At 41.6% G+C, this 72,089-nt stretch overlaps 3 protein-coding genes across 3 annotated transcripts; 1 reads left to right on the top strand and 2 right to left on the bottom strand.

Moving 5' to 3' along the window:
* Nucleotides 1–35,293: 35,293 nt before the first annotated feature.
* Nucleotides 35,294–45,111, bottom strand: LOC119730553 (cytochrome P450 2U1-like). Its single transcript, XM_038203528.1, has 9 exons — nt 44,819–45,111; nt 43,260–43,436; nt 42,756–42,849; nt 42,480–42,638; nt 41,876–42,084; nt 41,328–41,453; nt 40,638–40,877; nt 38,794–38,892; nt 35,294–37,733 (listed from the first exon to the last, which is right to left on the bottom strand). Exons 1-9 carry the CDS (start codon nt 44,973–44,975, stop codon nt 37,471–37,473), a joined length of 1,524 nt encoding a protein of 507 aa, XP_038059456.1. The 5' UTR covers nt 44,976–45,111; the 3' UTR covers nt 35,294–37,470.
* Nucleotides 45,112–53,143: 8,032 nt separating this feature from the next.
* On the top strand, nt 53,144–55,163 carry LOC119730649 (caveolin-3-like). Its single transcript, XM_038203640.1, has 4 exons — nt 53,144–53,170; nt 53,816–54,001; nt 54,315–54,469; nt 54,971–55,163. The coding sequence occupies exons 1-4, from the start codon at nt 53,144–53,146 to the stop codon at nt 55,161–55,163; spliced, it is 561 nt and encodes a 186-aa protein (XP_038059568.1).
* Nucleotides 55,164–56,790: 1,627 nt separating this feature from the next.
* Nucleotides 56,791–58,062, bottom strand: LOC119729922 (octopamine receptor-like). Its single transcript, XM_038202704.1, has one exon. It carries the CDS (start codon nt 58,060–58,062, stop codon nt 56,791–56,793), a length of 1,272 nt encoding a protein of 423 aa, XP_038058632.1.
* Nucleotides 58,063–72,089: the final 14,027 nt, after the last annotated feature.

Here is a 72,089-nt window from a genome sequence, read left to right as displayed (position 1 = left end):
GAGCAGCGACGATCGATGTACTGACCGCTGACCTAGCCAATGAAACCCTTTGACCGTCGTCAGTAGAAAAGGCCTCTTCAGGCTACTGCAGAAGATTGGATGTCTCCAAGTCATCAAAACATTCAACTCTATTACCTTATCAGCATCGGACATATGATGTGCACAAAAGCTGAGCACCGCCGAACACCGGATGTGATCTGTCCGGATCATCTCTAGCAACATGTCTGCAAAGAGGTTAACACAAACTCGAGTGCAAATACCTTACCAGTTCGTTGATGCGTCAAAAATACGGAGACAATTGGAGAAACCAACCCTCCCAATGAAGGCATATAATGTTTCCGGAATCATCTGCCATGGTTCGATACACCTTATGGGTATACCAGCAGAATGACTGGCAACGTGAGAAGTTCCAAGTAGTCAATGTGCCAGGACCAGCTATCAATGGGCTCCCTACTATACGAGCCGCACGTACCCTACGAGCCGCACCCTACACTTGGTCAAAACCTACACTGGCACACTGCCCCAAAGCCTCAGGCCCCCACAGGAACCAAAGGGCTGACCACTACCACTCCGGTGAGAGACATACAAGACCTGAAGGACCGGCTCCCAACGCAGTTTGATACTTTCAACGACTTAGATACGCGCTCTCCTACACCTCAAGCCAGATACTCAGTCCCACATAAATCCGCCACATAGGTGCAGCTTTCATGCCAAACCAAAACCGCAGGCCGAGCTGAAAAAGACTGAGAAAGGCTGGGTCGTACGAAAAGTCTCCCATCACACGGACGGGTGCAGCTCTATCACAGCAACTGCCAAAAAAAGACGGCCCGTTCAGGATGTGTCCGGATCCCAAGCAGCTAAACACATAATGTTTTCTAAAGATCCTCACTCTTGAGGAGCTCAAGCCAGAATTTGCACTGGAAAGGTTCTCCTCCAAGCTAGACGTCAAAAGCAGGGTTGTCTGCTCATCTAGGGAAGTCTGAAAAACTGACAACATACCATTTGGTTGTTAACAGCTTTCGTCGCCCATTCATCGAATTATCAGTAAGCCAAGATAAGGGTCCCAAAAATATTGATGGCAAAATACGCTAGATGCCTTGATGCGTTGGAACAATCACCGTGACGACATTGCAGTATTCGGTCTCCCTTGAAGAGCCTAAAGAGCGGCCGAATGTCTCATCGCCCTGATGGAAACTGCTGGTTCCTTAGCATAGTCAACAATGTCTCACACTGTACACCCCAAATTGCGCAGACAAAGTTGCTCCCTTCAGCGATCTTCTTCGAAAAGATGTACCATTTCTCTGGTCTGGGAAGAGGACCATCAAGCTTCTTTTACAACCCTTAAACACTCCATCTGAACTCAGTCATGGCTACGATTCTCCGACACACAGGTATAGAAACCATCCTCAAAGTAGATGCATCTGAAAGAGGATTGGGCAACACCCAGGAAGGTAAACCCATCGCATTTTCCTCAAAGAGCCTATAGATCCTCTTCCCAGAGCATATTCTCGAATACCGAGAAAGAAGCTGCAACTTCATTCGGCTCCAACTTCATTGTTGTCACTGACCATTAAAACCATTGGTTACGATCTGGCGCAAAATCCTAGCCAGTACACCACACCGCTTGCAGCGTCTTAAGCTACAAGGATACAACTTCGACGATGTCTACAAACCTGGTGCTATGATGGTGATCGCAGATGCACCCGGCAGATTGCCCAACCCCTCCAAGCTCGACAACGAGACATGTGGTGAATCTGTATTGAGATCCACTGGGATGGGCACCCGACTGTAACTTATATTACATTTTTTTGCCCGCTTATCTTTGGAATAAGTTTAAACATTTAAGAAACCAATAATCAATTGCGAAAACTCTTTTGGCATAGTATTGAACCACTTAAGAACCAAAACTCACAATACCACTTACGGTTTGCATGTTAAAACAAGGTGCCAAAATGATTACCCCAAATCCATGATTTAAGCACCAATTTTTTTTTACCAAACAGGTTTTTTTTTGGCAAAAAAACCCACCCTGTACTACATTCCATCCCACTGACATACCACTCAAATGAAAGATCTTGTTGTTCCCTTTAATTTGATGCCACATTTGTTGTTGTGATGCTTGTCGTTCTGAAGATATTATCAATTTATATGTTTTTCAAGTGTAAGCAATTAAGATACTAATAATCAATAACAAAAAAATAATAATCAATTGCAAAAACTCTTTTGGCATAGAATTTAAACCTTTTTCTCTGACTTAAAAAACAAAATCTCACAATAACACATACGGTTTGCATGTTAAACAAGGTGCCAAACAAAAATACATGATTTTAGCCAAAAATCAGGTTTAATTTACCAAAAAAATTGCTTTTTGGCCCAAAAAAACACCCTTTACTACATTCCACGCCCCTGACATACCACTTAAATGAAAGATCCTGTTGTTCCCTTTCATATGATGCATCTTTTGTTGTTGTGATGCTTGTAGTTCAGAAGATATTATCAATTTATATATATTTCATGTTATAATTAGCTGATGACGTCATAATGACGTCATACATGCCCTTCCCATCATCCAATTTTTTGCGTCCGTCTTTTTTTCGAAAAGGTATACCATGGAGATGCTTTGGTGAAAAAATGGTGCTTTTGTCCACCGTTTCACGATCCTTGGCATTTTTGTCACTAAGGTACCTCACTACCTGACGCCCTACATTATTCCGTGTTCCACAAGCGCAAGTGGGATAACGAATTTATCTTCAAGCAAAGTTGACGTCGATTGCGTACGCGGTGAGGATGTACGTGCATACTTCAGCAGGAAATAAAAAACACACAATATATGTACATGTACATTCGATATCCGAGGTGCAATATAGCTGTGCAATAATAAATAAAATCACACAGTTGTTGCTATAGATATTGTATTGTATTGTTTTATTTCCATTTGTCACAAATTAATATAATGCAAATGCAACAGATTATTTACTACAACAATATCTAAAATTAATAGAATGCTAATACATGTACAACACTTTGATCAATTAAACATAAATGGTGACAGATGGGGGAACCAGGAAAAAAGCCTAAGCTTATACAGAGCCTGGTCCCGTTTGTGAATAACTTATGAAATTAACAACAATTCTAGGTATAATTTAAAACAGTGGTCAATAAATAAATTAATTAATTATTTACTTGGCATGATAGTAGAAAAAACTGAAGGAAATTGAAATATACATGTACTAATTTACAATATAACATGTGATTATGATGGAGTGTGACTTATACAAATGCGAATTATGGGTGCACGTCTTATATAATGCCGGAAATAAGTAGGTTTTTTTTTTAGATATCTTTTGAATTTATGCACAGTCCGAAAGAAGGGTATAGGGGTAAGCTGATTCCAAAGAAGAGGGCCTTGGTGTCTAACTGTTTTCATGAATGATGCGGTCCTAGCCTTGCCAATGTGATTTTTTTTGGCTGATCTTGTGTTATGTAAATGTACATCTAGATTCCTCACAAACATGGACCTGATATTTGTAGGTAGTAGTTTGCCTTCGAATTTAAACATTAGGATTCCTAAATGGTATTTGTACTGTTAAAAAATATTCAGTGTTTTATATTGTCTAAAAAGGGGCGCAGAGTGTTCTCTGAAACTGGTGTTTGTGATGACTCTCATCAGCTTCTTCTGTACTATTAATAATTTATTCAAATAAGTACTATGGGCATTTCCCCATGCTAGAAATCCATATTGAAGATGGGGTAATGCAAGTGTATTATAAATAGAGAAGAAGACATTTCAAGGTAGTGTATGTCGAAGCTTACGTAGTACACCCTATAACTGCGAAATAGACTAATCAGGGTCTAGGATTCAAGTTTGCTTTAAGATAATACTCAATATCGAAATCAAAGTACCTTACTCATTCATCACTGCGCTTCTTGAAATTTAATGACTCTCACAGACTTGGCATTTTGTTCCTTCGAGATGAATTTTACCTGGATGCGTGTCCGCTGTACTGGGTGCGGCCAGGCCCGTCACCAAGGGGGAGGGGGGGGGGGTGCTGGTGGGGCCAGGCCCCCCTTGGCATGCAATTGGCTCCCAACGGCAAAAGCCATGTATTTGTTTGTATTTTTAATGGTAGTGGGCCCCCTAGTTGGTACATTATTCTCGTGGAACAAGGAATAATGTAGTGCGTCGCGTGGCGTAGCACTGCATTGTTTCATATTCCAATATTCCAACCGCGCTCGTGGGATAACTAATTATCAGTAGCGCCCTGGGGTGGATTGGGGGGGGGGGCTCAATTCCAACCGCGCTCGTGGGATAACTAATTATCAGTAGCGCCCTGGGGTGGATTGGGGGGGGGGCTCAATTCCAAGCGTGTTCGTGGGATAACTAATTATCAGTGGCACTGGGGTGGGGGAGGGCTCGTAGGGCTGGACCCCTCTCCAAGGTTGACAATTTGTTTGATTTTGGGGGTAATTTTTTTTCTTCAATCTTCTACAGAAATTTTTCAAAACAAACAAAATGAGCCCCCAAAAGCAAAATCCTAGGGGCGCCATTGCTGATAATTGATATTATGAGTCTGGTTAGACCTCATCACCCCTAAACATGAGAAATTCCCAAGCCGAGATTAATTTAAGTAGCTTTAGAAACAGAATAGTAAGTTGTGTTGGTGGATTTCATGTTCATAAATTGACTTATTTGTAATCTACCAACTGTTCAAAAATAGTCATAAAGTTGTAAAGTTTGAAGACCCCAATTGATTTTTAGTCGATTCTTACAGAGGATGACATGCTCTATTAAGTCAAATTCATTTCGTTGATTTTCGGAATGATACACTATTACATAAACTTGGTCAAAGGTCGCAATAACATATTAAAGGTCATGTGACCCACTTTTCAAAAAGTTGATTTGAGCATACAATTCTTATTATTTAAATACCAAATTTGCAAATATTCGAGAAAAATTGACATGTTTTTGACATATTTCTACCAAAAGGGTAGTGTTTTAATCTGAAAATGTCAGTTTTGTGGTTTCTGCCCTGACCACATGGTAGGTCGGATCGGGCTAAAAATTGGTGTGCATTCATTGCTCATTAGGAACTTTCCTTCCAAAATTACCAATGCATCTTCACTGTCAGATTCTCCACCTTCACTGCAAAACCTTCTTCGAATCACAAAGAAATCATCTTCTGAACTATCCATAGGTCTACGGAAGGAGCCAGGAAAAATGTTGCAACCTGACGCCACTTTTTTTCTTCATATAGCATCTCAATGAAGGTGGGAGAATGGTGGTCTAATGTGGGAGAAATGAACAAGTTCAAGGAAATTCCCAAAATATTAGTACGAAAACCTTTGGACGTAGACAGCATTATTGTAAAAAATAATAACTCTAATTTTGGGGATTCATCCTTGAACTTAATCAAGTCCCCCACGTTAGGCAACACTTTGCCTAATTTAGCCCAATTTACGAACACTTCATTTTTCCCCCTTTTTTTGTGGGCTAAATATCAAAATGATATAATTTTTCACATGATTTCCCATTTTTTTTTTTTAAGGTAACTGTGCCAGTAAGTAACTTAGTGAATTTGAAGCTCATCAATACTGACTTTTGGTGAGACTACTTGATGATATCTGAGGAAAAAGGATATGTGCGCAACTTCAGGGTATAATGTAGCCATTTAGGATCTTTATCATGTCCTCATAATCTTCAAGTCTTCGATATTCTTTAGAAAATGTTATTTAAGTAAGGATATGTTAGTCAAATCCACAAAATATACTTTTCAAAAAATAAAAAAATAGACATGTAATCTTGTAGATATCGGGTATTTGCCTGAAGCTCATTGCCCATTATAACTGAGGGTAAATACGGTTTGGACTCCGTTTCCGTATCAGTTTTATTTTACTCTATCAGCTTTGCCACGTTTTCTACGTTTTTTTTAGGAAAAGCCAGGCATTGTCATGCAAATGTCGAGTGTCCATAGCGTGCAGCTCTGTAGCAGAATATCGAATTGGCCTGAGACGTAATGACGTCACGCTTTGTTTACATGTGCGCTTTCCTATGTAGTAGACGCCCCCCCCCCCTTTATCTGGCGTCCCGACTTCGCTCCCATAGGAAAGTGCATATGTAAACAAAGCCATTACGTCATTACGTCTCAGGTCCATTGGCGAGCTCGTTGGCAAAATGCGAGCTGTGTCGCCACAGGAGCAGCGCCACCTATATCTGATATACCAGTGTTTTTGCATAATTACCCATTACTTTAAGCAGAAGTGGATATCTCTAATGAAACGAATCCTGAACATCTTCCAACATCTGTAAAGTTTCAATTAAACCTGTTAAAATGCATTTATGTCATAGTTATTTAGAGTCAACACTCTCACGTGCCTTCCGATGTACGTCATACATGGTCCATGAAATAGAAAAGTTAACATTTAAGCCTATACCTGTTTTGGTATTTGAACTTTTTGTGACAAAGGTGTGCCCTATTTTCATAAACTTGGCAGTCAAAATGGCAGCAAGACATCAGAACAACTGTCTGAAAAACTTGGCAGGATGTAATAAATGCATTGCGACGATAGGAGCCCAAATGTACACGGAGTTTGCTCGCGGCCCCGCCCCCTCCTTGCTGTTTGCGCCGCCTTAAAGTTAATTAGTATGACCAAAATAAACTCTTAAGTTACATTTCCATGTTTCACAATGCCAAAGCATCAATAAAAATGGTTTCTTTTTCCCAATTTAACTTTTGGAGCACATTTGCACAGTTTCAATTCGATCTTTTAGTCGGCACTGTCATGCACGCTTTCATGTGCATGTACATTTCAGTTAAAAAGTTAACATTTAGACCTACCTGTGTTGTAAAATGGACATTTTGTAATGAGGTTATGCCTTATTTTCATTAACTCGTTGTCAAAACAACAGTAAAACATCATTACAACTGTCAAAGAAATTTCGCAGAATTTAATAAATGTATTTCGACGATGGGAGCCAAAAAGCACTTGGAGGGGGTTAAAGCCCCGCCCCTTCCGGGCTTTTATCGACGCCTTTAAGGTTATTAGTCTGATCTAAAACCACTCTTAAGTTATATGTTTCTATTCCCCAAAAAATATCAATACAAAGTGGTTTCATTTTCTCCCCAACCGTTGCATTGCAACGGTATCAGCGAATCATTCTTAAATTATATTTCCATAATCTATAAGTTCCAAGCTTTCAAATGATACTGGTTTCGTTGTTGTTCTCAAACATTTGATTAAATGGAAAATTGGCCCCATTTTCCATGGCGCCAATGGGCCTTAGTCTGAACTGTGGTGAAACTTAAGAATGGCCATTCTGTGATCAGGGTCGATGATACTATACTTTAAGACAATCAGGGGATTTGTTCCCGAAATTTTGATTAAACACTATCCAGCTCTCGGTCTATGTGGACAAAGTTTGATCGTATATGCAATTTGATCCATCGTGAATTGGAAACGGAGCCTGAGCAATTGACGAGAATTGAAAATGTACAAAACAGATTTTCCTACATTATAACGCTTTTCAACGAAAAAAAATATGAATGGGAATAAAAGGGTGATGACCCAGTCTTAATGGCCTCTTAGAACCTTGCAGGGTCGTAGCTGTGACGACTTGCAGGTAACACGGTGACGCAAAATCTATCCGAATCAGAGCACAAATTCATTAGCCTTTCCCGGCGTCCTGTATGCGAGGAGAGGGTATGAGCAAACCCTGTGATACGCCCGAGTCGTAAGAGTACACCCAAGCAAATAAATTCCCAGTGTCACCAGTGTTAAATCTTGTCTATGTAATAAACCATGGCAGTTATACGGAGACTGGCTCCGTCGATAACGGGTGATACTCAGACTATGTTAAATCCTTAAACCTTAACAGTCTTGTTAAAATACTAAGAACTCTTACAGGTATTAAAGAAGCACAGAAAAATGATGATCACCTTGTCATCTTTCATTTTCTCATCAATTTTTGGTGGGTTGACGGATGACATGGCTAAATAACGCAACTTTCGGGCCCAACTGCATTCAAAATATGGTTACAGCCCGATAGTCCGAAGGTTCGATAGTCCGAAGGGTCATTAGTCCGAAGGTTTGTTAGTCCGAAGGTCCAATAGTCGGAAGGTTCGATAGTCCGAAGGTTCGATAGTCCGAAGGGCCCATTAGTCTGAAAATAGAATAAGGTTAATTAATCCGAAGATTCGATAGTCCGAATGGACGATAGTCCGATAGTCCGAATCGTCAATAAGGTTCGATAGTCAGAATAGAAGATAAGGTTCGATAGACCGAGGGTTCGATAGTCCTAATTGACAATAAGGTTCGATAGTCCGAATTGAGAATAAGGTTCGTTTGTCCGAATGGGCAATACGGTTTGTCAATCTGACACTTCGGACTATTGGACCTTTGTGTTGATTCGGAGTATCGGACCTTGTTGCCGATTCGGACTATCGGACCTTATTGTGGATTTGGACTATCGGACCTTATAGTCTTTTTGGACTATCGAAACTTGTTGTCGATTCGGAATAAGGAAGTTTTGGACTATTGAACTTTCGGACTAATTTACCTTATTTCAAATTCGGACTACCGAACCCCCTCTTATAGAAATTGTGTACATTTGGACTATCGAACCTTCGAACTAAAGAACCTTCGGACTATCGGACCTTCGGACTATCGGGCGGCCCCAAAAATATACTAGGAATTGGAAGCCCCAAGTCCGGGCCAGAGTTGCATTGCCATATCTCTTCAATTTCTCAATTTCATGGCTCTCAGAACTCTCTGATATAGAATAGTTGGAGTGTATAGCTCGCCGGACGGATTTTTGGCCTATTTTCTGGGTTGCACCCGTTGACGCTTTGTACTGAGGGCGCCCTCAGTTGCCATGATTCGTTGACATGCTAGTGATGACGTCATTGCAAATGAGGTGAGTACACTCACACGCTGCTTAGGACAAACCACAATCCTTTGCGTGTCCGTTTCAAGTTTTTGTGGAAGTTATCCAGCAATATCAAGGGTGTTGCTCAGACCAATGAGGAAATCAGAACTGCGAGGCGATTTAATTTGCGTGAATCTTTTTTACACCTCGTGCTCACAGACTTGGCGCAAAACGTGGACAACCGTAAATGTATCCTTTCTCTTTGTTGTACATGTTTCCGAATTAGATCTTACTTAAGGCCAACAAAAAAAAGTCTCCGGTTTCTGGTATGCGCGCGCGTCGCCGTAGCCATGCGCGTCGTCAAAATGAAAAAGTTTTTTTTCAATGAAAGTTGATGTCTCAAAACTGCCAAACTCACTGGTTTGACTGGAATCCTGCTGCTGCACAATTTTAACGTGTTTTTAGATTGGGTTATGGTCGAGAATAAGGTTTATGTGGCCTCTCTGGGCTCTCATATATTTGCCCTAAGTTTAGTCGGGCACCATTTGCAGTCATCAGCCGACATTTGAAGCAAAAAAAATCAGGTAAAAAAAAAAAAAAAGCCGCGTCGCCGCACCACTTTTTGGACAAGCTCCATACCAGAAACCGGAGACTTATATTTTTTTGCCTAAGAGGCAATTTTTTGCTGTCGAATTGAACAAAATTGATGTACACACTTAACATACACTTTGTTTCCATGAACGTTTCTCTTGAAGCAATATTGAGAAGAGGGGCTGATAAACTGAAGCAACCACGGGTGAGTCCAGGCTTCATTTTCCGATCCACTTGGTCACAATCACATGCCCATTGCGTTTGTATGGACAGCCATGATCAGTTTATGAAAACTGCGTGCCTTGTCCTGCCCATTAGGTCCAAAGAAAAAAAAGCAAACTCACAAAGTGTCAGGAAAACATGAAATGCGTGAAATTTGCTTGCGGTTGATAACGTCACCAATCAACTTGAGCGGAGCCTTTACAGCTTTATACGCTACGTTTTCAAGCGTTTGGAGTTTTCAGAGTTTAATAAACGCATTTGGGTCATTCCATGTCAGACCAACGCACTTTTTTTACCTCATGTTTTCCGATTTTGAGAAAAATTGCTGTGCTTGTAGGTCCTGATGAGCAATGAATGCACACCAATTTTTAGCCCGATTCGACAACCGTGTGGTCAGGGCAGAAACCACAAAAAAAGGAAATTTTTAGAGTAAAATACCATCCTTTTGGTAGAAATATGTCAAAACCGTGTCAATTTTCATCGAATATATGCGAATTTGGTATTAAAATAATAAGAATCGCATGCTCAAATCAACTCTTTTGTAAAAATTAAGTTATGTGAAAAAGGAGGTCACTTGACCTTTAATATGTTAACATTCATGTTTTGGTATATGTTTTGTACACATGGAATCGTCCTTTATTAGTGCTTTGTAAACTGGTAATTCATTATTAGTGCTTTGTAAACTTGTAATAGTTTAGTCGGAAAAAGGGGGGTATCGTGCACCCTCGGAAATCAATTTCTAATCAACGTCTCTAGGTCAGAAAAAAAATGCATAGAAAACGATTTGCTATGTTAAAAAATTAAAAAAATGTCCCACGTATTGTTTTTATGCAGATTAGTGCCGCCATTACCGAAAAATCTTTTTTTAACTATATCTCAGCCAATATTGCAGGTAACTGAACGAACTAGGTGTCTAAACCCATGTTTTCAAGGTCAGAGATCACAATAAAACTATTCTGGAAGTGACCACATGTGTCTGTGGCATAGGAATATGCAATTAGTGCCGCTAATACCGGAAAATCATGTTTTTGGCATATCTCGGCCAATATAGCACATAACTTCACCAGGAAGGTGTCTAAACCCATGTTTTGAGGGTCAAGTATCATTAGAAGACCATTCACGAAGTAACTATGTGTGTCTTTCGCATGAAAATATGTAAATTATAAATTGCCGGTTTATCAAAAATTTGAAATTTTGTACACATGATTATCTACCGCAAGTCACATTCTGAGCCAAATTTGGGTACAATTGGTCGATTATTGATGAATTTATTTTTAAAAATCACACTTTTGATGTTTTTGGGAGGAAATCGCGGCCACATTGGATTTAATCCACCGTCCAGATTCTGAATCAGCAGGTCCTACTGCATTAAAAAATGTAAAAATATTGTGGGGAGGAAATTGTATAGGGTTAACTCATTTTTTGGGGTTCTGGATCCCGGACTATACTGCCTCGTATTTGGTCTGTCCTTTATTAAACAAAATGGAGCCCCGAAAACGAGTTACAATATCGCATCATTTTGTGGATACAATTCGTTATTTTCTCGCATGATTTACATAAACAGTTGTTCTGATACTAATTCGAGTATGGCTGTGATTGCTGTCCGACTGATGTAAACTTATTCAACGGTTTTTTTTTTGTAGACTTTAAATTATTATTAGTGTTTTGCAAACTACATGTAGGCCTACATTCATTTATTGCTGCTAAATGTGTGGAGAAATGACTTATGATAGTGATTTGTTGTTGATCATTCACAAATTTGGCCAACAGAGGGCGCTCGCCTACCCACCCAGGTGTGTGCACAATATTCTGAAAATAGAACGTGTATCCATGCAGCGCAGGGATATGTCTGCAAAGACTGGCATTCGGTGTAGTGTAAGATAATATAGGGCCTCATTAATTATTGTTTGGTGCTTATAAAAGACTGTATCTTACATAATTTGGTAGTTAAGTATACTCTTTGAATATTACTAAGGTTCTTTAGAGTGATACAAAAGCTGTTTATTCTAAGAGAAGGGAGAGGTAACCCAGACAGCGGTAAACAGGCTTCGCGGGGCAGTGCTCCGGAACTAGTGACAAACGAGAAGGATAGAGATCTGTGTCAGACACGGGGAGAGTCGAGAGGAATGGCCTCCGAATTGGGGAAAGTAGGGAGATAATTCCCCCGAATACCGCTGGAAATCATGATGAAAGCTACTGTTTGTCGTGCTTAGCCTGGTGCAGCGACTGGCTACCTCCTTCCCTTCGACTCTGAGCAACCAATAAAGACGAATGAACAAATGAATAAATAATCAGTGATTCTCCGGTGAAACTTAATCTCCGCTGTGTGTGTGTATGTCAACTCGCCCCCAACGAGACTCAAGCCCCACGGCGCTACTCCGCGCTCACTACAAATGTATAGTCTGGCATATTAACCCTTTAAAGTAGGATTACCTTTTTTATTAAACACCCTGTATTGGTGAAGTCCACTCTTAATAGAAACAGTAAAATAAATATAATTGTATACATTAATGACCTAATCATAACGCCGAGAATGCTCGTAGTACAAGTGAAATTAATTATGATCATGTACATGTATATATTTTAATCATGATTCCATTCGATATCTTGATTTATTTGTTAACCCCATATTTTATTCAAATCGGGTGATAAAGCTAAATTTGATAAAACATATAATGTCTAAAGGAGTCATTAGATGTTTTATTTCGACATTACCGGATGACGTTTGATACACACAATAAATGCTGTAAAGCCACTAACAAGACGACTTTGGTTCGTCGAACAGATAAGATAAAGTTTGCGTATGAAAAGTCATGAATTTATTTCTCATTTGTGCAGCTTTTTCATATCCTGTTAATTGTTTAGCTGCAGTAATTTCTTCTAAATATAGGTTTTCCCGGCGAATTTCAGAAATGTTCTAATCAGTTTCATTATCAGCCATTCAATTTCGCGTGAGTTTTGCACATGTGGTCCAATTGGGGTTTCTTTTTCATTTGGGGTTCATTCAATTTCATTGTTAGGCAGCCAAGATTTTGCTGAGAATGTTCGTTTTCGTTTTCCGGCAGCCTATTTCGTTTTGGTGCATTCAAGACTTAACTTGTAGCAGTCTTAAATTAAGTCTTTGCAACCTTTTGACGGTTGACGCATTCAAATTAGCGAACATCTGTGCGCTTATAACGTATAACCATGCTTTTCGTTTCTTATTCGTTTATGGGCAATCGCTTTTAACGTTTGGTCATTTAGATTAGTAAGGTTTTTTAATCGATATTTTTCCCTATTTTTCTCCGAGGTTCATTTCCCCCCAAAAATCTTGATGACTGTAAAATTTACTGATATGAGGGAAACTGATATGAGGGAAACAAGATGCAACGAAATAATGAATTGAAAGGGACTAAGATAGTTTCTTTTTCACTGTTAATCTTTTCTACTTGTTTAAACGTTTGATCAAGGGGCTTTTTTACGTTGACGATTTCTTGACGTGCAAGACATCGGGACACGTATGTTTGGCAATGGTTGTACCGTCGGGAACACTTCTCTTGCGTTATTTCTTAAATGTTTTCTTGCGTATGTCTGACCGAACACTTACTGTATTCACAGGGCCCATACAAAGTTTTCAATGCAAACCTTGAAAATACATCTTTGTGTCACATTTAATCATATTTGCAAGTTTTATTTTCCATTTAAAGGGGTGTTTGGTGCCTTCTCCGTTTTTATGCTAATGCAAAGTTTCATATTCATTAGAAAACCTGTGATGGCATTCCGAGCATGATTAATGTTACACGGCTATTTCAGCAAAAAAAGTTGCTAGTTTTGGATATTTTGCTGTCATTAATTTCTTTTATTTGGTGATTATATGATGTGTCAGTACATGGCAGTAAGCCAATGACCAACCTTTCCAACAAATGTTTTCAATTAGCAAATTTTGGATGAATGATTTGAAAAAAAAAACATAAACTGAACAGTGTCTTCCTGAAATGACATCACAGTAACAGCGTTAGTCCGGAAAAGCATGGAAACTTTAAATGTTTAAAAAAGTGCACATTTGCAATAAGATTTACCCAAAAAGTGTTGTCAAATGTGTAGTTTTCTTACATTTCACAGAGTTGCGCAAAAAGAATTCCTGAAAAAATTCATTGCACACCCTTTAATTAAGAAAGAAAGTCAATCTACGGTTTGAAGTCATCAAATATGATTTACGCTAAGGAATACGGACACGTATGAAGTTTAAAAAAAATGTTTGACAAAATGTGAAATATGTTTGCGAATTAATGAAAACGAATGCCCGATCAACCCCTTACTAATGGTTTAGACGAAATTGAATGAATTCGAACTATTTAACCACATGGTCTCAACATCCAACTTGGAAATGATTAATCCTTTTCTTCCTCCATTGTCTTCTGTTACAGATAATCCACCTGGTCTTCCTTGTTTGTGTTTACCCATCTTCCCCCATCTTTCATCCCTTTCCACCACCATACTGTCCGTCCCCCCCCCCCGCATCATCCCCCTTCACTTTCACACTCCTTTTTCCGTTCCCACTCCCTGTGACCTTTGATCCTTCCCCTTTCTGGTCCCTCCCCTGTTTATACGAGACCCCTTGTGGTTTGCCAGCTCCCTTTGTTTCTTTGTTCTCTCATCCACCCTCCCCTGCATCTTTCCACACCTTTCACACCTAATCTTCCTTTTGTGTTTCTTCTTTCAGCCCTGCATGTTTGGGTGCACCCCCATGTTAATGTTTGTACCTCTGTCATTTCTGTTTTAGCCTCTGAAGAAGAACTTGCTAAGTTCGCAACGTCAGGCCACATTAAATTTTAGAAATTGAATGAACAACGCGATATTTTTAATATGAATGCATCTGTGATAGGGACGAGTGAAGCTAAAAGGCGATAGAATGCTCGGATAGTGAAATCGAATGATTGTTTTTGATTGTCGAATGCCGATCTGCGTGATCTTTCAATTTCAATCTAAATCGAATGAGCCAGGCGTTAAATTGAATGAAAATTTGGTGAAATTGGCCGGGAAAACCTATACTTACACAGCATTTACAAAAAAAAACACGAATTTAGGAAATAATTTGAACCATTGCAATGGGTCGAATCTACCGTTAGAACATCATACATGCACAAAAAATACAACTGAAACATGTTCATTACCACAACTAACCCTCCCCTAAACAGATACAATTAACTCCTGTATGCTAGATCGATGCCCAATTATACAATCATTAAAGTGTATCCAACCAAAAGTAAACAAGTGTTCCAAAATAAGTAAATAGAAGTAGACTTTAACAAATGTCACAAAGCTAGTTATCAATGGACTTCAGATAAGAACTCCCCCGGGTTGAGATGGCACTCAACATGGTACATGTACCTTCAATACTAATAGAGTTCCCAGGTACGTCTTTAGGTCCGCCGTCGTCTAAGGTTCATAGCGTGATAAAGATAAGGAAATCATTTTGATCACTTGTTTTGAAGTGGAAATCCCCAAAGCGATCATTACTGCAACTATCAGGGATACAATCATCAGTTTTAGTTAGAAGTATGGACAACGGCAGATCAAGGGATAAAAGGGCATCCCCCCCCCCCCCAAAAAAATTGTTTTTAAGCGACGTCGCAAAAAACGGAAGCCACTGCGTACACCACCATCTTTTGCTAAAATAATTTATTAGAGTGGTCAAAAATTGCCGTAAATCGCACCACTGAGCATCTAGAATCCGAAAAGAAAACTGGGGCCCGCTTTGACCCCACACCGTAAATTTTTGATTCAACTTTTTTGGGGATTACAAAAACTGTGCCCCCCCCCCTCCAAAACAAATTGTGTTCTGGATCCGCCCTCTAGTCCCAACCGTTTTTAAGCTATGACAAGAGCTTCCACATTTCACTGCGTGGTTGGTTGGTCGCTCGGTTTGTCTGTCCCCTCGGGTTTCCCATAAAACGAACCCCCAACGAGCCCCCTTTAAGTTTCCCATAAAACATCAAATTTTAATTTAAAAAAGCAAAACAAATACAAAATTGAGTACTTAACGAAAAATGTTTGTGCAGTAATGTTACAGTCACGTGGTATGCAGCGCGCTATAGTACCGCGCGAAAGAGCACGCAATTTGTTATTGGGAAACTTGGGGGTGGTCATTTTTTTTTTTTGCATTACACGCATACCGGAGGAGAGAAGGAGCATCTAAGTTGCAAAAACAAAGAAAACGAATATGTATTTATATAAACATTTTCATCTCCCTGTAGCAACGATTGATTTCAATTGTAATTGCATTAGCCTAAACTTGTTTAAATATTATCGCACTAAAACAATTTAAAGAGGTTGTGGAATGCTCTAAGACATTTACGTCATGTTTTGGGTATATGTAGCCTAAGGTGTGATGAAATAAAAACGACTATTGTTTCTGTCATGAAATGAGTACAAAGGGTACTTTTGAGAGCTGTTTTTCAGGTCCTGTCTCGACCCGAACGTGCAATTTGTGTAAAAGTCGTCGTTGCGGGCAACAAACAAAACACAGTAAATCGTGACGTAATAAACAGGACTCGTTTATGCTACTCTGCATCAGGAGTCCAGTTTATAACGTCACGATTTACTGTGTTTTGTTTGCTGCCCGCAACGACGACTTTTACACAAATTGCACTTTCGGGTCGAAACAAGCATGACAGGACTTGAAAAACAGCTCTCACAAGTACCTTTTGTACTCATTTCATGACAGAAACAATAGTGGTTTTTATTTCATCACACCTTAGGCTACATATACCCGAAAAATGACGGAAATGTCTTCGAGCATTCCACAACCTCTTTAACACACTGAAAAGATTGTGCCGCAATCGAAACTGCATGATGGTTTATGTTAATATATAGAATAAATATGTGCTGGGCCTTTTTTTTTTATACATTCAGTAAATTAAAACTGGCTAGGGACAGATAATGGCTCGAGCCGAAAGCGAGGTAAGGTTTATCCGGGTAAAAAGATAATTTTTACCATTCTTTTTATGCTTGACGTGCTCAAATTCAGCATTTTACATTTAAACTTGAATCTTTTTCGTGCGTACATGATTGAGTTCATGACATTTTTGGAGACAGCCCATAATGTTAACATCTTGCAAAGTCCGTATTCAAATTAGATCCGCACATAAATAGCTGTAGTGGTTCAGAAGAGGCTCAGTTTGATAAAGTTAAAATTATCGGTCCACTTCGGCTTTAAATAATTGAGCAGGGATTTTCCAGATTCTAATTTCATCATCAACAGTATATTTTTCTCCCAGTGACTTATAGAATGCTATAACCTTTTCCCTACAAACCATAAGCCTCAAATTCTTGTAGTTTCAGTATAATAGGCGAGTGAAAACAACCTTTCGGTCCTTTTTGTTATCCTTACATCACGGCATTGTCCAGAGATTCTTTTGTCTCTTTGAGTAACGTCAGTCACAAGCCAATTGCTTATAAAACAGAGCTTGTTAAAAATCTTGTATGAAATTGGTACAGCATGGGGGAAGGGTTGGGGCCGGGTGTGGGGTGATGTAGGCCTAAATATTGCTGGTACTATCTATCGATCGGGGCGCTGTTCAAAGCCGACAATAATGCACACAAAGGGCCAATATATGGTGCTTTTCAGGGCGGATATATGTGTGAAATTCTGAAAAAGGCACCCAAAACGGTAGACGACACAAAAAAGGGCACCACTTCTTTTTTTTAAAAGGGCACTTTTTCAGAAAAAGAGGCACTTCGTAAAAAAAGGGCATTCTTTACAAATTACTGGGGGTAAGTCCGTTGAAAAAAGGGCATATGAATGGAAAAAGGCAGTTTTTACAAAAAAATTTGGGGGGGGGGGGGGGTAAATACCCCCTTACCCCCCGCTGGCTACGTCTATGGTATCATTCGGGTTTTTTTCAACAGATAATCGCTGCAACATCGTCTGACACCGTGCATGTAAATTTATGCGACCCTGCGCCCCAGCCAAACGGAGGTGCTGATAGCTGTGACGCCATATCGAGCAGAAAGTCGGCCTAAGCTGCAGCTGACAATAACATTGGTTGATTTTTTTTTGCTTTGTTTTTGTAATACAACAACGGGTTACCGAAGACAGAATAGGATCAGGAGGCCCCCACCAAATGGTCAGAATCTCGAGGTCTAGATACGCAGTGTTGTTTTGCATAATCTTCTCAGAAAGTTGCGCCCCCGTATTATTTTCGAGTTTCATCCCGAAAAATGGATATATTTTTTAAAGCGTTGTTTTTCTTTTGGAAGAAACATCGACCGAAAAAAATCTGTCCATGTTCAGTTACTGAATTATTATGATACTGGGAGACAATAATTCAGTTCGTGTGGTAGGCTGGTTCCCGCCCCACAATCAATCGCTTTAATGTGCAGACCGGGAGCCAGTTTGCTCACAAAGCGGATCTGTTTGTGCCCCAAACAAACAAAAAATCCAATTTTTTCAGAGGTTTGCAGAGGTCCAAAAGTGGGAACAATGACGCTTTTTGGGTTGGAATAAAACATCAAGTTTAAAATAGAGTCCTATTAAAAAAAGGGGAAAAATAATCTGATAAAGACGGGAACGCAGTTATGAACCTTTAGACTAAAGACTACACTGATCAAAACACAAAGGACGGTGTAACAGCCCTGCAATGCGTGATGGTAAAGTACTGGTACTAATTTTGCCAATTTGGAAATTCCCTTGCATCACAAAATGATGAACGTCAAGGAATGTTTTACCGATAGTGTATATAAGTCACAGAATCTGAGTTTTGTAGTCGGACAGCTAGACGGCTCAGCGTCTTCTACTTCGTTGCTCTATTTTGAAACCCGTAAGTGGAAACATTTTATACGTTGATTTTAATAGAACTAAACATTACAGTTGGAGGATTTTTAGGTGACGATTTCCTCCAGAACAGTTTGCTGAATATTGTCATGGCTACAACATACCTTTTTGCCGTTTCAAAACTAAATTTCGTAGGACAATAATGAATAGACATTAAACAAAAATGTTTATCAACTGTAGAAATATAGTTCATATAAACATGTAAAGAAGGTAAAACAGATAATTCGCTTGAATAAAAGAAACGGTGTCAATGGAATTGTTCCGACTGCATGGGTTGGATACTTCCTTACTCTATATCTTTAAATTTGCCTCCGTAATTTACTTTACGTAATGATTACGATAATACATTTTTTTTAAGATTGAAAAAGGAAAGAATAAAGGGAGGAAAGCTTCTTTTGTGATGGAATCCTGAAATCCGTGATTTTCTCTTTTTATGAGCAGATACACATAAAATCAAAGCATGCAGAAACTTTGATTTTAAGTTTCAACTTGAAATAAATATAGTAGAACCTGTTCATTTCGCCGTTTATGTTCATTAGTATAATAGGTTTGTTGCCAAGAAAACATACAAGTTAGATTGTAGTAGAATGGCAAACAAATAAAAGTAAAACGGGGCTCACCGGATAGTGACAGCCGAGCTTTCTGCGCGGTGCACCTACGGCAATACGGCAGGTGATGTACCGCTGTCGGAGCTTATACTCGGTATACCCCGCGAGTTCCCAGTTTGAACATCAGACGCTGTTCCCTTACAAGGGCCGGCAAGGCGCGGTTCTAAAGCCTATTTTTTTTTTTTTCGGGGGGGGGAGCTAGAAAATTGTGGGGTTTTTTGGTTGTTGTTGGGGGAGGGGGATCTAACCTCCCAAAGAGCAGCGGAACATAACAGTCTGGCATACTCATTTTTAGGCGACTTGAATAAAGGCTAGAGGATAACAATCCTTTATCTATCTCTCTGTATATACGCACGCTCTATGTAATACACACATTCATCGAGCCAATGAAGCAAGCCCCGAGCTTAGCAGATCGAATCCCATTCAAATTATTTACTTCTTCTCTCTTTCTTGGTACAGTTTTCGATTTTTCCCTGCAACTGTTATTTTTCTAAGTAGGATACTAATAATGTGTGTGCTATTTCTTTACTAAAGCAAGGCTCCGGATGATTCTTTTAAAGGGCAGTCTAGTCCGAAATTTCATTAGGCCTACGTGCATAAGATAACAATACTAGTCGCATCTCAAGCTTTGCGATAAAACCATGCTCCCATAGAAATGTACTCGAAAGTGCATCCCCAGATCGTTGCTTTAAAAAAAAATCGCGGCCGGCGCAATGATGATGATGTCGGGCTAATTGTTATACGTGTATTCAAAGGGGAAAAATATGTTGTTTAGTGTACATCGATTTCACCAGAAAAAAACGTTGTTAAACACGGGAACAAAATTATTCTGTAAACATTATGTTTAATATCAATGCACATCCACTATTGGATCATCACACTCTGTAGTTCCGTGGGTTTTCCTTGACTTTCATTTTGAGTATCTGAACGCTATTTTGTTCTTTACCAAGTTCAGACACTTACCAAAATGGCTTGGGTGAGGCTTATCAGTGATAAAGAACATGGATCATCTGATTTGGGATTATTGTTATATTTTAAATTGAACCCCCCCCCCCCTTTTTCCGGTGGCCAGGTGTTTTGTGAAAAAAAGTCTATCGTTTAGAATGGAACACAACCCTGGTTACGCGCCTGGAGTCTCTAAGAGCAAGGGTGGACCAAGCACGAGGGGCAGAAGAAAATCATTCTTTACCACTTTTTTTTTTCATTGTATTTGATTATACGTTTAAATAAAGAAATTGAATAGAATGGGGTTAGAACATGTAACCTTCGGAACACCTTACCGAACAATTCATTAATAGTTTGATTTGGTCACAGTGGCAAATCTGTATTTTGAATCATTGCTGCCAGCAGCTGAAGCATAACTTCCAGTTTGTTTTCATGGCAAAATTTTGAGTGTAGGGGTTCCACAAGGATCTATCTCTCTTCTTTTTTATTATTTTTTTTATAAATAGCCTTCCAAGCAGTATTGGTCTTCCAAGTGCCAAAGTTAGTATGTATGCCGATGACACTATGATCATGATTGATGACACTTCCCCTAATGATATAAGCCTTTTCGGAGTTCCAACTGCGCGCATACGTAACCTGTGACAACGCACATTATTTGTCTCGAATGTCCTTTGACAGTACCCACAATGCACAAACAGCCTTTTTGTAAAGTCAGTGGTGCGATGATGTCAAAGGCCATTTGAGACAAATAATGCGCGTTGTCACAGGTTACGAATGCGCAGTTGGAACTCCGAAAAGGCTTATTGTGGCGTCCCAGCCGGTCGGCCGCCAGAGGGCACCAGCGCGGTCCCACGGTGGAGCCGCGCAGTGGAGCCCCTGGTGGCCAGCCGGGGAGACCCGTTCCTCCGGGCGGCGTATGCGCAGTTGTGTTGTTGGGGCCTCGGTGTTGAGGATAATAGTTGTGTTTGGCAGTGTAATTTCCGTACGGAATAAACAGCCTAAAGCCAGCAGAAATGTGAATACCTGTGTGATAGTTCCCCTTTTGTGTGTGTGACGAATCCCAGAATCGTTCTACGTTACATTGGTGGCAGCGGCGGCACGCAGAAGGCGGAAAAACAGGTGAATTTTTCAGATATTTTCTGCAATGAATTCAGGAGATCACGGAAGTCTGGCACCCAACTCGCCACACGGCCAGGAGGCAGGCTGGAGTGCGGGCACACCGAGGGGGGGGGGGGGCGCCTAGTGGACGAGTTGGAATCCTTTTTGCGGGATAGTCCGGGGAACTTTGGTGGGAGGAAAGGGGAAACCAGGGGGTTTCTGGGGACGGATTTTCTCATGAGGGAGGATGTGGGGCATGGTAAAGTGGAATTTTGGGACTTGGGCGGGGGGTTAAGTCATTGCAGTACGTCTACCCCTGCGGGGGGCGGGCGTGCTCATTACCATAAATCATTAATGACTGGTACCCTGTCCCACAAGGGGCCGCCCCGTGCTGTAGACGGCGGCGCAGCAGACGGTTCGTTCCAATCGGAACGATCCCGAGTTGTGTGCTGGTCGATGCAGCGGGGGTGGAGCTTCGTCATGGTATACCCCAGATATTCTGTAACAACACAGTTGTATGCCAGGTCCCGCGAGGGGCCGCCCCGTGCTGTAGACGCTGGCGCAGCAGACGTTTCGTTCCATTCGGAACGATCCCGAGCTGTGCTGGTTAATGCAGCGGGGGCGGGGTTTCGTCCTGGGGCAACCCGCAATCCCCACGCTCATGAAAATAGTGCTAGGCCCTACATGGAAGCGCCACTGGATACGACTGGTGTGGCCTCCCATTCGGGGCGCCCCCAAGCTGGATTTGCCCATCTACTGGGGGCGGGAAACCGTCCAAGCACACATCAGGCGGCACAACCGGGTGTGGATCTCCCCCAGCAGTACTTGCGTCCCCACTATCGCAGTACGGTGAGTCCTGACCTCCACTCGGAGCAGGCCCGCACTGCACAACTCTTTGGAACGGAACCGACAGAGTTGCTCCGCACGGAGTTTATGGGGCGGAGCCAACAGAGTCGCTCCGCACACGAGTCAATGGAGTGGAATCCGTGGAGTTGCTCCGCACGAGAGTTTATGGGGCGGAGCCCATAGAGTTGCTCCGCACACGAGTCAATGGGCGGAGCCGACAGAGTTGCTCCGCACACACGTCTATGGCGCGGAGCCGGCAGGGTTGCTCCGCACACGAGTCAATGGAGTGGAACCCGTGGAGTTGCTCCGCGCACGAGTCAATGGAGTGGAGCCCGATGAGTTGTTCCGCACACGAGTCAATGGACGGGAGCCCGCAGAGTTGCTCCGCACACAAGTCAATGGGGCGGAGCCGACAGAGTTGCTCCGCACGGACGTCTATGGCGCGGAGCCGGCAAGGTTGCTCCGCTTGGGAGTCAATGGGGCAGAGCCGGCACGGTTGCTCCGCACACAAGCCAACGGAGCGGAACCTACCCGGCTGCTCGGCCTAACACCACTGCAGTTGGGAGATCCCCTGAGACGTCACCACCCGGTGCTCCGGGGGGGGGGGGGGCGACCCGGTTTCTGCCGATGTTTGGGCGGCCCCTGAACAGGCTGATGCTCCCCAACAAGTTTGACGGGATCTCGTCATGGTCGGATTACTTGATCCATTTCGAGAGCGTTGCAGCAGTCAATCAGTGGGGCGAGGCGGAGAAGGCGATGTTCCTTGCATCTCACCTAAAGGGCACGGCTCAGGAGGCATTGGCGGATATGGTACCGGAAACGCGGAAGGAATATTCCTCCATTTTGGAAAACTTCGAGCAGCGGTTCGGGGTGACAGCACAGATTCCGCTACATCGGGCTCAGTTGTCTATGCGTACGAGGGGGCCGAGGCGAGTCACTCAGTAGCCTAGGACAATCCATCCGACGGTTGGTGTTGAGAAGCTACCCGAAGCTGCCCACACAGGCCCATGAGGATTTGGCGGTCGAGGCTTTCTGCAAAGCCCTGCTAGAGGAACAGCAAGCTCGAGTTGCCAGCGCAAAACAGAAAAGGGAAACCGATGGCTAGGGACGTGAGGTCGGTAGCCCAGCCTCCTCCAACCCCTGCCGAGGAACCCAAATCGGCTGCCCGGGCCGTGTACACACCAGGTGCGCGTGCCCAGGTGGAGTGCTATGGGTGCCACAAATTTGGACACATCAGGCGGTACTGCCCTCATCAAAAAAGGCAGTTTGCCTCCTTCCAACCATGACCACAGAAAGAGAAAATACCGAAACGTCCTGTTCCGGAGCCGGCTGTTCGGGCCAGGCCGGCCTCGGGTGGGACGTCTCAGGCAAATTACGTGGCGGGGAGGATCGCGGGGAAACCAGTGCGTTGCCTCCTAGACACCGGAGCAACAGTGAGTCTGATCTAGGAGCGAATCTACAACGCCTGGCCCAGTGCCGAGAGACCGAGCCTCCTTCCGTCATCTCCAGTTCTGAGGATGGTGGACGGCAGCCCCATGCCGACAAGAGGAGGGGGCAACTTCGACTTACAAGTGGGGGATCTGCGCGTAAACAACACCTTTACTGTGGCCGATATCGAGGCAGACGTCATACTCGGAATTGATTTCTTGTCAAAGTATCATTGCGGTGGCGATGGGGAGACAACGCCGTCATCATTAACGGGAAGGCGGTCCCCTTGGGAGGTGTTACGCACAATCCCATGGTGGCAAGAGTGCAGGTAACAGAGAACATGATAGTACCAGCTGGTCACGAGGCGATCCTCACTGGAGAAATAAAGACCGAACCCCGGATGGGAGTCGGATTGGTTTACCCCAGCTTAGAGGCTTCGGATAATTACCGGGTCGCGGTCGCTACCGGCCTGATTGACACAAACAATGGAACCGTGCCGGTTCGGGTTTTCAACCCGACGACCGACCCTGTAACGGTCTATAAAGGCAGCCACTTGGCTCTCTTCTCACCGATGGAGGGTATGGACGTGATTGAGCTGGAGGACGGGCAACAAAGATCTGCCGTCAACTACCTCCCTTTGGGTGATATCGGACAGAGGACGGATGCCCAGAGAGAGGTACCGCCCCATTTGCAAGACCTCCTGGAGCGAGGAGCCACGAATTTTGACCGTGTCGAACGTTCCCGGCTGGCTGAATTGCTGACGGAGCTCGCTGGAGCATTCACCAGCCCGGACGGCAATTTTGGTCAGACAGAACTGATCCGACACACAATAAATACCGGGACAGCAATGCTTATACGTCAACCACCGAGGAGATTGCCGATACATAAGCGGCAAGAGGCCGACCGACAGGTAACACAGATGCTGCAGGACGGCGTGGTCGAGCCCTCCCACAGCCCTTGGTCATCCCAGGTGGTACTGGTCCGGAGGAAGGATGGGTCTGTCCGGTTCTGCGTCGACTACCGGAAAGTCAACGAGGTGACAATGAAAGACGCGTACCCCATCCCCAGAATGGAGGACAACTTTGACGCTTTGAGTGGGGCGAGGTGGTTCAGCACCCTTGATCTGGCCAGTGGCCACTGTCAAGTAGGCATGGACATTTGAGCGTCTGATGGAACAAGTGTTGAGGGGGCTGCAGTGGCAAGTGGCGGTAGTCTACCCGGATGACGTGATCGTGTTGGGGGCAGACTTCGAGGAACACCACAAGCGGCTGACCACGGTCCTGGAGCGATTCCGAGCCACCGGCCTGAAGCTCAACCCGAAGAAATGTGATCTCTTCAGGACGGAGGTGTCCTTCTTGGGTCACCTCGTGTCGGCCGAGGGAGTAAGGACGGATCTGGAAAAGGTCGCGGCCATCAGGAACTGGCCGCAACCAGCAAACCTGACCCAAGTGCGGAGTTTTCTGGGCCTCGCGTCCTACTACAGGCGCTTCATTGCAAACTTCGCCGAGATTGCTCGCCCCCTCCATGCCCTTACCATCAAGAACCAAAAGGCGTTCTCCTGGTCGAGTGCTTGCCAGTCAGCGCTGGAGCAACTCAAGGACGCATTGACCACAACACCCGTGTTGTGTTATCCGAATACGACACATCGATACGTCCTGGACACAGATGCCAGCTACTGCATTATCGGAGCAGTGCTGTCGCAGGAGGAAGACGATGGTGAACGAGTGGTTGCCTATGCAGCCGCACCCTGTCTAAGGCCGAACGCAACTACTGTACCACTCGGAAAGAGTTGCTGGCCGTGGTCCATTTCGTTCACTATTTCAAACATTACCTTCTTGATAAACAGTTCCTGCTCAGAACGGATCACGGGTCGCTGCGATGGCTATTCAACTTCCGCGAACCCGAGGGGCAGACGGCCAGGTGGACCCAGAGGCTGGGGGGCTACGAGTTCGATGTGGAACATCGGGCGGGTAGGGAGCACACGAACGCCGACGCCGTCTCTAGAATCCCGTGTGGCCAGTGTAGGCGATCCAAGGAAGCAAGTCAGGAATGCTTTACTAAAGAAGGCCCCCTTGCTCAGCAAGACGCTGACTTGCAGTCGAGCCAGTCGCACGATGCCGGGAAGGCGCAACCAAGGGAGGTGCTGGTGGGAGCCGTTGCGGGGGCTGGACAGGATGAAGCCACCACCACGGAGGGAATCCTGGAAGCCTGGGACCAAGAGGAACCCAAACGGGAACAACGGAGTGACCCTGAGCTGGACAGGATCGTGCAGTGGCTGAAGTACTGGTGGGCTAAGTGGGAGACACTGCGGCTCTCCCAAGGTGTATTGCAGGTGAAGTGGGAGCAGCCCAATGGCGAACCATCGGTATGGAAGGTCGTGGTACCACGAGCGAAAGTAGACGACGTCTTGCGACTAACGCATGGCAATAGGACTTCAGGACATTTGGTGTCAAAAGTGCCACAAGTGTGGGTCCAAGAAGTCACCTCCTCGACCTCTGAAGGCCCCACTTCAACAGTACCTGGTAGGGGCTCCAATGGAGCGCCTCGCGATCGACCTCACGGGTCGACTCGCGAGAACGAGGACAGTGAATTCTAGCATCATGGTGGTGGCCGACTTCTTTACAAAGTGGGTGGAGGCGTTTCCGATCCCGGACCAGACTGCTCAGACGGTCGCCAGAGTCCTCGTCGAACAGGTCATCACCCGGTTTGGAGCTCCCCTCGAGATCCACACGGATCAAGGGAGGAAGTTCGAAGCCGAGCTCTTCCAGGGCACCAGTAAGCTGCTCGGCGTCCAAAAGACCCGCACCACGCCGTTCCACCCCCAGTCCGACGGGATGGGGGAGCAGTTCAACCGCACAGTCAAGACGATGCTGAGCCTGTTTGTTCATGAGAACCAGGACGATTGGGACGAACACCTACCGTACGTGATGATGATGTATAAATCAGTGGTTCCACTAAAAAATGATTCGGGTAGAGCGAAGTTTTCTGTTGGATTTTGTTGAGTAGGGGACACAGGGGGGCATTGGAATATCATTGGGGGCATATATCCTTTTGCATTTTCTTTTTTCCAGTTGGGCCCCATTATGCCTCGCTATATCCACTCACATAATAAATTGTAAACAGTAGGCCTTTGCCTAACTGGAAGAATACAGCTTAAAATAAAACCTTTTTGTGGTTGGGGACGGAAACGGGGCATTTTTAGTATTTTGTTTGGGGCCACCTGGAGGGGGGGGGGCACGGAAAATAAGCGGGGCCACGTCCCCCCCCCCTCCCCCCCCCCCCCCCCCCCCCCGTGGTTACGCCACTGACTATGTGACGTGCTTCACGCTTTGGCCTGCCTAGCCATGAAATTCAATTAATTAGAATTACAGGCGTGTTGTGCAAAGTGAGACTTTGAAATAACAAACTTGAGAGCGAACTGACAACTGAAAATGGAACACAGAAAAAAAATTGACCTCTTCAATGCCAATATTAGCATAACAGTCAATTAAAAAAAAATATGGACATCAACGTAAATTCATTATGATATGAAGCTCATAATTATTCAGAATTTCAAATTCACATCCTGAATACTTAAGCAGGTTCTATTGGGCCCGCAATAAGGAATAAATCCTTGGACTGTTATATTGCTGAGTTGGAGATCAGGTATCTGAACAGAACGCTACTCTCTTTATAAGTGAAACGTCGTTCTCGGTTTTGCGTAAACAGGTTACGTTGTTTTTAGTGGAAGCAACACAACATTTGAGACATGCTAGGACGTCCCTGCTCAAACGTTCTGATCATTTTCCTCCTGATTGCCGGCCTTGTGGTCAGTTCACGGATTGGACATGAGGAGGAACTTTCCCGAGAGGAAAGCAGGAATCTAAAAAGTTATTTGGTGAGTAAGTCCACCTTTTATATTTTAAGGTTTGAAGACCGGTGTAGCATGAATTTAAGTTTTATGAAATAAGGACTCATTGGTGGTATTGCGCATGCTCATGCATAGATAATTAGGAGAGGGACCAGTCACCGGCATTGATACAATTTTGTACTACATTAATTTGATATTGGCATTGATGGACGTAATTTTGTGTGTTTAGGCCAAGTGAATGAAAGCAATTGTTTCTCGTCCGAGCTTTTTGAACAAACTAAGGGAGGAATGGATTCTTCTATTTTCTCGACCCTTTTGCTGATACTTCAGGGTCTTAAACTTTCATACACAATTTTACTCGAAGCACATGAAGGGGACAATATATTGCAAATGGTATATTATTGTTTTAAATGAAAAAAATAAAAAAACAGGAAGTTGCCGCGAACAATTTTCGGAGGCGAACAGGGACGAGAAACTAGTTTATTTGTTCAGTTGACCTTATCATTGAGCCGATCAGACTACAGAGACGCCGGCGTTAACGGCAAAGACAGTCACGTGTATCTACTACTCTTGTCACAAAACAGAACGTGACTGTAAATTTGTGTTGAACGGAAATTTGTGACTGTAATTTGTGTTGAACGGGAATTTGTTTGTGTCCTTTTTACAGAGGGAGGTCCAACGAGCAATACCCAACCTACTTGCGACCCGTGAGACGTCTAACCACCCTGGCAGTAGGAGACACTGGCGTCAGAAAGATCGGTCGACAGCAGGAATAGAAGGAAATAAGATCAGATTCATCATATACAATCCGGTGTAGGCATGCGACTGATGTAGCATTCATTTCCATCCTTTTCACTTCATTTTGGTCCAATTCTGGGTTATTTTTTTCGGATAAAAATGTAATATTGCACACATCGTTCGTGGGAATTACAGCAGAGTTGCAATTGACCCTATAATGCAATATTTATTTGTTTTAGTTCATTCGTTTTCTGGTAATTATTGTGTACCACGATATTGCGATCCCTGTATAAATAGGTCGTATTTTCTCATAATTATGTCACTTTAGGGGCGTAGCAAGGTCATTTTTATATGGGGGAGGGGAATTTCTTGAAAAGGGCACTTGCACATCCGAGCTGAAATGTAGACACTTTTTTTCTCTCCCTACACTTGGCCTATATAAAATTACAAAAAGGGGGGGGGGGGGGTGGGGGGAGAATGGCTGGTACCATTAGTCGATATGGCGCTGTTCAAAAACGACGAATTTGCAAACTAACAGAAAAAGTATGGTGCTTATCAGAACATTACATGCGCGAAATTAAAAAAGGCACCCGTTAATACGACCGATGGCAGCAAAAAGGCACGACTTTTTTGTTAAGGGCATTTGTTCAGAAAAAAAAGGACTTCAAAAAGGTAAACGTTTCACAAATATAAGTGGGGGGGGGCGCTGATGAAAAAAAAATGACGTTTGAATGGAAAAGGGCAAGTGTTTACAAAAGAATGGGGGGATAATTATACCCTTCAATGCACTTAAAGACAATGTTTAAATGTTCGGCTTCTGCAGTGGATATTCGGACCTCATCGCTTACTCTTAATTTCTTGGTTTGAGGATTAGCATTGTCCAACAAATGGGATAATAAATGTTGCTAACATATCTGGTTCCCGTCTCACCATAATGTTTTATGGCAACTATGCTTTACTTTGAAAAATGTAATATTGCCATGGAAACAAATTCAATCTTTCAAATGAACATTTTCTTGCAATGCATTTATTAATCTACATAAAATTGCAAATATTAAATTAAATATGAAATATAAATAATGTATAGTATTTTAAATTGTAAATAAAATATTAAGGACTCCCGAACCCCAAATGGAGATTGGTTGTTTCAGTTAGATGAATATTCATTTTGGGTTAGAGTAACGCAAGTCCATAAATGTTTTAATTCATTCCGGGGTGTATTCGTCTTTGTAACACTCTTTTCCTTCATCAATAACAATCCCGATCGCATTTTTCACCCAATTTTCGAAAATCCTGCTAATAAACTTCCGGTCAATCCACTTTTTGGGGTCTGCCTTCTTTGGCAAATATAAGGCCTCACTGCTTGGGATGCGGGATTGAGGGCCTATATAATGTTGAAAGTTACAGGTTCATATACATGCCGTTTAGGAGAAAACCCGCTAAGAATTATCATGATTATTGTCCGGAAAAAAAAGGAGAGAAAGAAAGAAACAGAAGATTTATCAGAACTATTCTAAACGGTTTCGGGTTGTGCCGGCAGACCACTCAAATATTAATCTACAGTCATGTTTTGAATGTTATGACCTCTGACCTCCATTTTCGCATAGAGCCAAAAGTTCACCCTATACGTAGCGGCCCAAAGACGTTTACTAATTTTAAATGCAGATTTCTCGATATTGGGGAGACATGTTGAAATGTTGTTAAGAAATTCTTAAACTTGGTCTTGGTGGTATATGGTGAAAACGGCATTGAAAATGATAAAGACTAAATTAAGAAATGGTGGCTATTTACGGAAAAAAATGGTTAACAAAAAAAAAACCAGTTTGTCCACCTGCGTGTATGAGATACCGGTATAGACATTGTTATTGCAGTTCTGTGTGCATGCGGTGCTATTCATTTGACAATGTCTTAGACTTATGTGTGGACGAACTGTTTTTTGACCAATTTTCTGTATATTGCCGTCATTTCTTAATTTAGCCTTTATTTTCACCATCATACACCACCAAGATCTTGTAGTTTAGGAATATCTTTAAAAAAAATTAACATGTCTCCCCAATTTTGAGAAATCTTCATCTGAAAAAGTGCATACTTTTTTTGGGAGCACCCTGCAGTGGCGCGTTTCGGGGACTCTTAAATATGAAAATCAACGTGTATTGAAATGTATTTTAGGATAGGCGTATACATTTTGTTTGTATCTCATTTACTTCAATATTCATACACATAAGATCATTTTTTTCCTGTTAAGAATATGTCTTCAGCTTACATACATGAATAAGCAAAGACGTGTATTTACCATGCAGTTATCCTGCAATGTCAGCTCTTCCAATTTGCAGCAATGCTGCGTATAACGTGGGCACTTGCTGTTCAGCAGGGATGCGTTGCGTCCATGTTGCAAGCATTTCGTAACCTTGCAAGACGACATCTCCAGGGCGTTTCTTTTCAATGGTGATTATATCTGGATGCGTAAACTCCAGCTCGGCCGCCAATTGTATCCAAAGGCCACTGAGTTTTTTAGCAAACCGCATGAGAGTTCTATCATCTATGCATAGTTCTGAGAAAACAAATAGAACGAAAATATTTGACAGTCAGGCAGTCGAAAAATATTACATCCTGAAAACCATGAATGCAAATAATAAAAAAAGAAGACCTTGATGTTAATTGCACAGGTTATCCGGAGATACCTGTTGTGATCCCCTAAACATCAAGACATTTGTATAATGATTTGTTTTCAATTGCAATATCTGACTGTATCATAACAAAGATTTGTTTCTCTTTCAGCCAGTTTTTTGATCTAATTATTTTGAACTGATTAAGACAATCTTTCCTCAATCTTTCCTCTTTGTGGGGTGCTGTGGTCCAATGGTTACGGTGTTCGATTTGTGTGCCGTGGTACATGAGTTCGAATCCTGACCGTCGGAACATGGTGCTTGTGCTCTTAAGCAAGGCACTTTACCATTATTGCTTCGTCATTCGGATGGGACGTAAAGCCGTAGGTCCCGTGTGTTGTGTAATGCACGTAAAAGAACCCAGTAGCACCTATCGCTAAGAGAAGGGGTTTGCCCCGGTGTGTCTGGCAGTGGCTGCAATATGCACCGCAGCACCTTGTCAACCCTTATAAGGTGCTACATAATGGGTCTCATATTTCTCATATACTTTATTTACCTTTCTTTAATAATAAACATAATAACCAGCGCCTTGAGTACCTAATTGTTGGTAAATACGTGCGCTATATAAGACTCCGTTATTATTATTATGAGCTTGAAAATTTAGCAGTGGTCCATTTTCTTTTGATACCGAGGTTGTAAAGTGTGATTAAAGCTTTTTGGTTTTCTCCGTGTAACATTCTATAGATTGTTTTAGAATCATCCTGATTTCACAGGATGATTGAGACGATTATTCACGTTTGTATTTCATAATCATTTAGTAGTTTTGCTTTTTGATGTTTGCAAATGTTACTACCATTAATGCCGAAGTGCAAGATCCTCAGTAAGTGTTAACACACTGACTTATCCTGGATATAGACCACATGGAAAAGAAAGGTTGAAGAAGATACAACATGTTGGTTTACACACCTTTGAAGACACGTGCAGCCTTAATTTTACTTGTAGACTGCCTGTTAGAAGGACCTGCTTCATCCTCTGTTGATGTAAATGTAGCTGCAGCCTTGGTAGTCATTTTATCAGCACTGCAAACATGACTTTTAGATCGTCGCTTCATCCTGTGATGTTTCAGGTCCACATTGGCTTCATTAGGAGAGCACCAACATGGAAGCAGCCAAGCAACTACACAGCTTGCAATCGTCACTATCCACATTGAGATCTCAAGTGCAGAGGAATCTTAAAAAGAACAATGATGCTAATTTGACAAACAAACCTTCCAACATTTCACCAGTCAAATTTCGGTTCTCAAACCAAATTTGAAACAGAGTTTAAACTAATTTACCTGTCTAAAATGGTCAAGTGATGTTCTAGTGGTATGACTTGTGAAGGGAATGTAAACAAATGAAGACTTGGGATCATGCTTTCATGTGCTTTCTTCATCCAGGAGCAAATTTAGCAAAACCCATAAGGGACACTCTTATGTGTCTTTACTTACAACTGACACCATAGGTGTAGTGTATTTAATTGTCAATCAACTTGGCACCAGAGCTCATTGATTTTAAACATACACCTTTGTGTCTCATAAACACTAATTTCAATTTTCATTTCGAGGTTTTCAAGGGTATCTTGGTGCCTTTTTTGTCTTTATGCTAATACGAATTTCCATATTCAAGAGCAGAACTATGATGTCATTTCAGGCAGAACATCAATGTTACAGCCATTTTTGCACCAGAATTTGGATATTTTGCTGTTGTGCATTCTGTTTTTTTTTTGATGATTCGTTGCTGTGTCAGTATATGGCAGTGAGCCGATGAGCAAACACAATTTTCACAATTGTTTTCAATAAGCAAACTTTTGGGTTCACAATTTTAATAGAAAACACATAAACTGAACAGGGTTTTCCCGATTTGACATCACAAAAACATCGCCCTTAGTTGATCGGAAAAGCATGGACAATTTTAAATGTCTGAAAGAGTGCACTATTTTATAAAATTATCCAAAAAGGGTTGTCATATAGTTTTCACACATTTAAGAGAATTTACACTTGCACAAAATATGTTCCGAAGTAAAGGGCATTGCATGGACTCATTAATTTGTGTACCGTCGTAACTTCTTAGTGATTTCAATTTATTGAAAAGTTGAACAAAGCAGTTGAGTGGAGAGAGGCTTGAACCTGCGACCTCCAGATTACCGTTCCGCGGCTCCCCAGCCTCCAACATAGGGCTGGATAGCTCAGTTGATAGAGCACCGGAACAGTAACCCGGAAGTAGCAGGTTCAAGCCCAGCTCCAGTCAATGTCTTTGTTCAACTTTTAATTGTAATAACTCACCTAGTCAGTTTCCCTTAAAAATATATCATTGAGCTGGGTAACATGAATGCAAGAAAGGTTTTATCATACCCATCCACGGTAACACTATTCACTGTGCGTAGGGCCATACACATGTGATAATATACGAGCACAAAAACGTGGCAACATTTTGGCTTTTTTTCATGAAATATTTCGGTCTAATACTCGGCACGGGGGTCTTTTTACCCCAGTATCCCAATTTTCGCAAAAATTAGGTTTTTCCAATGGTTCCTTTTGGTGACGTACCATAATTTGCCTCTCTTCATTTGCATTCAAATTGTGTGCATTCCTTTCTTCCACTTCAGTCTTAAGTTGGCAAATAAACTTGTCAAATCTCTCCTGAACATGGTGAAGGAACCATTGTGAAGTCCTAACTTACGTAAAAAAAAAAATGAGATGCTTAAAATGCCTAATCTGTCCAAACTTCCAGTTGGAATGTGGTCTAGGGACCCTCAGTCATCTTCCCTGCAAGTCTTAAGCGATTCCATTTTACGGCCAAAATTGAAAAAAAATTGCCAAAAATTGACCTTTTCTCCAAACAACTCAGAAATGTCTTTGGATGCAAGAGGAACATCAATCGACCTTCAAACACTAATCATATTGAAGATTTGGGCAAAAATCAACCGACTTATTGAAACAAAAATTAATTATTTTCACTAATTTTGACCCAAATTATCAAAGCAATCTTTCTTTTAATTGCCAAATCTGTCTAAAATTCCAGTAGGAATGTGCTCTAGGGACCCTCAGGCATCTTCCCTGCAAGTTTCAAGCAATTTCATATTTTGGCCAAAATTGAAAAAATTGCAAGGGGTTGTTAGCCTAACATTTTTGATGAAATTTGGCCAAAAATTGACTTTTCTTCAAACAACTCAGAAATGTCTTTGGATGCAAGAAGAACATCAATCTACCTTCAAACATTAATCATATTCAAGATTTGGGCAAAAATCACCGACTTATTGAGACAAAAATTAATAATTTCACTAATTTTGACTCAAAATATCGAAGCAATCTGTTTTTAAAATGCCCAACCCTTTCCAAAGTTCCAGTTGGAATGTGCTCCAGGGACCCTCAGGCATCTTCCCTGCAAGTTTCAGGCAATTTCATTTTTAGGACAAAATTGAAAAAAATTGCAAGGGGTTAGCCTTAAACTTTTGATGAAATTTGGCCAAAAATGGACTTTTCTCCAAACAACTCAGGAAGGTCTTTGGATGCAAGAGGAACATCAATCGACCTGCAAACACTAATCATATTGAAGATTTGGGCAAAAATCAACCGACTTATTGAAACATTAATTAATTATTTTCACAAATTTTGACCCAAATTATCGAAGGAATCTTTCTTTTAATTGCCAAATATGTCTCAAATTCCAGTTGGAATGTGCTCTAGGGGCCCTCAGGCATCTTCCCTGCAAGTTTCAAGCAATTTCATTTTTTGGCCAAAATTGAAAAAATTGTAAGGGGTTAGCCTTACATTTTTTATCAAATTCGGCAAAAAATTGACTTTTCTCCAAACAACTCAGAAATGTCTTTAGATGCAAGAGGAACATCAATCGACCTTCAAACACTAATCGTATTTAGGATTTTGACAAAAATCACGAACTTATTGAGACAAAAATTAATAATTTTCACTAATTTTGACCCAAATTATCGAAGCAATCTTCCTTTTAAATGCCCAATCTGTCTCAAATTCCAGTAAGAATGTGCTCTAGGGACCCTCAGGCATTTTCCCTGCAAGTTTCAGAAATTTCATTTTTTGGCCAAAATTGAAAAAAATTGCAAGGGGTTAGCCTTACACTTTTGATGAAATTTGGCCAAAAATTGACTTTTCTCCAAACAACTCAGAAATGTCTATGGATGCAAGAGGAACATCAATAGACTTTCAAACATTAATCATATTGAAGATTTGGGAAAAAATCAACTGACTTATTGAAACAAAACTTAATAATTTTCACTAATTTTGACCCAAATTATCGAAGCAATCTTTCTTTTAAATTCCCAATCTGTCGAAAATTCCAGTTGGAATGTGTTCTAGGGACCCTCGGGCATCTTCCCTGCAAGTTTCAAGCAATTTCATTTTTTGGCCAAAATTGAAAAAAAATGACTTTTCTCCAAACAACTTAGAAATATCTTCGGATGCAAGAGGAACATCATGATCAATCGACCTTCAAACACTTAACATATTGAAGATTTGGGTAAAAATCACCGACTTACTGAGACAAAAATTAATAATTCCTGTATAAATTTCACATTTCGTGCACAAACCATTAATTAATAACAAGCTCTTATCGATATGGTATATAGCCCTAATGAATAAAAGAAAAAGACGGATTTATCGTGAATTTGGATTTAGCACTACCAATACTATATATTTATTCATTACACACACACACACTGAAGCATAGCAAATAATAATGGAATGTGAAAGTTGAGAACAAGTCATAAATGTCATCATTTTTCATGTTAAAATTATTACTCTCCTAAAATATGAAGTCTTTACGAACCTTTCCCCTTACCCTCTTTTGGTATAACTTTGAACAGTGTGTGCTATCCGGTTCGTTACTATAAACGTCATACACGCGCGCGCGCACCACTGATACTAGCACCCATTGGATAAACACTCAAAATATTGCGTTAGCTTCCGGTTCCAATGGTTCCAATGCTACTTAATGGCAAGCCGGCGTGGTTTAAAATGAACTGACGTCACACCAACGAACCGGATAAAAAAAACAAGCTGTTCACTTTTTTCGTAAATGAAGCAGCATTCATGAAAATTATGTGCTGCTGTGTGCCATTATATAATATCACAATCATGATACAAGCGAAACTAAATTGAAGCTTTCGTTCTAGACTCTATAAATACGCCTGGCGGACTACAAAACTGACAACCATTTACTTTTTTGTAATTAAAGCCAATTATTGATGACCTTTTGGGAAAGGTATAGGATTGTGTTGAAGCGAAAGCTGTTTTTTCCACAATTACAAATCATGCATTCATAAGTTTGACAGCCTACTTTTTTTATCACAAAATAGAAGGAAAATTACTACTTTTGTTTAAATTGTAGCCGATTTACTTGTAAAGAGTAATTATAAAAATAGATTCGTATATGTGTATCAATATAAACCCTGCTACGCAAATGAAATGTACATTCATAATTTACATCATTCAGAATTTGTATATAAAATAGTAAATATAGCTCAGGAATAATGAAGTATTATATTATCCGTTTTATAGAAATCGTATATAAGCCCTTATAAAATAGTAAAGATAGATCAGGAATGATGAAGTATTATATTCTCCGGAAATATAGAAATCGTTTATAAGCCCTTATAAGATAGTAAATATAGATCAGGAATAATGAAGTATTATATTCTCCGTTTTATAGAAATGGTATATAAGCCCTTTATATTTGGTCATTCAACAAAACTGCTTCAGTTGTTTCAAAGAAGTATTTTTGTAGTTCTAAGTTGTTATTTTAAGTTGCTATGAACACAATCACTAGGTATAATTGCAATTGCCTACATATTGATTATAGATTGAGATTGCGAGGAAAAATATGCATAAATTGTCTAATTGGTTATGATCGTTTAATTATATACACCATCAAAATCACACAAATCTACACACACACACAATTGAGAAAAAAAAAACCCACTAAAAACTACAATTAAATCTATATCTAAATTGCGCATAACCTTTTAGAAAATAAGTCTAACTGTATTCGGTTTTTTTTACGTTAATTTTGCAACAACTACTTTTGTGTTCCTCACATGTTTGAAATGCTATTTATACCACAAACTGATGCAAAGATTTTCCGCTTTAATTTATTTCTGTTGAAATTAAAAAGATTATTTCACCTTTTTGTTGGGGGGGGGGTGGTATTTCTTTTTCAATTTCAATCTTTGAAGGAGCTACTTTTACAGATGAAATGCGGGGTATAATGACCTGTAATTTAACTTGATTTGACTTATGACTGACTTGGAATCTCACTATTGATTGACAGGCGAAATTTCATTTGTAAGCGTCGGGAGCATTGAATTCTTGGTCTGTGGGTTATTCTGCAGGTTGTGGGTTCGAGTCCAGCGTGCGGCTATGGTGCGAGTGCCCTTGGGTAAGGGACTTTGTCGCTCATTGCTTCTCTCCACCCAGGAGTAAATGGGTACCTGTGAGGGCAGAGATGGTTATTGTGGTTGATTTCAGCTGCTTTGCGCCGAAATGGCAGCATCCAGCTGTATACTCCCAAGGGAGCTGTGATGGTATTTAGAATGTTTCATTGGCCCATTGAGCAGGGTAATAATGATGAAGCACTTTGAAACATTAGGATAAAGCACTATATAAACACCGCATATTATTATCATTATTATATATTCTCTTGCTGTGAGCTCTGGTGCTAAGCATCATTAACAAATTTTAACTATGATCTTGGAACCAGAAATAGAGGAACCAGATATTGCAGTGTTTTTTAAAAACATCTGCAAAAACAATGTTATGGTTCTGAAAATGTCAGTACCTCTTGACAAGCCTAATAACGCTTCTTGACACATATCTCCATTTCGTCCAAAGGCTGGTGAGTCAAGGTCGCCACCTTGTTGAGAGTCAAGAGAGACTCCGACTCCTTGCCCGGTACCTTGTAGAAGGAGTACCGGCCAAACAGCCAAGTGAAGAGCAAGAAGATTTCCTTCTTGACAAAGTCTTCGCCGAGGCAGACGCGACGTCCGGTGCTGAATGGGAGAAAGCTCTCTGGGAGCTTTTTGATAAGTTGACCGTTGTCGTCCAAAAAGTGCTCTGTCAAAGAAAGCATGCAGGAAATTTATTTTAATTTTGTTTACGGGAAATAATGCTTAAAACTTTCAATTTTCTCTTCGACAAAAATCATTTCACCTAACTATTAAAATCATTAAAATCATTTCACCTAACTATATGCCACTGGTTTGCATCAAATAAGAGCGCTATTATTTCATAATTTCACATTTTTGAGCTGTGAACTCACAAACTTGAATACTTTATACAGCGCGAAACTTTTGCTGGAGACGTTTCTGAACATTCCTGTGAAGTATGATCCAGAAATTAAAATTTTGCTAAGAATGAAAATTATTTCCTTAGCCAAAAAAAAACGGTTACCGATCAAAATCTTATCAAATGTGTATGGTTTGAGACTGGTTCTCAGCTGTTTGTGCTTAGCATATGGATCAATCAGGCAACAGCCTTTTTCTGAGGTGGCACCGGGCTCCTGCGAGTCGTGCTCAGGTTGTACTCACTTCAGGCTCCTTCCACATATAGATTTACCAAATGCCATTGCGTGTAACCTCCACTAGAAACTTCTGAGAGAAACAGCCAATCTAACTGTAAACTGGCCAGCCCTATCTCTATCTTAATCCTTTGTCCAAACAGTGACTTTATAATCCCTAACACTTAGTGTAATAAAGCTCCATGTGCTGTCAAACAGCTGATATTGACAAGTGCAGGAGATTAGCAACAGTATCTGATAACAGGGGCCAGTTTGTTGACAAAGGGATTAACAAGATAAGAGTGTACAGCTAGAAGTACTGTATTCTTTCAGAGTTAAAGCCCAGTTCATACTTCATGCGAAAGCTTGTGCGAAGCGAAATTTGTCGTCAACAATGGTGGCGGCCTTCGACTGTATTGTTGACGTCACGAATTTCGCTTCGCTTTCGCTTTCGCGTGAAGTATGAACTGGACTGCTAGAAGCACTAAAACCTGATGCACACGCGCCTTGTTTTTAAGAATGCATCCAGCATGCGTGTGAACTTGGTACCACTGCAGTAAGGCCTTCTAATTCAGGTTGCCGGATGCCGCTATAAACTTGTCAAGCTTGCAAACTTACCCGGCTTAAACTTCTCCGGTTCGGACCACTGTGTTGGGTCATTGTGCAGAGCCAGATAGTTAATCATCACCATGGTGCCTTTGGGGATATCGTACCCAGCTGTAGAAATTTATTTAAAGAAGATTACTCAAATATGACAAACAATCATATAATATTAATCAGTTAACGCGAGAAGACATGGAAAAAACGAGCTGGCAATGTACATTTGAAGGGGCAAGCTTTCCTTGAGTCTCCGGCGTTGGACATGTATACATGTCAGTGGTTCTCATTGTTTTTGTACCCATTGTGTTTTGATCTTGGCAGTTTGAACATTGTACATTCCGGCCTGTTTTCGTAGCAAGTATTACTCTGTGACAAGGCCTCGGAGCGTTGCAAAATATGAAGTTACGATGAGAAGTTTAGTACAAATATTGTCCAAATGACTCTCAAGAGCCAGAATTTGTGTGGTTTGACCTAATTTTGAAATTTGGCTGATATATCTTATCTTTTTCAAACATGCTGTTTTTTGGCCGAAAGTAATCCCGGCCGCCGCAAGTGGTTAACCCTGCGAGGCTGCAATTGTATTTTAGTTGTCATCCACCACCATACTGAACTTTTCAGTACGATGGTGCCTGGGTGTTACTGTCTAACAATATCCATTCAGTAGGCATTTTGGTGAACATAATCCCTTCTCATAGAGTCTAAATAGATGGACAGAGGCCCTCTTCGCTCAAGAAAACAATTTCAAGCAAAAAAAGTGTATACATGCACAGATTACTCTGTATTTGTTCAGTACCCATACAAAAACAAAACTGTGTTTTATCTCCGCGGTTTTTTTTTTTGCCTGGCTATCCCCCCATCACAACAGCCTGAGGCTGCATGTATAAATAGCTAAAAAGGATGAGGACCACCTATTTCCAGGCTTCAAGACTGGGCATAGTGATTGGCCCGGTGATATAAGCAGCTATACTTACAACACAATACAATTAATACTATACGTGACAATACAAAACCTATGGGAGTTGGCCTGGTTCTGATCTTTTCCTCAGAAATTCTTGGTCAAAAGTTCAACTAGGGGGCACTACCGGTGCTTTTTAGCTATGTCTCAATAGGTTACATGTGGAGTATGACATTTGTTTATGACAAAATGATGGAGTAATTACAAGTCATTTAAAAATGTACTGATAATGTCAGTACTGTCGCACACCACAGACTTTTTGAGCTTTTTTGAGACCACAAGAGGGTGGTTTTGGTAAACTCATTTGCGTATGCCAAAACCTAATAGTACCCCCTATAGTCTCCGTGCACAAACAGCAGGTGGTGCTTAGTGACCACATTCAAAGGGATCCACCATGTGCATGTGCTTGTTCATGTGCATATGGTGTAAAGTATACATGCAGGGTTCGACCTTAACATTTTTCACACGCCAGCCGGGCTACTGAAACAGACTCTTAACTAGCCCGCGGACATTGTCACTAGCCCGCATGTTTACCTTTTGTAGAGTGTCTCATAAACAACAATGTGCATACATAAACACATGTATCCTGAGGCAATCTTGTCAGTGGTTTTTGATAAACAGATCTAATAATTGAACCCTGAACAGTTAATAGAATTAGAAACATGATTCAACATGGACGGCTGCCATTTTGTCATCATGTGACTAGTCATCATGTGACTGATTATCGTGTGACTGATCACCGTGTGACCGATTATAGAACAGAATCGGGCACGTATGCAGGATTGCGGGTAAGTTGCGGTCTAACCGCAAAGATGAAAAAATGTACCGGTGGTCATCCGCTGAACTGGTGAACCAGTAAAATCGGAAAGGTAACGCTAGACTTTAGACACCTGGACCAAATACTCACCCACTGTGGTGTCGGTAGTGACATTATGGGGGACGCCTAAAGGCGCAACTGATCCATAGCGGTGAACCTCCAGGATGGTGGCCTCGGTGTAAGGCAACAAGCCGCGGTCGTCCAACGAGGGGAGCGTATCACGACCCAGGACATCATCAATCTCCTTGGCAACCTTCTCCTGGACCTCCGGATTCTCGGCCAAGAGACCCACCGCCCAGTGAAGAGTGACAGTGGTAGTATCGGTTCCAGCTGTGTTGAAACAGTAACATCTTAAGGCTGGTTCATACTCGGCACAAAAAGGAATGCGAATTTGTGACGTAGGGGCAAGTTTCTGCGCAGCGAATTCACAAACATTTCAACTATGACGCATTTTGCAGCCAATGTTTCGTGACGTCAAATTCACATCGCATTCGCATGAAGTATGAACTGGCCTTTATAATCAATGTTGAGTACACATTTTTGGCTATTCTCTTAAAAAATAAAATGATAATCACACCAAATGATGTGATTATGTGTAGTGCCGTGGCCTCATGGTCTGGAGCATCAACAACCTCTTACGATCTGTGGGTGATTCTGCAGATGGAGGGGGGGGGGGTGGAGGGGTGCTTGGCGTCCAGGTTAGGGTTACTCGATCTGGACATGTCATTGGGCAAGACACTTTGTCACTAATATTGAAAAAGATGAGACAGATCTTTTTACCTCCGAAAATGTCAAAGACTGTCTGACAAATGTGAGTATCGGTGATGTGTTCGGCTTCCTCCTCCCCAGCTTCTATTGCCTGCTTCTGGGTCAACAGCAACGAGTCAACGAAGTCACGCACGTTTTCTGTTGCAAAAGAGAAGCAATGTAATAGTTGAACGAAGAATTTGACCGGAGCGGGGTTTGAACCTGCGACCTCCAGTCTGCCATTCTGGCACTCCTCCTATCCAGTCCTATATGGGTGGCTACCAATTTTTTTAAGGAAAAGCAAATTGTGACGTCTCTGCGAGTTTACAAAAGTAGAACATATTTCATCTCTGGTGAACGTTAAATTGCCATTGCATTATAGCAATCGTGTCAAGTATGAACTGGTCTTTAGTCAAGTGGGCTTCGCACCCACAACCATCTACTTACGAGTGCCGATATCTTATTAACTGTGCTTTTTGGCTGGTTTTATCTGATATAGTGGCTGGTTCTACAACCAATCTATTGATAGGATGGAATTTTTGCAGGGGAAATGTTAAATGAAATGTTTGGTTTTGACTCACCTGGGTCAAACTGGTCCCTATGTATCTTTATCTTCTTTCTGAAGAACCCTAACATCTCTGCAAGAATCTTCCGAACCTTCCTTTCACTCGGAGTTGGAATGAAACTTAAGGCAGGAAAGAAGTCACCGATCAGACCATTGCCGAAGGCTTTCTGTGCATCAACATTCAACTGAATCCACTGCAACAGTTCAGGCTGGTTGAACTCGTATCTGAAACAAGACGATAAAAGTACACAGAGTTGCATGTACCTTCAAAGTCTGCGGTTTGCTATTTATGTTGGGTTTCAACCCCCCTCCACTTTTAGCATTTAAAGGGAAGAACGGACCATTTGTCGTTTGGGCATTTGTTTTCAAGACAACTGTGTGTGTTCTGAAAACGTTCGCCAAGAGTGCATTTACTGACGAGGTCATTGCATTTGGTCAATTTTTGGTCAATTGGTAGTTATATTTTATGGGAGACTTTAAGGGGCTCGCTTTTCGGTCAATTTTCCGGGGACAGACCTACCACGAAGTGACATGAAGAAGCTCCTGCCAGAGCTTAAAAAACACAAAAATGTGCAAAAATCTGCAGGCAAAAGTGCACCGTTAACATAAACGCTACTTACTGTTTGTTGAAGCACAAGCTTGCCAGGATATTATACACGATCTGGCCGATGGTGTACTTGGGTGCAAACGGTTTGTCCCCAAGATCATCCAGAACTTTGGCAATTTGCGGAGTGACGCTGAAGACGAGCTTCTGCAGTTGTTCTTTCTGCGCAAAATGCCTGGGAAAAAAAAAACGGTATTAGATTGTGAAATGTGATTGTTGAGCACTGATGGTATTTAATTTTTTTTCAATTTTTTTTAAAATAAATTTATGATTGATGGCAACAGGAACTAACCTAATTGCAGTGTGGCCAAGCTTGCGCTGGTATCTCCACTGCGGGCCGTAGTTCGATAAGGCAATATCTTTGTATCCTTCGGTGATGATTTCAGCTGGAGAATCGGAACAATAAAAATTGCTACAATGCATTCCGTGCAGTTTTGTTCTCGTTTGAAGCAACAAAACTGCTCACAATCTTAATACAGTAACAACCAGTTGAAGTTTTAACACATTGGCTATATTGAGTTAAAGGGGGAAAATTCAGCACATGCACGCAACTTTTTGGGCCTCATAACTGGATTCTGTTGTTAACACACATTAAAAAAAAGGTTGCCAGCGGGCACACCTTTTTAAAACCACCATCATTGATTGTTTACTTTCGATTAAAACTATTTCTGGCGGAATAATTTCACAGGGTATTGGGGACCAGTTGGCAATGGTCCTAACAATTGTTTGGACGGTCCCAACAGGTGGAAGTTCTACTGTACTGTCTAATCAAACTTGAAGTTCCGTGAACATGTACCGGAGTATGTCGTCGGTCGACCCGCAAACTCCACGGCTTTCGTCACCAGCGCTTCTCGGACGACCTGAATGTTGTTCAGTACAATCAAGTTGAAAGCACCAAACCTCAGTGAGAAGACACCGCCGTACTGCTTGTGCAGATCGCACATGACCTCCAACGCAGTTTTGGACAAAAATGCTGCAGTCAATTATAAAACGCAAAGATTCACGATGTCATCCAAAAATTATTCATGTGCACAGTATTCTGAAAGTGATTGTGTAGTTATGGTCCCAGTTTCTAGGAAAGAGCACCAACTTCAGTTTTAGGTTTTGACTCTCCCGACTATAGACGTTTTGCGTAGTGGCCATCTTACAGGGCATCTTTTGCTATTTTAATTCAGTATAAAGGAATACACAAACTCATTCGTATCCCAGCAAAACAAAATCATTGCTCTCTAAGATGGCTGCTATGCATAACGTCTATTATTAAGAGGTGTTAAAACAAACAACAAAAGGCTCATGGATGGAGGGACAAAGACGATTTGTATAGCTCCTAAAATGAGTGAAAATGGTTTAATATTAACACTGTAAAAACATTTCGTCTGCCTCCCCCTCCAGAGCTGTAACTACGGTGGGAATCGCTTGACATTTCCAATACGTACCACTCACCTGTTACAACATTCCCCACAATGTGCATAATTGCATCCTATTCCTAAATCGGAAGAGTGCAGTGACTTTGGCTGGATCGGGCCGAGTGATCAGCCATCAGGAAGCAATTAACATGTCCTACCATGCCTACTCACTCATAATTTAGTGAGTCAACTTAGCAAGGAAAATATTGAAGCATTTAGTCATGTTAGTGATTTATCATGTTAACTGCGAAAACACAGTACCGGTACAATTTTTCAGACCAGTCTCATAGGGTTTGTGCACGGGTTATCAATTAAGTGATGTCTGCACGTCCGGTGAGTATGAAACTCTTCCTAGTATCATGGGTAATGCTTATCTTTAGTGTTAAGGACACCTCTATTTTTACGAGTTCTGAACTTCTGTTCAAAACTGACTTTTGCAGATGACTGTCCAGTACCAAAGTGACTTTTGCAGGCCAAAGCAGTCTTTTTTCTTCACATAAACTCATGCCAGTTGTAATTTTGAAAGCACTTTCAAAAAAAAAATGTGACTTTCCTACCGTTTTTTGCAGTTCGCCATCTTGCTTTTTAAATATATTTTCTGTTTGTCATTGTCGTCTTTAACCCCTCATAAATCAAAGCCCTGCCCTTCTAGGCTCCTTCTAAGTTCTACAAATTAAACCTGCTGATAATATTCAAGAAGGTGTCATTGTCAACTGTTGAAATGTGTCAAGAAATATCAGAATGTCACTTTTGAGTGTCAATTAGTCAGCTGTAACGGGGTTCTAAAGGGTATCATGCCATGTAGCCCCACTAGTGTGGCCGCGGTATGCAGAGGTTCAGCGCAGCATACCGCGGCCACACTGTAGTGGGGCTACATGCCATGCCTATGGTACTACTACTGACTAGGCGGCCTGACCATAATTTGGTAGGCCTAGGCCCGACTACTCACATGTAACATTCCCGAGCAGAGGCAGAGCAAACGGTCCTGGAGGGAAGTTAGCCGGTCGCTTCGAGCTCTTGTACAGAGCAAAGGCAGCCAGAGTAGTCAATGCAACCAACACGGTGGTCGCATCGACGTACAGGTCACCTAACATCGCCATTTTCATTTTCAGAAAGATGCTAGGCTGTCACTCACTCAGTGTCAGTCGAGCCGAAAATGTGTGTTGTAAATTCTGTGTACGCCAAATAAAGAATGATCACAGCACGTAAAAGAGCCTCTCGTGCAGCGGCGCGCCGGAACGATGGGCCGGGAGATAAGTTTGTGGCGCAGCCAGCCGGCCACTGCCAGTGGCAGTGACTCATCATCATTCAAAGCCACGTCATTTTCATACACGTATCACTATAGTAGTATGATTGTAGGTTGGGCATTCCATAGTCATTGTGAAATTTGTTTACTTTTGAATTCACCCCTTTTCAGGTAAGGTGCCCTTGCTATCGCATAGATCATGGAGGAATAAAAACGCATCTACGGTGCATGTATGTTCAGGGATTAGGCCTGCATATGGGCATGAGTTCATAGCTGACACTTTGATCAGATAAGGCCTGGACCTCAACTAAAGCGCAGAAATACGAAACAATAATGGTACGTATTTACGCACACCCAAATATTTTTTAAAGACTGCCTTTTTCCATTCATGCAATGCCTTTTTTTTCAACGGGCTTACCCCCCCCCCAAAAAAAAAAATAATTTGTAAAGAGTGCCTTTTTTTAACAAGTGCCCCTTTTTTTCGGAACAAGTTTCCTTTTTGAGGGAATTTCGCACATGTATCGCCCTGAAAAGCACCATGTATTAGCCGTTTGTGTGCATCGAGAGAGGGTAACCCCCCCCCCCCCCTTTTGATTTTACGGAGTCCAGAGAAAAAACCTGTCTACATTTCACCACGGATGTGCAAGTGCCCTTTTCAAAAATGTTTACCCCCAAATAAAAAGGACCGTGCTACGACACTGTCTATGCCAGTACATGTTTTCAATACCTAAATTTTCGGACTCTCATACACAGTATTGAGAGTCCAAATTTTCGGGCTAGTTTTGACCCTTGACAGAATATCAACGAATGCTCCGTTATCCGTGGCCACAGACAAACAATCTAGGTATCATTGGAAAGAGGACACATTGGTGTTTCACATGTTTAACTTATTTGAAAACATTTATTAGATTTTTAATAATTTACATTTACATCTGGGTATCCTTTTGTTGTTGTTGACACAACCATATCAAGCCCTGAAATAAATAAAGCCCATATGGCCTACATTATATTAACCGGGCTTGCAAGATTTACCAGAATATCGAGTGTAAATTTAACAAATCCTGATTTCGAAGTTGGGTAAGTGGTCTTAGCAGTATACGTAGAGCACAGGATTAATGATCGTGAAATTGTGGGTTCGAGCCCCGACCGTACGGTCGGCGTGGTCATGCGTATTGTGCCCTTGAGTAAGGCACTTTACCTCAATTACTCCTCTCAACCCAGTTGTATGGGTACGGCAATCCCTCACGGCAGCAATGGCTAGTACAAGAAATTTTAAAATAAGTGCCGACTCCCCATGTGCACATGAACTTGAATTCCTGTTAATATAATAAGGAGACATTTTTCGACGTAAGTTACACCTTTAATATGGAGACACCGGATATTAAGGAGACATTTCAATGTCTTCCTAACACTATTTAGAGGCAGCATGTTACCGTCGCAAATATGCTCGATCGATTGCTCATGGTCCAAAACGTATGATAATAATATTAATAATAATATTAATGTAATATAATGTTATATAGCGCAAATTCTATTTTAAAAAATATACATGTATTCTAAAAATACATTAAAAATACCAAAAAAACACTATAAGGAAAATCATGAATACGAAATTATAAAATTATAAAATTACAAAGACAAATAAAATGTTAATCATTAAAATATCAAATCAGAAAGACATTCACCAACTTCAATTTACACGGATAAAAAGCTACACACAAGAAAATTAACACCCCAAGCCGTCAGCCCACCCACCATCGCTTTGAAGAATCAATAAAAGGCCATTGAAGCAGGTGCGTTTTCAACAGTACCTTAAAAGTGGCCTCACTGCTATAGCTCTTATCTAATTTGTATAGGAAGGGCATTCCAGGGTTTAGGGGCTGCCATGGGCATCAATCAGTGGGGGACGCCCCCCCCCCCCCCCCATCAATGGAACATCAATAGACTTTCAAACATTAATCATATTGAAGATTTGGGCAAAAATCAACTGACTTATTGAACCAAAAATTAATAATTTTCACTAATTTTGACCCAAATTATCGAAGCAATCTTTCTTTAAAATGCCCAATCTGTCTCAAATTCTAGTTGGAATGTGCTCTAGGGGCCCTCAGGCATCTTCCCTGCGAGTTTCAAGCAATTTCATTTTTCGGCCAAAATTGAAAAAATTGCAAGGGGTTAGCCTTACATTTTTGATGAAATTTGGCCAAAAATTGACTTTTCTCCAAATAACTCAGAAATGTCTTTGGATGCAAGAGGAACATCAATCGACTTTCAAACATTAATCATATTGAAGATTTGGCAAAAATCAACTGACTTATTGAACCAAAAATTAATAATTTTCACTAATTTTGACCCAAATTATCGAAGCAATCTTTCTTTTAAATGCCCAATCTGTCTCAAATTCCAGTTGGAATGTGCTCTGGGGACCCTCAGGCATTTTCCCTGCAAGTTTCAAGAAATTTCATTTTTTGGCCAAAATTGAAAAAAATTGCAAGGGGTTAGCCTTACACTTTTGATGAAATTTGGCAAAAATCAACTGACTTATTGAACCAAAAATTAATAATTTTCACTAAGTTTGACCCAAATTATCGAAGCAATCTTTCTTTTAAATGCCCAATCTGTCTCAAATTCCAGTTGGAATGTTCTCTGGGGACCCTCAGGCATTTTCCCTGCAAGTTTCAAGCAATTTCATTGTTTGGCCAAAATTGAAAAAATTGCAAGGGGTTAGGCCAAAAAAAATAAAAAATCGGTCTCTGGTCAGACCAAAGTTTCGGAATTGACGCGGCCACGCGGCTTTTTTTTTTTTTTTGCTTTTTTCTTTTTTTCTTCAAGCTTGGATTGTACAGACAAGGTGTGTACTATTTTGCTTTTTTGGTGTCCTCATGTACATTGGTGTCCTCCATAATTTGCCTTGGTGCTTTCGATCATTTGCCTTGGTGCAATTTCCCATTCCTTGGTGCTCTTTGGTAAAAAAAAAATTGAGGAGGTGCGGAAATAGAGGGCGCTGTTGGAGCTACCGCGGAACATTTTGGGAAAAAAAAAGATCGACGCGCATGCTTAAAATCGACGCGCGCGCTGACCAGAGACCGACTTATTTTTTTTTTGGCCTTAGCCCTACACTTTTGATGAAATTTGGCCAAAAATTGACTTTTCTCCAAACAACTCAGAAATGTCTTTGGATGCAAGAGGAACATCAATCGACCTTCAAACACTAATCATATTGAAGATTTGGGCAAAAATCAACCGACTTATTGAAACAAAAATTAATAATTTTCACTAATTTTGACCCAAATTATCGAAGCAATCTTTCTTTTAATTGCCAAATTTGTCTAAAATTCCAGTTGGAATATGCTCTAGGGACCCTCAGGCATCTTCCCTGCAAGTTTCAAGCAATTTCATATTTTGGCCAAAATTGAAAAAATTGTAAGGGGTTAGCCTTACATTTTTGATGAAATTTGGCCAAAAATTGACTTTTCTTCAAACAACTCAGAAATGTCTTTGGATGCAAGAGAAACATCAATCGACCTTCAAACACTAATCATATTGAAGATTTGGGCAAAAATTACCTACTTAGTGAGTCAAAAATGAATTATTTTCACTAATTTTGACCCAAAATATCAAAGCAATCTTCCTTTAAATAAAAGAACCCCAATGATCAGGCCTAGACATTTCCATGACAAAATGCCATCATTTAACCACTTTTTGTGCACACATGTGAACATGCATTATGGCCCTTAGCACAAAGTTTATTCCAGTGCGTGGCCATATACATGTATAGGGCTCACGATAAATAAGCCATAAAAACCCATCCCGTGACAAAAGGCCGCTTATTTTACCTTCCAAATGTACCTTCTACATATACAATATTATAAAAATGTCTACCATAAAGAGCATCTAGTAAAACTAAGGAAACTCCTTACCGCTGGTTTGGGGTCCTATAAACCTTGACAAATTAAATGAATAAATAAATTATGTCTTCGTTGCTTCTTTCTACGAAACTGATAAACAAAACCGTGACCCACACTTCCGGGTATGTATAGCGCCCTCTGTTTGAAAGTTGCATCATGCATAATCCATTTAAAACAATTATTGGCTTTTGCGCATAGTTGCGCATAGTCATCGTCATTGCCTTCTTCTCTTCCTCCTCCCCTCCTCCTCCTCCACCTCCTCTTCCTCTTCCTCCTTCTTCTGTTTAGTCGTGCTTCGATCGAGGTCCGCAATAAGTTAGTTTTTTTTAGTAGCTTTTAGACCTGGTATATACCCAGCCAGTTTAGTCATATTATCTTGTTCAGTATTGTTTTTAGATCAAGCAAAACCCTCCTTTCTCTGTCGGGTTTTATCATTTTTCTGTATTTTTAGGCTAATTTCTTGCCCATTTCTGTTTGGTTTCTGCCCTGATTAGCTATCATGGCTAGTCAAGCGTCGCCACCCATTCAAGGGCCATGCAGCCAAGCGTGAGCACGGCCGACCCTGCCAAACCTATTGTTCCTGGTGACGAGCCTTTCAAGAACGTTACCAATGGCGTCACACTTCGGGCGCTAGACACTGTTTCAATTCAGGCTTACATGGGCCATATTATTCACGAGTCGGCCATATTGAATTGAAAGTTAAGTAAAATCTTAATTTTTGGAACTTGCGAAGAGAAATGAAAGCAAGGTAATTTATAATAAATTCCAGTCTGCTTCAATGAATAATATAAAATGTGTAATTAAACATTACCTAATGTTAAGCCGTATTATGTTAAGCCTGCATAAATAGTCTGGCGCCATCCCATTAAACAGTTAACAACTAATGAAATATACATACGCGTATTTCCAATGGTCTCGTCGCTATTTATTTGAGTTCGAAAGAGGCCGTTGTGGACGCCGTCCAACAGGGCATCGACAGGACATCGACAGGGCGCCCCCCCCCCCTCGTTCGCCCGACCACTCGAATTACTCTCTCCAATGTCCATCTCGAAATACCCAAATATGTCCTTGTGAACAATCTTTCTTCGTTTTAAGGTAGTCTCTCAGATTCGGCCCTTCCCACTTGGTCTCAAGCAGAAAAATCTCTCCCATATAATGCCCTTCCGCAAACAAGTTCATTTCCCATTTGCCCCAAACATCTTCCCCCTGATCACATCAATTTCACGTTCTCGGGTGTCAAATACCGTGTCTTCCTCACAACAGAGTCGGTGCGGTGTTTCAACTGCGGGGAGTTCGGGCATGTCAGCCGCTCCTGCAAGAAACGACGACCCGACGATGACATTGACGTACGTGACCACGGTGAAGCATCGGACAAACCAGACAATCCACTCAATCCTCCCCCAACCTTTGTTTACAATAAATTCAGCGCCAAATATCCTCCAAAAAAAACACCTCAGTTCCACCCAAGCCAGCTTCCTCTGCTGGTGCCGCCGGTCCTGCACCCGCACCCACTGTCGCGGTCGGGTCACCCGCCTCCGTGAAAACTCTGTCGATCTGCTGCCCCGGCCCCGCCCCCTGCTAAACCACCAGGACTGCCTACTAAGACAGCTAAGCTAGCTGTGGCCGCCGGACCTGCGCCAAGTAAGGAAACTGGACCCACATTTATCCCTGAAACACCCAAATCACACTCCAAACCTCTTCTGAAAACCCTCCACTTATCCCTCCACGTCAACTTCCCCTCCAAACCCACCTGCGGAGAACCTTTCCGTTTGGGGATCACCCCCTCGGCTGTCACGACTCTTCTCCGACATAATCGCCAAAGGAAAACCAACCCGAAGCAAATCGCCCTCGCCTCCACTCTCAAACTTGTAAAACTGGGACACAATTTCACCAAACGCAAACACCCAAATCATCCATGATCGTCGAACCGGATGGCTCTCCCTCCCTTTCCCAAGCCCTCGACACACCCGTTCCCTCCTCCCCAGCCTCGATCGACGCAGAAACAAACACCGCCACCGACTCAATGCTGTAGGAAGACAGACAGACCGACAATGATTTCATCCCCGAGTCCATTTTCACCACTAACGGTCCTCTCTTACACAAACAGATAATTAACTTTCTTGCCCACGTCAAAGCCAAAAAGAAAAAGACCCAGATCATCAGAAAATTCACCTCTGACGTCCCGGGACTTGTCAAACAACTAAAACCCCTGCGAAACCCCATCCACTCCTGCAAAAGAGCATGCAGCAGAGGGTGCAAAAATTGATCAGATCACTTGATATGTAATTGCTTCCTTCATCATGGAATGCATGTATTGCTTCTTTCTTACTTTGTTTATGGCCTTATCATTTCTCACATTAAATACTGGAGGATGCTCCACTGTAACCCGATGCGCCTCTTTTTAAGTTTATGTTAAAAATTATGTAATAACCCCGACATTGTATTTCTTCCAGAAACCTACCACCTTAGGGGTCATGCAACATTTTCGATGTTTTTAAATTTTGACTTTTTTTCAAACTTGTTTTGACCCCACCACCCCGATTTTCGATCTTAAAATATTGATTTCCCATTCAATAAAGAACATATTAACAAATGTCCAGGAAGTGACGCCGGAATGCAGCTGTCACTACTTAAAAAAAAAAAAAAAAAAAAAAAAAAAACCGGTAGCGCTAACATTCTCGATTCCAATACAATATTCCATGGGCATATCTTTTATACCAAACTTGATATCGATAAAAACATGTATCACTTGAATTGTAAAATTGTCTGATTCCCCAAAATAACAAAGATGCTCTGCAAGCTATCAGCGATTTTACGGATCATTGCTGTCATTGTTCTGACGTGGTTATTGTAATTGCACTGAGTGTCCCTCTATTGATCGTCTGTGCACGCCCACTGAACATGGGCCCAAAATCTTCATGGCTCTCACCAACGCTGCTAATGTGCTGTCTTTATGTGACATCTGGCGTAGACTGTATCCCTCCCGAAAACAACTCACTTGGTCGAGAAACAATCCCACCCGCCCTTGTGGAATTTCCAAAGCCAGATTGGACCGTTTATATCTGCATTCCAGTCTCATTCCGTCTGTGCGTTCATGTAAATTGTTCTCGTGCTCTCTTTCAGATCACTCTGCGGTTATCATTTCTTTTAAAGCTACAGTCCATCATTTGTAATTTGTGCATTTTGTTCGTTTGAAGCAACAAAATAGTTCAAAATCTAATGAAGGATACTGAGCAACAAACCTGATGAAGTTTCAGCTAAGCTTCAGCTGTACATTTCGAGAAAAACAGCATTCTAAGATCTCAATTTCAAATCCAAAGTTACTGAATCATGTTTTGAATTGTTTTGAATTGCAGCTATACGCGACGTCGCGCACTGATCCGACGAATTATAACAACCGCGCGCGCGTGTGCGTCGTTCCAATACTTGTGCGCGCTGCGCTGAATAACAAAACGAACTACTAATTTAAATTTTCCTACGGTGCTTCTTAAGAATCACCGTTGGAAGTGCCTTCTTTCGTTGATTACTTCAAAATGACAGCTTCCCAGAAAGAATAATTTCACAGGGAGTTTAGTCCCCTTACTATCTTTCAACCAAGTTTGTTTTTCAACAATAATTACGCCAGTTACTTTTCGGATGGCTGCAAATGATGGACTATACCTTTAAAGTACCCGCTGCTAGGGAGGGGGTAGTGTCGAGTTACACTAAGTGGTTCTTTTCAGAACCACACAACTCACAAAGAGATATCATTCACATGCCGCAAACCTCCCATCGTTAGGTTATTGTGTATTCTCGCTGTTCTGTTTTGTCATTAGGCCTATATCCTCTTGTAAATATACTATTTTGTCAATAAAGTATTGCAAATAAATTTGATGATGACAATGGCCGATAGACACACAGCAATGATAGCTCTTAGCAGCAACATCTTTATAAGATCAGATTCAGCGATTCGGTCTCGGTTTCAAACTCTGAAGTCTCGAGTTCAACACCGATGTGGATGCATGTATACAAACGAACAGCAGACTGAGAATGAAACAGCCTGTCATTGGCTCATAATAGGCCTATGGCATACGGATCAAGATACACTTCGATTAAGGACGATTATACAAGGACATCAAGCATGAGGGACATGAACGACCCGTGTTTCGTGTGATTAATGACTAATATGATTTATTGATCAGAAAATACGGAGTTGTCATCAGTTTTATGCACACTTAAAGATTATCCCAAGGTTTATTCATTACACATTGAGTTATCATTTTAGTGTGGTGGAAATATTTCTGGAAATTGGAATTTTGTACTCCTTTCTGCAAAAATCAGTTTAAACCCTAAAAGGGCCGGGTTATTTGACCATCTCTCAGCTGAGGGGGGGGGGCTGATTCCGCCCCCCCCCCCCCAAGATCTCGGCCAACGAGTAACGAACAAAATTGAAACTCTTTACATGCATAGAGCAACTCATCATGAACATACTCAAGAAAATTCATGACTATAGGTCAAAGGGTTTTGGAATTATGGCGAATTAATTATTCATATGTAGAAATGGTAATTCTGCTCTGTGTACACGACGTATACGGGAAAATGCAGTTTTGACGGCGCGTAGCACCGGAAAATCTTATGCTGCGCGGCAACCCGTGGTCCGATTTTTATGTTTTTGGTATCAAAAGATGCGCAAGGCTCGAGGCTAAAAAGTCATAACAGCATCCGCCCGGCCTTTTAGGGTTAACTGAAGGTGCAGGATTTACAGACACAAGACTTCAGCTTCCAACATTCAAATCTGTTTCCATTTTTCCAGCCACTGATGTCGGACCAAGACACTGAACACGACAGACCTCCGATCAAATGTGACAATAACCTCAAGATGACGATATCGAATGAGCCCCAGTTCGAGCACATGAGCTCGAATATGAAGACGAAGGAGCAACTAGACATGTGGGACAAGGACCCGACTGATGTGAATAAGCATGTCAGGATAAGATCCGCACCCTTGAACACATGTAACTGGACATTTCGAGCCTCTTGATGGCAGCATACTCCATTTAATTACGGAAGTAGTGTAAGGTTTTTTTTTTAAGTTACCTTCTGGTACCACACCTTACTCGGGTAAAACACAGCTACGTGACCCGGGCCCGTTAAACTGCTATAAAAAATGCTTAGCGAAATTCTGTCAAAATCCACCCACAAAATCCATGCACATTACGTGGTGTATTAACTGGTAACCCATATCTGCTGGCTATATTCAGAGCTTAGCTAGGAATGGATTTCTAAATCGTTAAAACCCATTTCCCTTGCAGGTGTGGTTTGAGGAGGTCTTGGCGGAACCAGACGGCATGCATACATGTAGTTTCGATAGGGTCTGGCGTTACAGCTTCATCACCTTCACCTTCGTCAAGTCTTGGTCCTACCGTATCTGCACGCTGCTGTGCGGTATTCTCTTCTCCATCTGCTGGGGTGAGACCAGACAAAAAAGCTCATACCAAGCTTTATCAGTTGATATCTATTTGCTGTGTGCTGCATCTTAAAGGCCAGCCTGTTGTCCCATGACTGACTGAGTCACTGACTTATTGACTGCCTGACTGACTGAATGCCTGACTGTTCTGATGAGAACATGCTCAAATAGAATACCCAATCTGAGACTTTCGGGTCAAGCTCAACTAATACGCATTGTTGAAGTAAAAATGCCTCTCTCCGTTCCAAGCAAGTTTCTTTTCAGCTGTCCAAATTTCTCAACTCAACACTTTTGGGCGAAAAACGTTGCCATGACTTTAGTTATGACTTCTACATACAATGTGTTTATTTCCTTCAAAGTTTCAGAAGGAATTCGAATCGAACATCGTCTTAAACATTATTAATTTTACCCATCACCGAGTTGAAAGGAAAAGTAACCACACAAACGTACTTGAAGGAGTACCAGTGAAATCAATACATGCTATGCATTTTACTCCTTCCCGGGTGTGTACTTTGCCTGCCTCACTTTCCTGCCACACATCTGGTACGTGGTTCCCTGCATCAAGTCCTGTTTTATCGTTCTCCCTTGGGCCAGTAAGTTGTGGACGCTATTCATCCAGACATTCTGCGATCTGTGCTTCAAGTCTTTGGCCAGGGTTTTAAGCAACATTCAGTTTACTAGCTATCGACAGTGACATAAACCATCCTTATAGTGGAAACTAGCGATGGAATCTTGTATTGCACATATAAATACTTATTATAACGGGTGCGTTCCTTTAGCTCACCCGGGTCGACACAGGTCATCCCCGTGCCGTTCGATTAGTTCTGACGTCATTCTCGGGGCTTACCCGGGTCAGCCACCACAGACCCTGCTCGTGGAGCAGAGTCACTGGTGGAAGTACGTCACGCATGCGTTTGTCTTTCTTTAGATACGGACAAATAAGGCGGCTGGACAGTATAAATCTCAAGTGGACTTAAAAAGTGTGTTATTTGAAGTATAAGGTAATCATGTATTAAGTTCATTGCGACTTTTGAGACTTTAATTTCACCCCAACTTTTTGAGTTTAGCGCAATGGACTACAAAGCAGTAAATCTCAAACCAAGACCTAATCCGTAACGAGTTTTTCTTCAGTGCCTACGGCCACGGCTAAGGGCGTCACGTGATGGATCGTGATGGCCCGCGGTTGAGCGTTCGATTAGCCCGGCTGTCGTGGCTGACCCGTCTGCCTTTATCCGGTCGACCCAGGTGAGCTAAAAGAACGCATCTATTTTAACTACGTTTTGGGGGTTTGGATTGCCCTCTCTAATAGGAGACATCTTGAACTCTTGAGGGCGTGCCCTCTTGCTTGGGTAAGATGCAAATGCTAGTCAATCAGCTGTTTCGCAGACCATCTTTCTTGGTGTCTCTTGACGCAGCGCCCCCTCTCGGCACCCTGGGGCAGCCATCAGTCACGATCCTTAGTCCTCCTCCCCGGACCTCTCGTATTTTCCTCACCGTCTCCACTGTGACATTCTGGTTACAGCTGAAATCGAGGTGGCGCAGTTGCTTAGCGCCCAACCCAGCGCATATTATGCGTGGTCGTCGACTCGGAAGCATTGTTCAAGGACGAATTTCTCCAACTGGTTACAGGAGGTCGACATATTGACCACGCCACTTCCTTGCACCTCGTGACAGCGTGTCAAAATGACGGCACGCAGGCGCGGACAGCCATTGGCCAGGCTATACTCTGCATGCTGTCATGAGGGGAGTGGCTGAGCCCGAGTGTCTCTTCCTCAACATCTTGAGCCTTGGAGAGGAATTAATGTGTGAACTGAACGATAGCGATTTTTTTTTAATTAATGCTAGTAATTATAATATTAGCATAACTCATAATAAAACAAAGTTGGAAAATAGTTCACTGTCATTTGTTAAAATTAAATAAAAGGGTGACGGTGAGAAATAATTGTGGAGCGAGATTTTTTTATATATGAAAAAAAAAAAAAATAAGTGATTTTCTTTTTCCTTAGATAAAGTGCATAGTGAGAAGTTGACAGGTTACAGATTTTCGAAACAAACATTAGCAATTTAATATACACATATTGTACAACCACTAACATGTGGAGTTCGGTTCAATAGTATTAGCTTTCCAGTGCATCATAATAATGGCAAATACAACGCCACCAGTCGCCCAAAACAGGAGAGTTAGGCTCCTCCCATTCACCCCCCCCCCCCTTTTTTGGAAATGGAATACGTCTACCATTTCTGAAAAACATTTTCCCCATGTTTTATGAGTGAGGATCGCCGTGAGATTTTGAAGCCCTTTTAAAGTGAAACTATTGCGACTAGTCCCGAAAACGGCCGCCCCCACGGCATAGTTTTCGAAGCGATCTTTTCATGTCTTCACGAAACCGGCGGCTGACGAAGCTAAACAGGACGGGGTTGGCTGCGTTGTTGACCAGGTTCAGGTACGAGGCCACGTTGACTAGGAACCGAAATGCCTCGTTGTGTGCTAGCAGCGGTAGGATGAATGGGTAGGCCAACATTACGATACACACTGGTACGAGTGTGACGATGAAGACTATGGTAGACAGAAGCAACATCAGCGTGGTTTTCTTGTGGAATTGTGGGGCATTTGATTGGTCGCTTTTGGTCCCAGTGTCTATTTTTGTGGCTTGAGGTGATGGGCTCGCAATCGAAGTGTTATTTGAAGTTATTGTGCTACTGATGCTGGGTACCGTGGGTTCGGTAGGCGGTTTCAGAATTGGTAACTCCTCCATCTGATGATCGGCGTTCCACGCAGAGGTTCTCGGTTCAGGTTGTGGTTGATGAGGCATCACTCGAGCTTTCAGCTCATCTACCGATTTGTCTTGTTGAATTTCAGGATTGGTTTTACGGGAGGCCGCGGCTATTAGGCGGTTGGGTGTGATGCCTCCCGCCCGGGCCGTTGAATCGTCGTGAGATACACGGGACGATGCATGCGAGGCACAGCGGTGAACGGTGTTCCCTGGACGCACCTTAGCCATCCGGTTGACTTTCCGGTAGATCTTGACGTACAACACCACGATGATTACACACGAGATAACGAAGGAAATCATGAGGGAGATAAACGCGGTAGTGATTACCGCAGGCGGAACGAGGAACTGACAAGACGTGGTGCCTTCGTGAAGCGGTGCAACTCCGTGCATGAACAGATACGAGAGCGTGACGACCACAGACACAGCGAAGCAGGCATAGACGGCATGACGGGCCTGTCGCACGGTCATCCGACGCCCATGCGGTCGGCAGATGGCCAGATAGCGGTCAACCGCCACGGCCGTTGTCAGAAGTATGGACGTATACTTCGGCCAAACGTCAATACTGGGCGGCACACGGCAGAAGAATTGACTGGTCGCCCTGAACGTGTCAATTGGCGGGAAAAGTTGGACCAGGGCTATCATCCGCAAGAGACAAACCGTGAAATCAGCAACGGCCAATCCGATGATGAAGACATGGGGTGTGACCTTTGTCCTCTTGGACGCGTACACGTGGATGATGAGTAGGTTGCCAGGGACACCGATCAAGAAGACAGCGCCCTCCAGAGTCACCCGAAACCACCACACAGAGTCCAGATACATATCGCCGTCGAGCAGAAGCTACAACCTGTAAAATGGAAAGGTTTTTGTTCATGACAAACATTTCTTTTCTATAATTATGGCCCGATATCTAGTTTTCTGCTGGCAAACAGTAGTACCGAACTCCTACACAACTGAAAATGATTACGTCACATTTGCCGAAAGAGGGTACTATACAGGGTGGCCCACAAAACTTGAACGGACCGGTATACTCAAACCACTTGTACCAAAGGATGGAGAATCTTTTTGAGAAGAAATATGATACCAAAATCTCCCGATTTGGTCCAGTCGGTTTTGCTGCAGAGTTATTTTGTGAAGCCCACATCTTTCATGTGGGTATTATAACATGACGAAAATTAAAACCTCTATCCAATTAAGTCACGCGGTTTAGTAATTCATCGGGACAAAATGACTCCCAACTTTGTTTCACAAAGTAGGCTCTAGAACAAAAACTACTGGAAACAATCTTTGAAAAGAAATTCCCCTACATTAGTATTGATTGTTAGAGTCTCTGGGTAGCGGAAGTACACTGTTCCGTTTTCTTGGGGGGACACCCTGTATAGGATGCAAATAAAGGTCCAAAGACATATAACACATACACCGCCAGCAGAGGGCGCAAAACCGGTGGGTGTGTGTGTGGGGGGGGGGACAAGACCTCTTGACGTTAGAGGGTGCTCTTTGTTGTTATAACTTTATTAAATAAGTTTATAAATCCGTAAGGGAATTTAGTATAACGTAAAAGCTAGTCATCTTCGTTCTTGTATTAGTTGTAATACTTAAACACTAAAAAAATATGTGCCGGCGAGAGGGGGGGGGATGGGGGATGATCAAAATCCAAAAATTTGCCCGGCCGTAGAAATTCTAAAGGGAGGGGTGGGGGGGGGGGGGGCTGAACACCACATTACACTAGAGGCGCTCTTCAGGACATATCAATATGTATACTTGCGCTTACATCAAAACGGCGCATTTTAAAAGTTTTTTACTTTGTTTCTCCACTTTTCAGTACTTTTCGGTTGTTGGAATGTTCGAAAATACCTCGAAATCAATTTTTATTTTTCATCACGGAAAAGTGGTGGGGGTGGGGATGATTCAATAGCCCATCCCCATGGTCCAAAAAGCGTTTCTTTGGCGAGGGGCAAATTCAGAATCTTTGTGAGGGCACCTGTGGGCCAGCTCTGGGCACTTGGAATTTGTGGGAAACACGTGTTCCCCCACTCCCCCCCCCCCCTTCCCAGCGTGGCTACACCATTGCAATAGCGGTGCCTAGCTAGGGGTGATCATTATAGCAATGATGGTCGGACCTAGAGGTACTGATCAGAACCGTGTATATACATGACTACCTCAGTCTAGGGGCGACCATAAGTGCAATTATAATGATCGACCTTGAGGTAGCCTACTAATGAGGAAACAAACATGCATATTGATGACTACGTCTTTGAACCACCATTTTTCCAAGATTAATTAAAGGAGGATTTCTGATAACATTTTGTTCGCACATTTTTACAATATCTTTTTGACGAGGCTTTTTCATCCACGTATAGATATCATATCAAATCGAATTGTCGTTTTCGAGCCTAACTCTAATACATTATTCTCACGACAAAAGGCGTCAACACTCTCCTTGTTTGCCTGCTGGGTAACACAATAATATATATTTTGTATCCCTCCCGAAAGGATATTTTAATAGGTAAAAGGTTTTGCACCTGAAGCACCAGAGTATAATTCTTAGGAAAAAAACAAGACTAATCAGCAATTCCTCCCGAAAAAAATACATTGCACGTAGAAACACCTGCGTTTGATTGTATATGGTTACACTTATATAACGCCATGGGGATGTTTGTTTATTATAGCACCTGAACATTTTGATATTCTCGTCCCAACCTTTCCACTTGGAAATAACATTGCGAGGTCGAAACCGGCCTACGGCTAGGTTTAATAATGTGGTTGCTACTAAAGCAGCCAGCTGTTTGCTAGTTCATAAAGTCCGCCGCACACGAGAGCTATACGTGCTGAGCAAAAAAGTCATTCAAGGCCGTTTGCTAAGCACGTAGCTCAGGTTGACCGCGCACACTGTCATTTTTTCCGCCTCGTGAGGCGAAAGAAATCAAATACGGGAGATATTTGCCTCACGGCCTCGCGTCGGAGGCAGAAAACTCAGCGAAAATGTCACGCACACGGTGAGCTACGTGCTGAGCAAACAGCTTGGAATGACTTTTTGCTTAGCACGTAGCCCGTATGCGGCGGGCTTGATGGTAGGACGGAAACAGGTGCATTCTTCCAAATATGGAAAGTTTAATCATGTAGGTCCTATGTGAAGCATTAATGTGATACCTACCATTATTGGCGTTTTGAATTAATTGCAATAGCAACTGCAAATGCAGCGAATATTACGGAATGCGGTTATGAAAGAGTTTAATAAAAACCACAATTATCATTCAAAATCGTTTGGGTTAGTTTTTGGTAGAAAGAAAATCGCTCTACATGGGTTATTTTTGTCTTCATTTTCGCAGTGTTCACTGCGTGGACAACTTGAGTAGCAAGTAAATTAACATGTGAGTCAAAGAATTATCTGAGTCATAAGATACATTGTCTTCATTAAACTTTAGTCGTTCTTTTGGCAGTAGCGGCCGCTTGAATTCGAAAACGAAACATGGCGAGCAAAACCGAAAAGAGTATAGCGTTCTATTCTTGTTAGAAATGAAGTGAGTGCAATATTGAAGACCCTAGCGATAGCTTTGCATCCCTAACTGATTTTGCGTATGATTTGTCTGCGCTGGGAACACTGATTGTAAATCATGCTCGCCCTGGCTGGCCAGATTTATACCATTAAAAAAACTTACGCATTCCTATATACAGAGTTGTTGGCAGCTCATATTTTTTATAAGGATCTCTGGTAGATTTTACTGTTCTACATTGGTTCGTAAATTAAATTATGTAAGATTTTGCTTCATTCGTGGTGTAGGCCTCCAGGACGGTACACAGTTTTGTAAAAGTACACCGACTAGACTTGCTGTTTTAAAACAATAGATGCGTTGCTCCTAATTACGTAGTCCGCCTGTTTCATTGTAGAAGAGTAATGCACAATAATCTGTAGTGAAGTTTTTTTAGTGCAGAAACAGCAGTGAATACGGTTACTTGCTGTTAAAATGTGATCTACCGATGAAGGAAGTCAAGACTACTGTGCCAAAAAAGGCACGCATTTTGTGTAACTTTCTACTTCTCTTTAATGTATGAAAACTATTTGACATTCCCTTTTGGTGAATTTTATTGAAAGTCCACTTCTTTAAATATTTAAAATTGTCCATGCTTTCCGGACAACTGAGGCCGCTGTTGATGTGATGTCATTTCGGGAGGACTCTGTTCAGTGTAGGGGTTTTCTGTTCAAATTGTGAACCGACAAATGTGTTCATTGAAAACATTTGTGAAAAAAGTTTCCTCATTGGCTTATAGCCATGTAACTGACACAACAACGAATCACCAACGTAACGAAAATTTACAACAACAACATATCCAAAATTCTGGTAACTTGTGGTGCTGAAATAGCTGTAACATTGAGGTTACAATATGAAATTTGATAGGTTCTTATTAATATATCTTTTCCCGACAATTGCTATGGACAGGCAATTAGTACTCTTCATTTCCTCATTTGCCCTTACCCTGTGGGGCATCTGAAAAAAATCATATAAAAATTGAAGGACTATCAAGGTTTAGATTTCACTTTTACTTTGACAATTACTCTGATACTGGACGCGCATGTCTTCACTCTCAAGTGCGGTAACACCTTGGTAATGGTCACCGTTTTGCATTACACACGACACATACTTATTGTGTGTATCCAAAATCAGTAGTCCGTGCCACGATCTCTCATACAGCCTAATGCTCAAAGTGCATGTACTCGCATTTTGTCAGACGTGCAGTTGCCATGGCAGTGAATTGATATTGTCACCCGTTTACATACTGGTTTGGTAAAACCTGATTCAATCTTACCCAGGGGTTTCATTCAACCTCGCTCTCATTAGCAGACACCTGACAAACTAGAAAGCACTCATATATTCTTCGTCGCATCACCCCACCCCCAATCCAAAATGATAAAAAATGCATTGAAGAAATGGCGAAAAGGAACCAGGTCGAAAGCTCTTCGTGAAAACGAACGGTGTTTGTTCCTGATAGCCACTAGAATGTCAGTCTGGTCTCGAGTCTTTGACTGGGCTTGAATTGGATCGTGATTCAAACGTTAAATACAGACGACATAACTCAAGCACAAGTCCATTTGGGTTTGCATTTAGAGGAAGGAAGGTAACTATCGGAGTAAACAAGCAATGATTTCCAGCGAAACAGGAGAGGCAGCACCAAGAATGCGGTGAAATACCTTTACCTCTGCTTGTTAGCACATCCGGAAAGGGGAAAGTAAACCTGAATACGTCTCTATTGCTGTAAGCTTCTAAACACTTGAGACGACCTATGAAACCATTTGCAAGAATTCCCTGGAGTGCACCGTAAACGCGCACGAGCACGCAGGGGTAAACATTGGAAGGTGTCAGTAGTTATCAGTGATCGCATTGCTCTGGGAATTGGCGAGTTGGGAATGGTAAATAACAGGGGCGGAGGGGCCGGGGGGACTACCCCCCCCCCCCCCCCCAGATTTTCCCAGGCCAACAAAAGTGCCTCTCTCGCGGTTATAAATGTGCCCCCTGGAGATGAAAACGTAACAGCCCCTCAACGCCGACATGAAGGTATATGATCGCGCTACAAATACAAAATTGTCTGCTCTCTTGTAATGCAAAACTGCCCCTCAAAAAATACAAGTACCATTCTCGCATTAACAAGATTGCGCACCTTCTCCAGATGGAAAACTACCCCTCGAAAGCACAAATACCCCTCTCGCAATAATAAAATTGTGCCCCTCTCGAGATGAATAATTAGCCATCAAAACAACAGTGCCCCTCTCGCGATAAAAAAAATGGTCTCTCTACATAGGTAAAAGAAACACAAATAGACAACGTATTCATAATTTGTTCCTCGTCATATAGATTTATAGCGAAATGAAAGGGACCATATTCTAAAAGAAGAAGTAGTGAAATAATCGCGTGTGTCAAGGAGTGGAAATCGTAATCATCTTGATCAGATGCCAGCAAAGGATTTTTTCGCGGAGAAATCTCGTTTTGCCGGTATCTTCTTTTTCGTTCACGTCAAAGGCATTATTGAAGCCTGAGCATCGTGTCTATGAGAACGTATCCCTTCACCCGAGTATGTGTTATGACCGGCCGAAACCAAGTCAGTTGTACAGGTAGGTAGTCTAAGGTGGATAATGGAGATAACGAATTGACATTTACTTCATGTACTTACGATTTGGTTGCAGTAATTAAAAGCAGCAATGTGAGCAGCGTCAACTATCAGCCGTGGGGAGCTGGACCGACTGCAGTCATCTCGCGATATCTAACGTTAAGCTGTTACACACCGAAGAGCGCTGGTACACGAGATGAAAAAAATAGGTGCGGTCTATCTGCTTAATCTCAGCCGCTGAGACCCAGCGTAGTTGTCGGTGCAAAACCCTCGGCAGAACTAGCAACCGCGACTGATGATGACAATCGCTTCGTGCTCGTACCGCACTACATGGGAACAGGCAGGTGATGCTGCAAAGTTGGATTGTTTCCTTCCAATACTTCAGCCTTTATACTTTCACACCTCCTGCATAATTATATTAATAATGTAAGGCGATTTTTTTTTCAAGCTCATTTTGGAGCATTTGGCAGTTTCAACCCTTAATAACTTGTGGGACTCAATCAATCAATCCTGAAGTTTCATACATGTTGATACTTGACGTGAGCTTTTGGACAAGTGTAAGCTCTGCGTGCACGTGCGCAGTGCCCACGAGTAGGCCTATTGACCTATCGCCGTTTGCGAGTTAGCCACGCCACTTAGACAACCGTATGGAATTACGTACGTTAAGTTGGTTTTTTTTTCAGATTTTGCGCGTTCCGCGTCCCTTTTCATGTAATAAGACAATTTTTTTCACAAGCTGCTAAGACGCGATTCTACCGCGATAGGTTAATTACACTGACAACCCGAGCATCACGTCGTGTGGAAGTGATCCCTAGCCTGAACTAGCAGATAAAAACACAGACAGTCAGCTAACTAACAAACAGACGCCACAAGAATGGAATTCAGTTCGATTTAGTTGTTAATCCTAAAAGGGCCGGGTTATTTTGACCATCTCTAAGCCGGGGGGGGGTGGGGGGCAGATTCCCCCCCCCCTGATCTCGGCCATCGAGTGACGAAAAATATTGAAACTCAGTACATGCATAGAGCAACTCTTCATGAACAAACGCAAGAAATTTCATGACTTTAGGTCAAAGGGTTTTGGAATTATGGCTAATTAACTACTCATATATGTGCGAATGGCAATTCTGCTCTGTGTACACGACGTATATGGGAAAATTCAGTTTTCACAAAACAGAAACGTTTTACAGATTTTCCTACATTTTTACGCTTTTCAACGAAAAAAAAAACATTTATGAATGGGAATAAAACAGTGATGACTCAGTCTTAACGGCCGTTTACAACCTTGCAAGGTCGTAGCCGCGATGACTTGCAGGTCACAGGTCACGCAAGATCTATCCAATCAGAGCGTATAAATTCATCAGCCTGTCCCAGCGTCCCGTTTGCAGGGAGGCCGGTATGAACAAAACCTGTAATACGCCTGATCGTAAGGGTACACCCAAGCAATTAAATTCCCTTAGACACCAGTGTTAAATCTAGTTTATGTAATAAACCATGGCGGTTAAACGAGACTGGCTCCGTGGATAACGGGTGATACTCAGACTTAACTCTTAAATCCCTATACTATAAAAATCTTTTTTAAAATACTGAGAACACTCACAGGTATTCAGGAAGCACAGAAAAATGATGATTAACTTGTCATTTTTCATTTTCTTTTCACTTTTTGGTGGGTTGACGGATGACTTTTCGAGAAATTCTTACCCAAAGAAGACGACCCCTAAAACGAGTGATTTTTCCCAAAGTGGAAAAGCAGCCATCTTGAAAAAAGATCCCCATACAACATTATTATTATTAATATTTTGGTTTATTCATATAAAAACACGAGGTAGGCAGCCACAAAAGAGTCGCTGATATAACCACGTTTACACTTTACAAGAATTAAAAATTGTTAAATAGCAGTTAAAAGGAGTAGAATCATAAAATTACAACAAAGTATAGGATCATGTATATACAGCACAAAACAGCACGATATTAGAAATAAAATGATTTATAAACTGTTTTAAAAAATTCAAAATTGAACACAGATCATTCAGGGAAGATGGTCTAATAAGAAGTACTCACTTGCACCTACATTGTAAACAATTAAGAATTACAAAAGTTTAGCTAAGACAGGAATTGTAGACTTCATGTATTTATCAGTCTTGCACTTGGGTACAACTAGCGTAGACGTGGAACTGTCTCTGAGTATTCTGGTAGTGGTGTTATTCAGCATAGCTAAATAACGCCACTTACGGGCCCAATTGCATTCAAAATATGCTCGGAATTGGAAGCCCCAAGTCTGGTCCAGAGGTGCTTTGCAATATCTCTTCAATTTCCCAATTCCATGGCTCTCATAACTCTCTTATATTGAAGAATTTGAGTGTATAACTTTTATTCATGAGCTCGGCAGACGGATTTTTGGCCTATTCATTGGGTTGCACCCATAGACACTTTGTACTGAGGGCGCCCTCAGTTGCCATGCTTGGTTGCCATGTTAGTGATGACGTCATCGCAAATGAGTAAAGTTGAGTACACTCACGCGCTGCTGATGATAAACCACAATCCTTTGCGTTTCCGTTTCAATTTTCTGCCGAAGTTATCCAGCAATATCAAGGGTGATGCTCAGATTAATGAGGAAGGGAAAACTGCGAAGCGGTTCAATTTGCGTGAATCTTGTTTACACCTCGTGCTCACAGACTTGGCGCTAAACGTAGACAACCGTAAATTTATCCTTTCTCTCTGTTGTACATGTTTCCGGATTTGATGTTAATTAAGAGGCGTATTTTGCTGTCAAATTGAACCAAATTGATTTGCACACTTGAAATACACTTTTTCTATGAACGTTTCTCTTGAAGCTTCGAGAAGAGGGGCTGATAAACCAAAGTAACAGTGAGTCGAGGCTTCATGTTCCGATCCACTCGGTCACAATCACATGCCCAGTTGTGTTTGTATGGACAGCCATGATAAGTTTATTAAAACTGCGTGCCTTGTCCTGCCCATTAGGTTCCAAGAAAAAGTAAACGCACAAAGTGTCAGGAAAACCTGAAATGCGTGAAATGTTCTTGCGGTTGATAACGTGACCAATCAACTCGAGCGGAGCCTTTACAGCTGTATAGGCTACGTTTTCAAGAGTTAGTAACTTTCAGACTTTAATGAATGCATTTTAAGCGACGATGGTGGACTGTTTGTACTTTAAAGTAACGGAAACTTATATACTGTGTACTATTTTGTGGGTTTTGTGGCCTAACCCTTCTTATAAATATGGATGCAAGTGGCCTCCTGCCTGGAATGTGTCGATTTCATGCCGCACTTGCATAGGTATATTAGACCTAATAATAATATGAGCACAACAAGAACAAACAAAATCGACATTAATGCAGCTTCCCTACAAAATTTGCTTCAGCTTAATTCTAAAGGAATAAGTACCAAGATGTCTTTATTACGAGTGCCATCTCTCCTATTTGGGGAGAATTTTTTTTTACTGTATAGCCTATAAAATTCTACCATCAGAGAAAAAAAGGTAAATTAACTAATTCATAAGAAAATAGATATACGCGTTGTGACAAACAGCCCAATCAAATGACAACTTAACTGCATGCAATACCGGCCCTAGAAAACTTTATCGAGACACGAAAACAACGCGTGCTGCGACTTCAGCTACGACGGTGGCCGGGTAAACATAACGTAGTAGACTGAGAGATGTGATATCGCAGTTCGTTAGGTAGAACTTTGGATTGATTGGATGTTTTTTACTATGCATAATGGTTCATCGTCCGATAACTATAACGAAAACGACAAATTGTACCATTCAATCCATCAAGGTCCCTTAGATCGTCTTCCCAGCATCTTCTCACCACGAACTCGGGAAAAAATTAAGAACTATGGTGAAAGAGCATTTGCATGTGGGGGCCCTACACTTTGGAATTCTCTCCCACTGTCACTGCGATCAGTAACTGACCTGGAATTGTTTAAGACCAGCCTTAAGACACATTTATTTGAAAGTTGTTTTCCTTAGTTATATAGTGAATTATAAAGCGCATTGCGAGCTCCGGCTGTCCTGAAATGCGCTATATAAGAATGTGTTATTATTATTATTATTAAATATCACCAGTTTTAGTATGGTCGACGATGAGTGTGCGAATCTCCGAAGAAATTACATCACCTCTCGTGTCTTTCATGGTGCTGCTTAGCAGTTAGCAATTCGTCGGATGCCCGGCAGAAGGGCATAAGAGCGTTTTGACGCAAAAATCATTTTCAAGAAAATTGCATGGAAAGGTTCCATTGTTCCCTCGCGCGCATTATGTATCCAATGTTCTCCCACACGTTATATAAATCGTACGAATTTGAAATTTGTCACACGTATGAATCATAAGTTTTGGAACAACTTGTATGAATTTCTGACGAAATGTTTAAATCTCATTAGAATTGAGGCAGTTTTCTGCATATGCCCTTTTGCTGGGAACATTCTGGTCATTACGCGCTATTGCATAAGGGCATACTGTAGCAGAAAATAAAAATACTATATTATCCTAAGCACTATTGCATGGCGTGGATGTGCTAACGGAAATTTCAGTTGGGCCACTGTATTAGACTTTATATTTTAAGATCCTTCTTCAAAACGCAATGAGACATGACTTACCTTTGGAGGACTTAAAGCTGACAACCCATTTTCTCAAAAATCTGCCAGAATAAAAACAGAATTATGGTTCATAATAAAGTCCTCTTTCTGAATTTTCATTTTTCTATTATCAACAGTTTGGATTTTTCATTTTCTTGTACACAGGTGGGCCAAAAGTGGACAAACCAAATTTCCGAATTTCAACGCGCAGAAAATCAGAAAGAGCGTTTTCGACCAAACCAAATTTCCGAATTTCTGCTAGCAGAAAATCTGAAATTGCGTTTACGTCCAAATCAAATTTCCAAATGTCGACTAGCAGAAAATTGGAAATTGCATTTATGACCAAAGCAAATTTCCGAAATTGCTGCTAGCAGAAATTCGGAAATTGTGTTTATGACCAAAGCAAATTTCCAAATCTCTACTAGCAGAGAATTAGAAATTGCGTTTTATGACCATGGCAAATTTCCCAAGTTCTAATAACCGAAAAATGAACGTTTGATACCATAAACCAAATTTCATTTGTTTGTACTAGTAGAAAATCAAGGTGGAGATTTTTTTTTGGCTACTCCATAAGTCGTTTGGGATAAGAAACCCTCATCTGAGTCCAGCCGGTCGATTGATTGTGTATGTACCAAAACGTAATTGTGTTTGATGATCTAGCCAACCAAAGTCGGAATGACATAAAAGCTTCTATTTTATAAGCAAACGCTAAGGGCGGATCCAAAACATCTTTTTTTTTTTTTTTTTTGTGTTTTGTTTTTTTTTGGGGGGGGGTGGTGGGGGGGGCCAAGAAAAAAATGTAGAGCCCCAAAAAGTGCGTCCCAATAGAAATTGATAAGGGCTTGGGGTTCCTAGCCCGCTTAACGGCCCCGAAACATTTTTTGGATTCTAGATGCTCTGTGGTGCGATCTGATCACTTTAACAAAATCTTTTTGAGGAAATGATGGTGATGTGCGCAATGACTGCCTGTATTGCAACGTCACTTAAAACAAAATCAAAATTGGGCTCGTTTTTTTTTTTCTTGGGGGAGGGGGCAGGGGGGCCATGGCCCCCGTTGGCCCCCCTGGATCCGCCCTTGGCCGACGCCAACTTGTTTTTTTAATTAGAATTGTAGCCTATATGTGGCGACTAACCAAACTTCAGCCGCGTTCGCTCTGTACTTTTTTTAAGGAGACTGAAAACAAACCCCTAGTTTGCTCAAGGTTTATACAAAATCATTAGTCAAGTTCCTCCCCTATCGTTTTTAACTATTAAATTTCTTTAAGGCCTATGATTAAACAAAAGAAGGGTGGGCATTTGTCATTGTTTAAAAAACACCAAAATTCTGCTGATGAGGGTTTCTTACCCCAAACGACTTATGAAGTAGCCAAAAATAATCTCCCCCTTGATTTTCTACTAGTACAAACAAATGAAATTTGGTCCATTTTTCTGCTAGTGGAAATTCTGAAATTTGGTTTGGTCGTAAACGTAATTTCCGATTTCTGCTAGTAGAAATTCAGAAATTTAGTTTGGTCCTAAACGATCTTTCTGATTTTCTGCGCGTTGAAATTCAGAAATTTAGTTTGTCCCCTTTCGGACCGCCTGTGTACAAGAAAATAAAATATCAAAATTTTTGATAATAGAAAAATGAAAATTCGGAAAGAGGACTTCATTTCAACTATAAATCTGTTTTTGTTCCAGCGGATTTTTGAGAAAATGGGTTGTCCACTTTTGGTCCTCCATACCTACCTACAAAAAAAGATTGATGTTTCGGCGCAATAGAGATTGACCCCTGCCTGGTGGCGCGCTTCTGGACCCCTCGAATAGAAAAATTCAGCGTGTAAAAGTCGGAGTTTTTCAATTGATTTTGGGTAATTGATTTCTTAAGAGATCCCCCTTTGTAAAATTCCTTTGCAAATTGTTAATACTAGCATCTCAATTTATGGAAACTGAAAAACTGCATGACAAATTGACAATTGACCTCTAACTTCCGAAAATTTCAAATACATGAGGACTGGTACAACTCGGAGCACTCGTACAAAGATGAAAATGTATGAAATTTTTTTGAGGCAGCCATTGGGTATAAACTGAAATTTACATAGTGGACTAAAATGTCTTTTGGGACACACATTGAAAAATTAATTTGAAGGACTAATTCTTATTTACAAACAAATCTAAAATGACCGTTGATAAGAACATTGTATTCAAGCATGATTTAAACAAGCCAGACTAAATCTAGAATCCATCGGATGTAGTTAGGTAAATCTTCGCGTTGTTATCATCTTTGCTGTCAGGCAAGTATGCGATGTGACTGAATACAACGAGATCGAAATTCGAACAATAAACCTATACAACGTCAAAAAATTCGGATTTAAGGTAGTAAGTAAAACTCGTTTTTACCCATATCCAACTGATTTCTTATCATTTTTTTTTCTTGTGGAATGCCAAGATAAAATTCCAACATGAAGGTTTCTCGGGGGTGATTACGGTTAGAAATCGTTCTGTCAAAAATATATAGCGAAACCCGTGTGAAATCCCCATAGAAAGGTCGCGGAGGGGTCCGGAAGCTCACAGACAAATTGCAAAGACCTGTCACCATATAATGAGCTTACAATCAGAAATTGCCATTTTGCAGCACAGTTGTGGGGCAAAGCTTCTTGTTTCCATGGAAACCTTGATTTGTAAGTTATCTTTCTACACTTTTGTTGTTCTGTCAAACATCTTAAAAAATATGTACATCCTGTTTATTAAATGAGTGTTCATTCATTGTAGTACAAAAGCAGGATTTTCAAAAATGTAATTGTCTCGAAAAATTAGGTTACAACTATAATTATGCCCACCAAAAAATAATTAGGCATAGTTGCTAGGCAAAGTTCGCCCTCTGTTGGTCACGCATGGAGCTTATACCTCAAGCCCAGAGAGCTAAAGCCAGAGTTAGATTCACCTTTTTACGCATCTTTTATAGCTCTGAACTGGCGCGCTCAGCCACCTTCACTGTCTTGTTCAGAAGGTGTAAATCCAAAACCGATGTGGCATCGCGCATGGCTTAAGTCACGTCTCGACGAACCTATTTTGTCACTTTGGACCTAGGTGGACTCGAAGGGTATTTTTTTGTTTTGGCCTTGGACTCGGACCAACTTAACTAACCAAAACACATGCATTACCAGATGTGTTTTGTGTGAACTGTTCCTTGCTCTATGGTGAAATAATGACATCAAGACGAAAGCTGATTTCCATAGACTTCCCTGCAGCCAAATGTTTCCCTAAAATATAGTCAGTTTACACTTGGTCTAGCCATGGAGCTATAGCTCCATGGTCCAGCCGCACGTGAATCCAATTTAGACTGAGACGACGGTGTAATAGAAGAAATATGATACCAAGATCTCTCCCAGTTCGCCTTGAACAACTTCTTCAAAGTAAAAACATGTATATTCATTCTGTTCGCGGGCCTGCTAAACACGTTTATAATTCTACCGTAAATCAAATTTCGAAAGAATCGCCGGGGAAAACCATCCATTCAAAATGTCATGTCTGAAACATTAGACGTCCTTATATGTCCCATTGAGAGAAGCGACGAGTTACCCTAGTTCGAGGGCTACGAATGTTTGTTTTCTACTCCAAGTGCGACTTGCATGGTTTTCCATGATCCAGTGACTGTCAAGCGTACGTAAAGGGCAACAATAGGGACAATGGTACCATGCAAGTCTGTCTTTAGAAATTGATGTACCCCATAGCCGTAACGCTATGTATTTTGATATTCCAAGGGGAAAAGGAGACACAAAAGAAAGGAACTAGGGTCGAACAAAAGTGGTACCCCATAACCCCTATAGTATTTTATATAAGGGATATCAAGTCCGAATTTCAGCCCAGGAATTTAATTTTGGTTAAAATTGCATTTTGAAACTAGATTTTCACATTCACAAATTGTAGTACTGTTCTGGATCGTCCGTCCGGTTTTCTTCAATAGCGCCCTCTGTTTATCATTTCATATAGCCAGTTTTTCTTACACGTGTTCGTAACGTTTGTTGACAAAGTTATACACGTTTCCGCATGTTGCTACTCATTTATTGTCACCTGATCAACTGTCATCCCTGTAGTCACCTGTGAAAGCATTGTCTGTAAGTTTACGTCATTTTCTCTTGCATTATGCAAATAAATGAGAGGTATTTTAGGC

This window comes from Patiria miniata, unplaced genomic scaffold (assembly GCF_015706575.1).
Source record: "Patiria miniata isolate m_02_andy unplaced genomic scaffold, ASM1570657v1 HiC_scaffold_22, whole genome shotgun sequence".
Taxonomy (NCBI): domain Eukaryota; kingdom Metazoa; phylum Echinodermata; class Asteroidea; order Valvatida; family Asterinidae; genus Patiria; species Patiria miniata.
This window is presented reverse-complemented; position numbering and strand designations above follow the sequence as displayed.

Coding starts and splice junctions, on each gene's coding strand:
- LOC119730649 (XM_038203640.1), top strand. CDS start 53,144: ATGAGGGACATGAACGACCCGTGTTTC. Junction 54,002..54,314: donor AGCATGTCAGGATAAGATCC/GCACCCTTGAAC, acceptor TTTCCCTTGCAG/GTGTGGTTTGAGGAGGTCTT. Junction 54,470..54,970: donor ATTCTCTTCTCCATCTGCTG/GGGTGAGACCAG, acceptor TTACTCCTTCCC/GGGTGTGTACTTTGCCTGCC.
- LOC119730553 (XM_038203528.1), bottom strand. CDS start 44,975: ATGAAAATGGCGATGTTAGGTGACCTGTACGTCGATGCGACCACCGTG. Junction 43,437..44,818: donor TCTGCTCGGGAATGTTACAT/GTGAGTAGTCGG, acceptor AATTGACTGCAG/CATTTTTGTCCAAAACTGCG. Junction 42,085..42,479: donor AGCTTGTGCTTCAACAAACA/GTAAGTAGCGTT, acceptor GTCTTGTTTCAG/ATACGAGTTCAACCAGCCTG.
- LOC119729922 (XM_038202704.1), bottom strand. CDS start 58,062: ATGTATCTGGACTCTGTGTGGTGGTTTCGGGTGACTCTGGAGGGCGCT.